This window comes from Diuraphis noxia, unplaced genomic scaffold (assembly GCF_037042655.1).
Source record: "Diuraphis noxia isolate RWA-SAM2 unplaced genomic scaffold, SU_Dnox_SAM2 contig0001, whole genome shotgun sequence".
Lineage (NCBI taxonomy): Eukaryota > Metazoa > Arthropoda > Insecta > Hemiptera > Aphididae > Diuraphis > Diuraphis noxia.
In genome coordinates, this window is record NW_028301711.1 from 64,244,906 (window position 1) to 64,304,250 (window position 59,345).

At 27.6% G+C, this 59,345-nt stretch overlaps 4 protein-coding genes, 1 long non-coding RNA gene and 1 pseudogene across 14 annotated transcripts; 4 read left to right on the forward strand and 2 right to left on the reverse strand.

Moving 5' to 3' along the window:
* Positions 1–4,138: 4,138 nt before the first annotated feature.
* Galphai (G protein alpha i subunit) lies at positions 4,139–10,348 on the reverse strand. The gene is made up of 6 exons (XM_089217527.1): positions 9,753–10,348; positions 6,405–6,589; positions 6,028–6,314; positions 5,763–5,857; positions 5,496–5,684; positions 4,139–5,415 (listed from the first exon to the last, which is right to left on the reverse strand). The coding sequence occupies exons 1-6, from the start codon at positions 9,868–9,870 to the stop codon at positions 5,225–5,227; spliced, it is 1,065 nt and encodes a 354-aa protein (XP_089073653.1). The 5' UTR covers positions 9,871–10,348; the 3' UTR covers positions 4,139–5,224.
* Positions 10,349–10,514: 166 nt separating this feature from the next.
* Positions 10,515–39,046, forward strand: LOC107166238 (protein maelstrom 2-like). Of its 3 annotated transcripts, none has more exons than XM_089217525.1 (10): positions 10,515–11,075; positions 15,376–15,503; positions 15,750–15,924; positions 17,356–17,502; positions 18,184–18,314; positions 18,369–18,510; positions 20,631–20,800; positions 23,253–23,405; positions 23,493–23,613; positions 39,028–39,046. In XM_089217525.1, the coding sequence occupies exons 2-9, from the start codon at positions 15,384–15,386 to the stop codon at positions 23,541–23,543; spliced, it is 1,089 nt and encodes a 362-aa protein (XP_089073651.1). In that variant the 5' UTR covers positions 10,515–11,075; positions 15,376–15,383; the 3' UTR covers positions 23,544–23,613; positions 39,028–39,046. The 3 variants fall into 3 exon arrangements, with proteins under 3 accessions (XP_089073651.1, XP_089073650.1, XP_089073652.1); XM_089217524.1 differs by lacking the exon at positions 39,028–39,046 and adding an exon at positions 24,411–24,614; XM_089217526.1 differs by lacking the exons at positions 15,376–15,503; positions 39,028–39,046 and adding an exon at positions 24,411–24,614.
* LOC149061264 (uncharacterized) lies at positions 25,823–27,820 on the forward strand. Its single transcript, XR_016189514.1, has 2 exons — positions 25,823–27,282; positions 27,706–27,820. It is a non-coding gene; the product is annotated as an uncharacterized LOC149061264 (long non-coding RNA).
* LOC149061265 (zinc finger MYM-type protein 1-like) lies at positions 31,690–32,225 on the reverse strand (annotated as a pseudogene).
* Positions 39,047–41,904: 2,858 nt separating the features above from the next.
* LOC107166237 (uncharacterized) lies at positions 41,905–52,468 on the forward strand. The gene is made up of 6 exons (XM_089217528.1): positions 41,905–42,182; positions 44,716–44,842; positions 45,939–46,086; positions 46,697–46,760; positions 46,841–46,989; positions 52,043–52,468. The coding sequence occupies exons 1-6, from the start codon at positions 42,147–42,149 to the stop codon at positions 52,170–52,172; spliced, it is 654 nt and encodes a 217-aa protein (XP_089073654.1). The 5' UTR covers positions 41,905–42,146; the 3' UTR covers positions 52,173–52,468.
* Positions 52,469–53,653: 1,185 nt separating this feature from the next.
* On the forward strand, positions 53,654–58,939 carry LOC107171589 (uncharacterized). 8 transcript variants are annotated; one of them, XR_016189633.1, is made up of 8 exons: positions 53,654–53,915; positions 54,984–55,179; positions 55,260–55,358; positions 55,422–55,538; positions 55,610–55,973; positions 56,618–56,646; positions 58,545–58,617; positions 58,682–58,939. XR_016189633.1 is itself a non-coding variant. In XM_089216895.1 (8 exons), exons 1-7 carry the CDS (start codon positions 53,845–53,847, stop codon positions 58,588–58,590), a joined length of 1,035 nt encoding a protein of 344 aa, XP_089073021.1. In that variant the 5' UTR covers positions 53,654–53,844; the 3' UTR covers positions 58,591–58,617; positions 58,682–58,939. The 8 variants fall into 8 exon arrangements, 6 of the variants coding, with proteins under 6 accessions (XP_089073021.1, XP_089073020.1, XP_089073024.1 ...); XM_089216895.1 differs by having other exon boundaries at positions 56,505–56,646; XR_016189634.1 differs by lacking the exon at positions 56,618–56,646.
* The last annotated feature ends 406 nt before the right edge of the window (positions 58,940–59,345 follow it).

Here is a 59,345-nt window from a genome sequence, read left to right on the forward strand (position 1 = left end):
TATTAAAAAAATTCTCATTTATATATTTATACGTATATTAATATAATATGTAAAATAGTAAATCTATATTTATTAAAGCAAAATACCACACATTCGCTGATCGCGGAATAACTAATAATATACCACCAATACGTATATAATGTGCGACGGCGACGCGACGGTCCACGAGTTTCCAACTATTGTCGTGTAGATATAAAAAGTTCCTAGAAGTTTCGTCGATGTCGTTGTCCGTATTTAATGATCATTAGCGTTATTGTAACGGCGACAATAGCCGATTGCCGATAACTTAGTATTTATATTTTATAATATTATATTGCGTCCAATTTACGATGTATACTACTATACTCAGGCTTTAGTATACGATTTGGTGTCGAACCGTGCCAATCGCGTTTTGATTTTATTTTTATTAGTCATTTTGTGTACGTATTAAATATCTACATATTTCTGAAGTGAAAACTATGTCGGAAGCAAAAAAGAAAAAAAGACAATACAGTACAGAATACATAAAATACGGATTTATTCAAAGTCGGACAAATCCATCATCGCCAATGTGCCTCATATGTCAAAAAACATTTTCAAATGAAGCAATGAAGCCTTCTCGACTTTTTTTTTTGGGGGGGGGGGGGGGGGGGTCGCTAGAAAATTTTTGATTCTCAAAGTGGGTGGTGGATAAAACAAGTTTGAGAACCTATGACCTAGATCATCGTTTCTCAACCTTTTTAGTGTTACGACCCCCAAAATAGGTATAAAATATGGTCAATCACTTCACGACCCCCCTCCATCTATATTAGGTAAACATTTGTTGTGAAAATATCCTATCATTAACCAAACGAAATATAACATTTTAAATATCAATTTATAAATAGGTAGGTACCATATCTAGTAACTTAAGCTTATCAAGTTTGAAAGTTATGTATCTGGTCGTTAAGAATTTCCATTAGTGGAGTAGTGCCCGTTTAATCGACTGCTTATTATTGATATTATTAATATTATTTGTGTGTGTTATGAAACGATTAATTTATCGATGACCGTCTTGCGTCGCTCGTGTTGTTAAACTCATATGACACTGCGTTGTTAAGTTGGTTTTTACTGTTTTTAGTGTGTCTTTTTAGTTTTGTGTAATTTGAATTAATGATTACGGATAAATATATAACAAAAAGTAATGCTCCGTCTACTTCTGATGAACCAGCGAAAAAAAAATTCAGGTCATAATAAATAACAATGAGTATTTGAAGTGTGGGTTTATTTCACTTGATAATAAGCCGCAATGTGTTGTTTGCTTTCAAGTTCTATCTCAAGAAAGTATGAAACCTTCGAAATTAATTCAACATCTGGAAACAAATCACCCACTTTTAGTAAAAAAACCAATTGATTTTTTTGAGCGTAAATCACTTTTTTTTAAAAATCAACAAACTTGTATTCTTAAACCAAGTCAGAATAACACCGCAACACTTGAAGCATCATATTTAGTAGCACTTAGGGTAGCTAGGGAATCAAAGCCACACACGATTGCTGAGAACCTCATTCTACCCGCTGCTATTGATATGGTCAATATTATGATAGGTACAGAACAGGCAAACAAATTAAAAACTATTCCACTTTCAAATGACACAATATCAAGACGAATTAATGAAATGTCAACTGATGTGCACAATCAAATAGTACAAAATTTAAAATCAAGTGAGTATTTATCCATTCAGTTTGACGAGTCAACAGACGTAACAAACATGGCACAATTTTTATGTTTTGTTCGATACGAATGTGATGGGACAATTAAAGAAAATATGCTTTTCTACAAATCAATACCAGACCATGCTACTGGACAAGGTCTTATTGAATTATTTAATGAATCAACAAAAAATGAAAATTTGGACTGGAACAAATGTATTTCAGTGTGTTCTGATGGCGCAAGAGCAATAACAGGGAAAAATAGTGGTTTGATACTAAAATTAAAAGAATTAATGCCACATATTGAATGGACACACTGTTTTCTTCACAGGCATGCACTTGTCGCAAAAAAAAATGACAGATAATTTTAAAAATGTGTTATCTGAAGCTGTAAAAATAGTAAATTATATTAAGAGTCGACCGCTGCAGTGCAGATTGTTTTCCACACTATGTGAAGAAATGGGCTCCAAGCGCAAGTCACTGCTTTTCTATACCGAAGTTAGGTGGTTGTCACGGGGAAAAGTTTTAACGCGGATTTTTGAGTTGTGAAATGAATTAAAAATATATTTTAAAAATCGAAATAGCACATTTTTAACTTTTTTCCAAGATAATGAGACATTACTATTTTTAGCTTATTTGAGTGATATATTTTCACATTTGAATGACTTGAATATAAGCTTACAAGGCCGTGAAAAGAACATTCTAATAATGTCAGATAAAGTTAATGCTTTTATCAAAAAACTTGGTATTTGGATCATTCGTCTCGAAAAACGAAATTTTGATGCGTTTGATTTAACATCAAATTACATTGAAAAAAATGTAAACTTAAAAAGCCCTATTCTTGATCGTGTTTTGGATACCATGAAAACACATTTAAGAGAATTGAAAATTCAATTCCTCGAATATTTCCCATGTAACGACAATGACTTCTCAAATAGATGGGTTCTTAATCCATTTGATGAAAATATTGTTGCAGTTGCCAAATTACCAGTTGAAACTCATAACCAACTAATAGAATTATCAGCTGATAAAACATTATAGGTATATACAGCTACAATTTGAATCTCAAAATTTGAATAAGTTTTGGATTGCCCGGAAAAATGAATATAAAAGTTTGGTAACAGAGGCATTGAAAATTTTGATTCCGTTCGCTACTTCTTATTTATGCGAAAAAGGATTTTCATCCATGGTGACAACAAAAAACGAAGTACAAAAATCGTTTGTTATCACTAGAAAATAACTTACTTTTATGTGTTTCAGATGTTGAACCACAAATTAAGCAACTTTTAAGTGTAAAACAAATTCAAAGATCACACTAATTACTTATTTTATTACGTTTAATAATTTTTATGTATATCCTTATCGGGATAATTTTATTATTATTATTATTTTAATTTTTTACAATAAAAAGTCTTAAATATTTAAATAAAAAGGTATATTTTATAAATCAGCTTTTTATTATTTTTGACCTACGCGACCTACGATAAAAAAGTAATCTATAAAATATAAATGTGAATCAGTCATTATTCTAAATGGAAAATTTATTATAATTTAAAGTAATTACATATTACAAGAATATCATTTTTTTTTTAGATTATCATACTTTAAAATTTGTATCTGGTGATCATTGTTTTTTTGGATTTTTGGCATTACTCTAGTTTGTGACTCAATCTATCGATACTCCAATGATTAATGATTTTATTATATTATGGTGAAACTACCAAGTAATACAAGGATTAGATAAGAAATAATTATAAGTATGGAATCAATAGTAAAATATTTATAACTAGTTTTTTTTTTATGAAATCAGAACAGCATTTCAGTTTTTCCAACCTTTTTCCCTCGTGGCACACTAATCCTAACCCATATTTAACCTTAACCATAGCACACTCAACACTGACTTATATATTAATATGTTTAGTATATATATTTTTTAATATTAGTACCTACAATAAGCTTTCATCATATCAACACAAAAAGTTATAAATGAGTTCATTACTTGCAAATAATTATATGAACTACTGCATGAGTATATTTAGGTTAGAAAAACTCATGTAAAATCATTTTTTAATTTAATAAAAATATGAAATTCATTAATACGGAAAAAGAGCATCACATTATGATAATGTTATGTTTATGTTAGGTGTAAAAATTTAGTCCTAGTCAGAAATTTTTGACTGGTTTTCCTTCATCATAATTTACAAGTTTAAGTTTCCACCATAATCGAAAAATAATAAGAAAATCTTTAAAAAATTTTTAACTAATAATCAAAATATAAATAAGCATAATATTAATAATCAGGATATTTCATGGCACACCTATTGAGGGTTCACAGCACATTAATATATCGCAGCACACCAGTTGGGAAACGCATTTAACATTAGTTAACCGTTAACCATTATATATCCCAAAAATTGCTTAACATATGATACATAAGATAAAATTGTAAAATAAATTAACGATAGTTAAGTTAGATAGCTGCAGTAAAAAATATATTGTTAGAAAAATCAATATTTACATAAATAACGATAAATCAGAACAATAATATTGGTAACTAAATATTAAATTTTTAAAAGAATTATGATACATTTCAAAAACTAAAAAGCATCCAAAAAATACATTATTTCCATTATTTAAAATCTTTTAAAATGCTAAAAAATATAGATTTCTTTGACATTTCATTTAATCACAATATAAAACCCTGGACATTTAAAAGCAATATAATCAATAAGTTTTTGAATATTAATTTAAATTATGTGCATACAAAAATAAGTAAGCACACAAAAATTAATTTGTTCTATTCTATTAAAAAATAAATTAATATTAATGATAATAACAAACTAGTAAAAATAATAATAAAAATAAAAATAAAATACTGCCATATTTAAAATTACACTTTTTTTAAAGTATACTTTCACATAGTAACACAGAAAATGATTATTAAGTACAAAATTGTTATTATTTTTGAGCAGTAAAAGATATGTCAAGTTTTACCAAATTATCACTAAATCAGTCATTGAGAATAATTGACCTCATAAAAAAATCACAAAATGTTATTACAGATGATATTGTTTTGTACTAAAATATGAATACCTTTTTAAATTGTATTAATGAATATAAAACACAAATGTCACCATTAGGCTTAAACAAAAACTAACACTTAGATTTTCAATAATACAAAAATATAATGAATTATGGGCAAGTACTTTATAAATCGCTATAATTAAAAAAAAATGCAAAAAAATTAAATCGCATGCAATAAAAAAAAAAAATGTAATAATAGTTTAGGTATTTTACATAATATGAAAATAATGTATTATAAAATAGTGTAAAAAAAATTTAGTTTTTAGTCTTACAAAAATATGTATTTTCAATTTAAGAACCAAATATTAAAATTATATTTGTTCAGTAATTGATTACTTAAGTTTTAAAATTATTTGGCACGACAAATGAGAACTGCTAAGATCTTTATCATTTTATCAGTCATATGAAAAAAAGGATAATAATAATCAGTTAAATAATTAATAGTCATAAGTTTGACAACTGGCTGCAGTTTCTAAAAAAGACCACAATCTTTGAGATTATTTTTGATGATCACATCAGTAACAGCATCAAAAACAAATTGTATATTGTTTGTGTCAGTGGCGCAAGTGAAATGAGTATAAATTTCTTTTTGATCTTTTCTTTTATTTAAACTTTCAAATTTCATTTGTATATAAGCAGCGGCTTCTTCATAATTATTAGAACCTGAGATAAAATTTCTAATTAGTAAATAGTAATTTATGGAATATTATTATATTATGAATGTTTAAAAACAAAATATTTACCCATATATTCTGGAAAACATGAATTTAGAGGACTTCTTCTGATTTTTTCTTCAAATAAATCTTTTTTGTTCAAAAATAATATAATTGATGTGTCAACAAACCATTTGCTGTTACAAATTGAATCAAATAATTTCATAGACTCAATCATTCTATTCATTTCTTCATCTTCAGCTAATACTAAATCATAACCTGATAATAAAAACAGAATTTAGTAATAGGAAAGGATCAATACAAACGTGTAAAAATAAGTTCATATGTTATAATAACCTGATAGAGCCACACAAAATATTATAGCAGTAACACCTTCAAAACAATGAATCCACTTTTTTCTCTCTGATCTTTGACCTCCAACATCAAACATTCTAAAATATAAATATTTAAATATTAATTATATTAATTTAATTAAAATATTTGAATAAATAGAAGTAATTTGATATATTGGTGAGAAACTAATCCATTAAAAAAATTAAATTACACCTGCAATGTAATTATTCAAAAAAAAAAAAAATATGGGCTTTGTTATACCACTTACTTAAAATTTAATCCTTTAAATGAAAAATTTGTTTCAATGATACCAGTTGTTTTTACTCTTGTCCGCAACACATCCTGTTGTGTAGGTACATAATTAGGTAGTGATATTCTATCCAAAGCATTTAAATAATAAGCAGCAGAATCGTTTAGTTGATATTCTCTTGAGCGCAAAAAACATTCTTGCACACCAGAATCTGCCCATAGTCTTTTCATTAGTTTAACTAAGTCTGGAGTAAGTTCACCTTCTTCAGTAGCACTAGCTAAAGAAAAAAATTGACGGGCATTTTCCTAAAATAAGAAAAAAGATTTATAATTATTAATTAATATTAAAAGTATATGTTATTATAATTATAATAAGCTTTTTTGACATTAATTTACCGTTCTACTAGGATCTGAAAAATCAATTCTTAAAATTCCCATTGCTCGTATAATTGCCATTAAACTTTGGATTGTATTGCTGAATACCACAGGTCTATACTGTTCACATTCTTCTTTAGAATAACCTGTCTCATGGATAATTTTCATTTGTTTTACAATAGTACTTTTTCCAGATTCACCAGCACCTTTCATATAAACAAAAATGTATTAATATCACATTAACATTATTTTATTTTTTAATTTAGCCTTTCAGAAGACGTGCCACTATACAAGCAAGGAGAAGTGATTTATTGATTTTAATCATGCATGGGAAATAATAGGCTACATTTTGAACAATATATTAGATAGTAAGTAGAAATTTTTTTACCCAAATAAATAATAGAAATTATTAAAATTATAAATATTGTGTTAATTTGTTTAATCTTTTCTTAGTAAATTAACTAAAATTTACATCTAATTGAGGTTAATTAATTCCTAAAAATTAAATTCAAATGACTTAATAATGTCTGCAAACCTACAGATACAAAAAAAAAAATACTTGAAATTGCATGATAATTCCTGATATTCTGGAATGGTTATTGAAAAATTTAATAATTTTAATCAAAACTTTAACTCGTTACAATTTAGTCAATTTTTATTTTACAATTATGGTAAAGAGGATAAAATTGACTTAAAAAAATTTGGTCTATTCAAATCTGTTATTAAAAGTAAGAGTTGCCATTTAAAAAAAAAATGCAAGTTGTATTGCGCATGCGCACAATAAAAAGGTTAAACATTTAAAAAAAAAAACGTGTTTTTCAATAATCCCTAACTATTTAAAAACTCCCCATCTCAATATCACTGGACAGAATTATTATTGTTACCTTTAAAAGGAATCACACTCTAAGAGCAATAATAATTTGAAAAAAATGTAAGAAAAGATAACCTATAATCTTAGATCATATACTATGGATGTAGCCACTCGGTATATGCTTGTGTATTAGATTTGAAGCCAAAATGACTGAAAACACTAGATCTTTGGTTATTACTGTGCATGCGTAAATTACAGATAATAGTATAGTATATGATATTATGATCATATTATTTTTTGAGATAATTTATTAACCAATCAGAATTACGCGCATGCACACAAACAGTCGGAGCTCTGGGCTATTCTGGCTTTAAGAATTAGCCCGATGGCTTCATCCATTGTATATGATCTAAACATATAATATATTATATCATAGAATAGAGATAACCCTAGCATTAATCAAGTTATGTAAATAAAAGTCACGGCCATAAGAATTGAATTGACCAACAAAATGTGCCTGCTAAAAGTTTAAGAAAGTTGTTTGTTTCGATTTATGATTTTTATTTTTACTAGTAGGATAAAATAAAGGTAGTTAAGCCAAACAATTTCTAAGATGATGTGACTCTAACTTAGCTATTTAATAACATAGACTACCTATTAATTATTATCATTAACTGAATTTTTATGCAAGTAATACATTTTAAAATAGTTTTAAAAGATTAGGATAAGAAACACGAAATGTATCTTTATTTATAGATGCTTATTAAATACTCCATGTTAAATTTTGAATGAACCACAGTCCACATTCCGTGAAAAATAATTAAAAATATGCTATATTTAAGTTAATGTAAGTGCAAAGATATTTTAATTTATATTTACCTATACATTTATACAATAGACACAAGAGTGTACCTACTTTAAAATAACAATTAAATTTAAATATTTATTTCAATTCAGGTTCAAATTTTAAATATATACCCAGATAAAGACAACATTTATAAAAAAAATAATAATAAATATTTCTTACATTGAGAAATTAAATTAAATAGCTATATAAAAAATTGTGCCATAAACAAAATAAATAAAAGCATAAATTATTGAAAATTTCCCTTTTAATCTCAATCTATAAGCAAAATAGGAAATCAACAATTTGGACACTATTTTATCAGAGTCAAATAAAAAGTACCATACCTAAATGCTTATATTTTATCAACCTCCTATCTAACCAAAGAATAACCTTAAGTTTGAAAATGTAATTTGCGGTTCAATTTAACCTTTTTTTGTGAGATTAAAGTTTACGATAAGCTAGGATATTTACCTAAATTTTTTGTTATAACTCGAAAACTATTAATTTTACACATTTCATTGTCACTGAATCGCTTTCTACAATCTCAACCCTCTGAATAGCAGACAAAATTTTAGCAACCAAAAATGTCCAATACTTGGCGGTTTCAATATATTTGGATTAATTTTAAGCTACCTACCTGTATTACAAAACCTATACCAAAAAATTTAAACCATTGTCAAAAAGCTTAAAAATGTACAACTCATTGTTGAATCAATGTTAAAAACCGTTAGTTATACAGCTCTCATATCCGTCGACTTGTGTCCGGTGTGTAGCTGTTTTTACTATAAACCTATGGTTACCTGCACCTAAACCCAGTATTGTAGAGGCTGCTACCCCCCTACAAGTCCCTTTTAGTCGCCTCTTACGACAGGCAGGAACAACCGATGGCCTTTAAACTTAAAAATCACCTACTGTGCTTTAGTTTCCAACCATTGTTTTCCCCTAACCTAATTTTAGTAAGGCCATGTTGTGATTGACAAATTACCAACATAAATTTTAATTAACCCAAATAAGTTATGTTTTAGAGCGTTGTTTTATTATACTGATCATTGATGTGTGAAGATTTAATATAAATCAAGTGTTAGGAAGCTATATTGACACAAAAATTATTTTTCTCATAATTATCCAACAGCATCTCTGACCAATTTAGATACCTAAATATAGTCATAGCAGTACATTTGCTATGTACTAATTAGGTTCCAAATAAAAAGACTAGAAAGTACTTAGGATTAGATGGGTACACATTTACATAAATATCATACAATAATCTCTACCAATATTCCAGAATACCTTCGATCAAACAGTAGGGAATTTGGAAGGGGTCTGAGGGTACCTATCCCTCCACAACTAACATTAAAATAATAATTGTCAAAGTGTTGAAAAATCTGTCTTAGCTACCTATGTCTTTAATTATTTTATTTTTTTAAACATAAACCTTAATTAGATAATATAGTATATACAATTTTTTATCCCCTTCTCCCCCAAGAAAATTTATGAAAATCCGCCATTGCATTCACATAGCAAAAATAAGTAACTGCATAAGACGAATTAATTGATATTACGACAAATATATATATATCATTACACCAAAAGTACAAAGGTTAAGTTACTATACCCTGCAATATACCCTTGCAATAGTTATTACCCTGCAATATTTAAGAGAACCAAAATATACCTACGTCCGCAGAGACAATGACCGATTTAAACTCACCCAACAATAACAGTTTCACTTCTCTCGCCGCTTTCTCGCCGTCGGCTCGGAGCGACTTGTCGATTTTTTTCGATCGCTCCACCGCCTCCTTCTCGCCCGAACTTATCGTGCAACCCATCGTAGACGAAAAACGAACGTCACGAAAACAATATTTCAAAAACCGCTCCAACCGAATCAACTAGGTAAACAATAAGTGCGTCGGACGCGTAGGTACGCACAGCAACGGGTGGGTCGGATGTAAGGCAATCGGACTAAACTAAAAAATATGTCGTTCGTCGGTTGAGGAATTCATGAAAACGATAAACATAGAATAGAAAAAACACGAGCAAACGAGGACGACGTGTGAAAAAAAAACGAAATACTTTACGATCCACCGAAAAAGATATCACACATTCCTTGATTACTGATTACGGTTTGTAACAGTCGCCCGCCGTGAATCACGATGTAAACAGTCGTTATCGTAGCGCGTTTTCGGCCGATTCGTCATTGACCACGGTTACTCCAACGTCACCGTATTCCCTGGTTATTATTATTATTATTGTTTTCCGGTCTAAATAACCATTTAATAATTACATAATATTTGAATATATGTCATATGAATATATAATATTACAATAATAATATCGTCGTGGGGCTGTCGCGTGGGGCAATGGTCGAGTGGTCGACTACTGCATAAAATATTAAATTTTTTCACCTCACCAGTTCCCACCACCCTTTCCACCGACAACGGCGACAACCGCAGTATGTAATACGCTATTACGTTGGTATCGTTATTAGTTTTGTGCCGTGTAGTCCTATGGTTCATTATGTCTGTTCGGAGTTTTCGGACGTCCGATAAATGCTCAGTCAGACCAAAATAACAAATACAATAATACAAATATCCAAAATTCCGAGCAATTAACGAACTGTTACAGTGTTACGTTTCGGTAAGTCTGGCAACGTCGTCCGAGACGTTTGCCCTTTCCCCTCCTGCCGGCGCAGATCGCATCACAACCGGCGGAACCGTTAACTCACACCTCGTCCGTCCGGCGACCAGTGTTATGACTTTTATAATGTTATCAGTGTTAATGTGTTATACAACTACTTGTAAATTGTAATCCTACTGATCCTATTAAGCATTCGTTTCGTAATAGCGTGTTTCCGAATTTCTGCATTAAAAAACGGGAAAAACTATAACCTCAGTATATTTGAAAAAACCTTATTCTACCTGTTCACATGCATAATTTTTTTGTTTTCTGAAGTATAATTGTTATTTTTTTTATTATTTTATGATTTTGCATCCTTAGTACTCACAGTTTTTTTTATTATTGGAGTTGACTGAAGGTAAAGTATTCAAAGTCATATAGTATAATATAATGTATTTTTTACTGTTTAAAGATGGATACGTAGATATTTCAATGCACAATGTAGGTACTGTGGTGGCGTTAATGTGATAGTGCATGCTGTTAACCTGTTATTATATGGCAGATGCAAAGAAAAGCTTTTGCACCTCCTGTAGTAAACAGTCTTACTAAAATATATCTATTCTTTTAAATTTGTTGACATTAGTACCAGTGCTGTAGTGGAGGGTATACGATGGTATACACCGTATACTTTCTGGTTATTTCTAATAAACTCCGTATACCTGCTGATTAAGGTCGTTGTTACGAATAGGACTGTATAATATAAAATAAAATACAAACTTAGCATATAAACGATTTAGATTTATTGTCACATAAATAATTATAATAATATGCTATAATATTTAAAAAGGCTTAATGACCGATTAGTTGTTGCGGACAACAACGACGCGCAGACTGACATGACGACGATTTTGGTCTGGGGGGGGGGGGGGCGAGTGCGCTCGCTTTATGTTATGTCGCGACGATCGTCGATCGCGGCCGATCAGTCGTATACTCTCTGTTGTAATGAAATTACCAAATAATTTAAATATAAAAGTCATTAGATTATTATTAATATTGAAAAGAAATAATTTAACAAAATCGAAATCCAGACAACATTTATGGAATATTTTTCAATAAATTTATTTAGAAAAGTTTTAATTTTAATTTTCACAATTAATGTATGTGTGTTGTGTTATTTACCTACCCTCTACCAAAGTGATACCTAATGATAGTATGAATGTTTAATATTATAACTCATAGTATAACCTCTGCTTTTTTTAGGACTACAGCACTGATAGTTCCTATTTAATTATTATTATCAGGATCCCTTCTAATATTTATATTTTTAAATTTACACTGTAAAAATGTTATTCATGCTCAGTTTATCAGTGCAACAACAATGTGTCAAGAATACCTTAGTACTATTGCTCTGTTATTAATTGAAAAATGTATTTTGTCAATAGCTGATTTTAATCAGTGTCAGTGTGTTACAGTTTAGACCTTAGATTTTAGAATCTAATCAGGTATTAAAAAGTGAAAATCCATACAAGTGAAACAATCGTCTAAATATAATTTGATTTAAGATTCTGAACGGAGTGATGAATGTATTGATTTTACAATGATGTGTATTTTTTTTTTTTTGTGTGTGTGCCTACAGCATAACTAGTCGAAATAATGCTTCAATTTCAAACTTTGGGAGTAGTTTCCGATGTAAAAGTGAATATCCTTGGTGCACTATACAGGTCAAAATTAAACATTTTCCAACAGTTTTCAAAAAAATCGAGAAAAACAGGAATTTTTACACAAAATCAGTTTTTGACTAAATCAATTTTTTTATATGGTTGTAATTCAAAAACTAATCACTGTAAATACTCAAAAGTTTCACCAAATGTTTACCTTAGTGTTATCTATATACAGTTTAATTTTCAAAAATGTTTGACTTTTTTTGAGTTATTTATAGAACAATGAAATTTTCGATCTTTATGAGAACTTTTTTTTGAAGTGTCGGTAAAAAAATTTTGGATGACCAAAAAAACTTGAAAATTTAATATAAGGTTCCTTATGAGTTGTTCTTATTGTAGCTAAAAAAAATTGAAAATCGTTAGCCACAATTTTTTTTTTACAAGCGTTTATAGTTCAAATTTTTACAAAACTGTCAAAAACGCAAAAATTTGCAAGTAATTTTGAAGTTGAAAAATCATAAAAATTTTTATGTTTATAACTAAAGATTGAAAATACAACACTAAGTTTTCCATAAGCATCATTATAAGAAGAATTTTAAGTGCGTTTGAATTTTAAATATTTGTTATTATTCAAAAAGTATAAGTCGTAGATACTTGAAAATTTTACCAGTTATTTAGATTGGCATTTTCTTTACATGATTTAATTTTCAAAATTTTTGACTTTTTTTGAGATATTTATAGACAACTGAAATTTTCTATTTTTCTGAAAAATGTTCTTTGAAGTGTTGATAAATTTTTTTGGCCCAATCAAAATACTTGAAAATTTAATATAAAGTTCCTCATAAGTTATTCTTATAGTAATTAAAAAAATATAAGAATACATAGGCACAATTTTTTTTTATTAGCATTTGAAGTCAAATATTGACAAAAATTTGTCAAAACCATGAATATTTGCCAATTATTTTGTCGTTTAAAATTCATAAAATTGTTTGTATATATATCTAAGGTTAAAAAATTCAACATTTAGTTTTCCATAAGTTTTGCTTCAAATAGCTATAGAGAAAATTTTAAGCGTCATTATAAGAAAAATGTTTTGAGTTTTAAATTTTTATGAAATTGCGTAACGATAACAATTTATCCTCAAACCAAGTATATATATATCTATGATAATGTAAGGTATTATGAATTATGATTACTACATGCAATGTTTTTTGGAAAAATTGATTAACCATGCCTTATGCAAAATGCGTCCTAAATTGAAAAATAAAATATTTGTTTCAAAATAGAATATGACAATATTTAAATATAATAATATATCCTAGACTGGCAAATCATCTCTGTCAGAATCATTTTTCGTATACAATGATATCTATCATTGCATTCAAATTTAACGTACTCTAGTCAGAGGTCCATCCCACCCCCTAATGTACAGCAGAGCAGTACCCACTTACTCGCTTTTTTATATATTACCTATATGTACAACATTACAATATATTACTTTAACTGTCTTGTAGAAATAAATTGTATTTCCACGGGTAATGTACAGGCATTTGCACGCTACTAAAATCTTAAAATGTAAAAATACACAAAAAACAACCAATACAATATGTATCAAAGAAAATATAGTTTAATAATAATAACACCAATTTATACAATTAATTTAATTAAAGGATTTTAGTGCAATATTTGATTTTTTTTTCAGGCCAACTCTCAATACAGATAAAACACATTAATGTAGAATAAAATTAAATCATCTATCACAAAAATTTAAAAGAATATGGTTTTTAAAGATTTTAAATAAAGGCTATGTGTCTATTACTACATAACTGTATTCAACTTGAAAAAAAAAATTTAATTTAAATGGATATAACATATTATTTTGTTTGCAATAAATCAATAAATCCTTAAATATGACATACCCTTGAAAATATTATTCACTTTAGTTTTTAATAGGTAATTTTTTTCTCTAACACCACTCGGAAACAAAATATCATTTTATGTGAATGAATTTTGTGTATAGTCTGCTTGGTTTAGATAAAGAAAACAAACAGTGCACCTGATACCATCTTAATTGTTAACATGACCAATTTTATTATATAAGCTTTTTAATATTTAAAATTACTATAACTATAGTTTTCCAAATAAATATCAATTGGCTTATCTTACACTAATTAATTAAATAAGAAAAACTATTTACTGGTAACAAAAATAGATTTAATAATAATATAATATACAACATTATTCCACACATTTTAAAAATGTATATATAATAAATTCCTATTAAAATTAGATATTAATATCGTATGCAGTCTACTGCTGCTTAATATAATACTGAATTATTAAAAAAATGCATGGTACATCTCCATCATTGCTGCCCTTGTATTTTTCGGAACAATGGTGGCGTCTAAAAAACAAGAATGAATTTAATTGTTATTTAAGAGATATGAAATTATATTGTACCTAATTTAAATTGATTAATGCATATTTCTATATAATTTTACATTTTTTTTCAGTTAGTTTTTAATACATATACTAATTAAATTGATCTACATAATATTTTAATATATTTTTTTATATTATTAAATATTATATTGAAATTCTACATTAATAAATATATTGTATTCATTCATATTTTTAACTATGTGGTAGACGAAAAATGTGCAGTAAACCGCATATGACGTGCAGAAACAGGCGGTAGACCGCATACGGCATGAATACCTAAAATTATTCATTCACACCCATTAATCAGGCCTGTCGTGAGGACAGGCAAATAATGTATTGGTTTAAGGTGGCAAAATTAAATATGTATCATTAAAGAAAAGTGGCATTAAAAATGTTCCCTTTAGGGCATAAAATATCTAACAACAGGTCTACCTTCAGTAACCCACTTTAGACCACAGTCAGCGTTACTTTTTTTTTCTAGTAGGATCTTTTATTTTTTATTGACATTCAATTATGTCAGGTAGATCATACACTATCACAGCCTGAGGTTTGCTTAGTTCAATTTATAACTTATTTTATCACTGGCCATTGCAGCATACTACTTTTTTTTTCTAGCAATAAATATGGTAAAAAAATCTGCATTTTTTTTTTTCTTGGAGTGTCATAGCAATGAAGAAATTACTAAAGGAAATAAACCTCCGAGCTTTAAACAATTAGTTACTAAATTAACACCCATATGGAAAGTAAGTAATCTATAAATTGATTTTATAGTGTTAGTTAGGAGTGGTAAAGTTTTTTATGTAAAAATCTATATATTATTTTTAAAAAAATCAGATATTTTTAATATTATGCTTAAATCACCAATTTTATGGCAATAACATCAAATTGCTTTAGTTATAAATTGTGATTTATTATTTGATTAAAGTTTGGCCACTCCTAGTATGCTATGGGTTTTTATTAAGTTAATTTTGACAATTATTGTTTTACAGACAATGACTGATGATGAAAAAGATAAGTACAAAGTTCTTGCTCGTGAATATAATTCTACTTTAAAGAAACAACAGCATTTAAAAAAAATTAATGATGTGCAGAAAAATAGCTATGATTTTTGGAATACACAAAAATATTTGACCGAGATGTTTGAATGTATACCTAACAATGAGGGTAAGAACTATCATATTAAATTGATGCTAAGTTCTATAAATTATAATTATAACAGTCTTAACACTATAAACACAATTTCTTGGCCATATAATTTTGATTCTAATTTTTTTTTTTAACTAGGTACTTAAATACACAAATGATTAACACTAGAAAGAAATGTGTTTATTTTTTAATTTGGGATGATTCTCATTCAATTAATTTTGATTTTAATTGCCTAGTTCAGCGTTTCTTAAACATTTTTATCCATGCAACCCCTACTTTTAGCTTTTTTTAGGATTATTAGCAAATAAATTATAATATTAAGCAGAAGTATAGATTATTGAATATAGAGTTAGCTGATAGATTATTCCATATAGCTTATACATTATTACTTAATATACATGTATTTTTTTCCATAGTGGATATTTTAAAGTAATTTTCTTCAACATTTTTAAAAAATTACTTAAGCTTCGCGGAATCCTGAAGTGATGTACTCGGAGCCCCGGGGTTTCGCTGAACCTAGTTTAAGAAACACTGGCCTAATTATTGGGTCAAAATTACTAATAAAATAAAAATATATGCTAGGTACTTATCAAAAATAAATATTATTATATTGAAAACTTGTGCCAAGAAGGTTGATAATTTTAAATGTGAAGTTGGTACTACCAATTTTAGCTTGTAAAAAAAATCATAATTTTTAATCTAATGTATTCTGAATTAAAAGCTCTATAAATACATACTGTTTATATATTATAATTAAAATTACAATTTATATGCATTAATAATATATTAAATATACAGTGAATTTACCAATAATTTTTAAACTATTACTATGTGAAAGAGAAGCATCTTAAAATTTTAAAATATAATGAAACTTACTTAAAAAAAGTCTCTTCTGAAGCGAAAGCTCTTGTAATTTTTTGGTCAAGGATAAATTATTATTTTATTAAATGTAAATTAAAAGTGTGATATCAGTGTATAACATGGGATTTAACCTTTTACTTTCGTTGTAATATACCATAAGACCTGACATGAATAATTTAGGGCGTAATTTTATGGGTGAATGTTTATATTAACATTTTCTATGCACCATAGTTTTAAAAATGTTTTTATTCTTATTGAGCTATGTATAGAAATAAGAATTTGTCAATTTGTATTAGTTTTTTGTATTTTATGAACGTAAAATTTTTAATCTGTTAAAAAAAATGATAAAATTAACTGTACAGCAAAATTAAATACACTATTCAAAGGTTATTAAATCATGTGTAAGGTCCTATATTGATTCATTAATTATAATTTTCTTAGTATCTGGCAATAAACTTATACATTTTTTATAATATCTTATCAAACTAAAAAATAAAAATGAACTGATTTATTATGTTATGTATTACACTCTATATTACTATAAACAGTATTAATTAAATTGTGAATTTAAACATTTTAATTTTTCAGAATTATTAAATAAAAAGTTTATTTTACTGCACATAAATTGTCATGCTCTTGATGAAGAACAGTATTATTTTCCTGCTGAAATAGCAGCATTAGAATTTAATTTAAAACAAGGTTTATTTCGCACTTACCATCAAGTTATTGGTATTTGTAAGTATATAAAATATTATATTAGTGACACAGATTATATACATTTATATAACCTGTGGCAGTAATAATATTTATTCCTTAGCATAGAATAATATTAAAATCAAATATTTTAGCATGGATGAGTATTAAGATTTTTTATCATATGTTTTTTTAAAGTGAATGTTTCCAATATGTTATTTTATTGTATTTTACATGTAATTTGCGCCATAGCTTTATGCTTCATTTTCGAATAATACAAATGTAATCACTTAAAAATTACAATCATAGAAATTATCGTGTCTTTTCGTATTAAAAATGTATATCATATTACTGAAAATAACTGTTTACAATTTGTTATCCTAATTGATTGTGTATTTTTCACGCTTTAACCATCAAGAATTATTCATTTATATCTCAATGAAGTTTTAAAATACTTAAGTCCATTAAATGGTTAAAAAAAATGAAAACTCTTCTTTAGATATTTTTTATGACTATTTTCATAATATGATGCAGAGTAGTCACTTCCTTTTGTATTTATTTTATGCTGTTATTAAATTTAATCACTATTTAAAAAAAAAGCTAAAAAAAAAATTTAAACACCACAAAAACCAAGTTTTTCTCAAACACATTAGTTATACTTGAATATTACTATCTAGAAAATCTATTAATTAAATTCACTTATACATTTTGAATTTTTCATAGCTAAAATTTACCCAAAAGGTTTTGCTGGAGGTATGAAACAATTTTCCGACAATTTTCATCAAATTTTGTGTTATAATGAACATCCGGATGATTATAAAAAAATATTATTGGAGTTCTTAACATTTTTAAAGGTAAATACATTATTTTTTAATTTATTTGATCTAATTTTAAATGTATTTTTTTAGGATGGAATAATCAATCATACAGATTTACAAAAGGCCACATTAGACTTACCATATTTATTCACTATAGAGACAGAAGTTGGTACGAATATGATGAAAACAAAAAATAGCTTGGAAAGATTATACTCCACAGCTTTTCCGGAAGGTAAATCAATTAAATATAACATAATCAGTAAACATGTATTATCCTTTCTTACATTATACTATGCCACCACTCTACACAAAGTTTAGTCCACTACACCAATGTCCAATATATAATGTTGTCTCCATCTCACAGGTGTGTAACATACCAAATATATGCTATATATTTCATATTTTGCTTTGTTAATTTAAAAACTAGATCGGCCTATTATGAAACTTGATGATAAAATTTTTGTCTGTGTTTGTATGAGTTTTTATATGATTATTGAGTTATGAGCATTTTTAGTTAACAGTGTTAACAGTTTATTGAATACACAAAACTTGCTAAAAGATTTAACTTGAGCAAAAAAAAAAAAATCCACATATAAACAGAAAATATGCTTAGCAACAAGTTTCATAATAAACATTGATTTATTCTAATTTTTAAACTAAACAAGTTTAAAGAGCTAAATAAAATTTGGGGAGCGTAAATTTGGTATGTTACAGTTAAACACTTCTAACACAGAGACAACAAATACCTCTGTAACTTCCTTTTATACAACTGTTGAACCTGTAACATAATCTCCAGTGTTTTAAAGAATTTAATGTTACACTATTTATGCTTTAAAAACTATGTAAGCTACAATCTTTAAATTTTAATTTTGAGATCCATTCGATCTTATTATTAAAGTTTAAAATAATGCAAGCCATAGTTTCCTAAAATTGTACTGTTACCAGTAAGTTATAATAATATATGAACATAATAGTGCATTTAAATTAGGGGTCAGGAACCTTTTTGTAGGAAAGAGCCATTCTTTTTTTAAATTACTAAACCATGATGTCCAGAGAACTGCACTGATTATTTGGTTCAGGAACTAAGCAACCTTTCTTTGTTGTAGTTGTAGTATTTTTTAAGTAAAATTTATATACAGGGTGTTTCTGAAATGGTTGAGGTAACTATATAGTATATAGTTATCCTCAATGTGATGACCCAATGAAGATTTTTTTTCAATCTTCAAAATCTGGGTTTATTCATCTTATTTTTAGAACATTATATTGAATGACAACCCAAGTTGTATTTTTTGCAAAATTCTCATACGAATCAAGATGTCACATTATTTTTAAGCTGATCACGCGTTTTTCACGCTCCAATCACCGACTAAAAATAATAATGGTGTGATAGTTATTTAATGTAATTTAACATACATGATTAATTAGTGCATTATTTTACATTGTAAACTAATAAAAATGATAAAATAATAACAAAACTAGTGTTAACATAGTTGTAAATGACCAAATTTAAGTTAGGTATGTGTTTTATAGATGTACAGGTAATAAAATATGGTAACTTGTATCCACAATGTCATAAGTCATAAGTTAGAGATAAATGAAACTAACTATTTGTGTTCCTATTTATACTGAAATTCCCGTTTTTGGATATCGCAGTAACATAATTATTTTGACTCGATAAGATAAACATTTCATTTTGCACTTAGGTAAATGACAACAAATAACTATCAACAATATTTATCTTGCAATTTTCTCATACGAATCGATGTGTCACACCATTTTTTTTTAGTTGGCAATTTGAGGGTGAAAAACGCGCGATAAGCGTAAAAATAACGTAACACTTTGATTCGTAAGAGAATTTAGCAAAAAATATAACCTGCTTGTTAATTTTCACATTTAAGATAATGTTCTAAAAATAAGGTGAATAAACCCAGATTTTGAAGATTGAAAAATAATTTTAAAAAAACCTTCATTGGGTCATCACACTGATATACTAGTTACCTCAACCATTTCAGAAACACCCTGTATATTGATGCATTTTAATTTTCAAAGAGTCACATACAGTCCTGGAGCCTCTAAACTCTAGAAAATTAAATCACGTTAATATTTTGGATTTAATAGTTTGTCTGGAGTATTAAAACGGTTAAGAAATACATGAATGCATAAATATAGTTTAGGTAGAAAAAAAGAATTTACATAACACTAATTTATTAAATTTTTGATGTTGATTTGAAGGGTTATTATACAAATGATGATTTAACCACAAATGTTTTAAACAGCAAAACAAATTATATTTAATTTAATTGTAGCTTAATTTAACCATATAAAACTATTGACATACTTATTTGTATATAGTTGATGCTGAACGTTGTAAGTCAATATTCAAAGTGGGAAGTACTGAGAAATTATTATTTGAAATCCAAAAAAAATTCAATCTTCACTTGGATCCAAAAAATTTTGGACAAGGAATCTCAGTTCATGATATTTTAGAATCTGATATGTTTGGATATGGTCTCGGTTGTGAGGTAATTTTATCATGAGCTAGTATATTAAATGATCTACAATATCTTAATAAGTATGTCTATTTTTTATTTAAATTTATTTTGATCCACAGTTTTAAGCTAATTACAAATAATTATTTTATTATTAAGTAATATGTTTATAAATTTACATTTTATTATGAGGTATGGAATCATAAAATAGTTTCTTTCACTTTCGATAAAAACCATAAAACATGTATTGCCAAAAAGTTTGTATACTACAATATTCAGCATCCTGTACTTATTTTAGAATTCTATCTTGTGGAAAACTTATGATCCAATAATCAAATTTTATGTCCAGCAAACAGAATTCAAAACAATGTTAGAGTACTGTGTAATATAGGTAATACTTAATTATACAATATATCCTATTTTTGCAGACAAAACTCACACGGTATATGTTTTGATCAATATTCATATAATTATTTGTTTTTTACAAAAAAAAAAACTTTATAATGGTTACTCACATCAGTGCCGGATTTAACCATTATGTTGCCTTAAGCACAAAATAAATTGCCTCTTTTTAATATAAATATTTTTCTAGTCTAAAAAATGTTATTAAATCATACAATTATTGTTTTTTCTTTATTACTTAAAATTTTAATGATGAAAAACAAAAAAAAACAGCTGTTATAAAAATGCATACATATACATTCATATAAAAAATTTAACTATAAAAAATATGATATAAAATATAATGATAAAAAACATGGTAGTAATAAATACTTAAATAGTTAATTATTATATTCAAAATTAAATAGTTAATGTCTAGTACTCATCGGCTTTCTGCGCGACTTTTGAGTCGCAAAATCATCTATTATGTCATCGAAGTCCATTTTGTTCACTAGTTCAGTTTCAATTGCCAATAAACTCAATGAATTTAGTTTATCTCCTTCCATACTTGCTCTCAAATAATTTTTTACACGTTTTAACGTAGAAAAAGACCTCTTAGCTGAACAATTAGTTATTGCCATACATAAAAGCATACGTAGAGCAATATCTACGTTAGGAAAAACTGTATCTAAATTATTACCGTGTAAGTGTATTGATAACTCCATCAATATTTGTATTCATACTTTGAAGATATGCTCGAAAATGAACACATTCACAAGCGAATGATTTTTCTAAATCATTGCTGTAAAATTCTTGAAGCTTATTAGCTTTTTGAGTTATTTCTTCTGGTGAAAGTAGTATTAAATTAGTCAAAAAGTCATATTTGTCAAATTTATTAGTATAAGCAGCGCATCTTTTTTCAAGTTCACTCTTCACACGGTCCAGTATGGTAAAATATGTTTCTATTCTTAACTTATCACTTCCAGTCATATGAACTTCATTTTCTCTTGTCTCGTCTGCTTGAAGTTTGCGTTTTTTAGTCCTTACTTTATCAAACTCGTACTCTTCACTCTTTATTTTTTTTTGGCAAAATTACATATTCATTAAAACATTTATAATTTAGAATAGATGTTATGAAGCTAATTAATGATTTTTAGAGTTTGACAACTATCCCCAAATCTATGTTTACTTTTTGAAGCTCTTTACTTGTGCTATTAAAACGCTCCAAATTGCATTCCAAAATGTCATAAAAACTGTTTCAAAACGGTCAAGTTGACGTCTTAAGCCAGCTGCCTCCACAACGCATCGTCGCCTTTTCAAAATCATCTTCTTCTAATAAACTTAAACTTCTCATAATACCGTCATAGTTTTGATATAAGCTGTCACAAGCTTCATGCCGAGCAGACCACCTAGTTCCATCTGCTCTTTTGACAACTTTTTTACTGAGCGTTAGGCTGGACTTTAAAATATCCCATCGTCTAGTAGATGCAGAAAAAAAAGAATAAAGATGTTGAATAGTGTTAAAAACGATAATCCTTTCACGCATTCATATACACAATTCCCAACCAAATTTAGCGAGTGAGTAGCACATGGTACGTAATACACGTAAGGATTTTTTTTTACTATCCTTGCCTGTAAACCCGAGTAAATTCCCGACATATTGGCGGTGTTGTCGTACGACTGACCCCTGCTGTTGTTTATGTCAATATATCATGTTTAGTTAAAAAAGACAATACGGCCGTTTCAAGTGTTTCAGACTTATGCCCAATATTTGGTAAAAAAAACACATAGCTATATAATAGAGCGATAAACTCTATGATTATGAAATTAAAAAACATAAAATACAAATATTACCACAATCTCGTTGGTCTAAAAACATTTTATAATAAGTTGCATTTATTTTAGTAAAAATGTAATATTAAAAATTATTTGCTGCCCTTGAGAAATTGCAGCCCTAAGCACTAGCTTATAGTGTTTACTGGTAAATACGGCACTGACTCACATTAAACACATCAGTGACCTGAGTATAGATACATTCAAAATCTACCATACAGCAAAGTAAATTCCCCAATTTGTTTTTTTTAATTAAATGTTTTATTTATAGTACCACGAGTCAAAAGATATTTCAAACAAATGTTCCAAAGCTCGCATTTTTCAATGGATGTCAAATATTTGCAAGTACATAGGTTCTAATACTGATTTAAAACTTATACCTGGCAAACACATTGCAGTTCAATTAAAAAATGGTTCAAAATTGGTAAATATGGCTTATTGTTTATTACTTTATACACCATGTATTTAAAAATATCAATTATTTACTATCATATTTTATTGTTTGTTTAAGATAATTGAAAATGCACATTTGCCTCTGTCAAAAGATGATCTAAATATATAGACAGACTATTTCCATTGATGATATATTGAACAACTCAAAAATTCATCTATTCTTCCACAAACGCAACTAAGTAATATAATTAATTTTAATAGTACATACAATATACTATTTTATACTGATTCATTTTAAATAATAGTTTTATTTTGGTATAACAAAAGGAAATGCTTACATCTAGGTGTTAATTCAAGTAATGTACCTACTATTCACAATATAGATACCTACTATATATTTTATGGTCTTAACTGTATTAATATTTCAAGAATTAAAAAAAACGTGGGTCTTGCCACCATTTTAATTTTTTATTATTATTTTCTATTATTTGGTATAATAGAAATGTAATTATAAAAAATGAGAACACCAATTAGCTATTTTTAATACCATATATATATTATTATTATTATCATCTAATAACATGTATATCGTTTATTTGTTATGCATTTTTGCATTTATACTTTTCATTTCCACTAATCAGTTATGAAATATAACAGTTTTTAAATTTTTATGTTGAAGATGCTTATGGTAACATATTTTCTATAGTTCAGCATTTGCTATTATTTAGCCTGGCGGTTGGCAAATAAAAGCCATACTTTTATTATCAGGATCAGCTACAGCATAACATTTATGCTGCAGTATAGGATATATATTACTAATACTTTGCCAATTTATTATAAAAAGTTAAATTTTGTGACCATACTACTGATGATAACTATTTACTTAATACCTTAGATAATTATTTATTCACTATTTGGCTCTTGATTGATAAAAATGTACAATAGTTAATATTAATGATTTAATAATAATATTGATAGTTTAAAAAAAAAAATACTTATTTTTAAAAACACTATAGATGGTTATTCTTATTTCTAGGTTTGAAAAATTTACATTTTTGTGCTTAATGATACATACAGACAGTATGGTACATACAGCAAACCATATTATATTAATGCGAGGATGTGCCACAAAACTGGAACATCAATGAATCTAATAAAATAATTAGAAAAAAATTAGTAAAATTTTGTTAGTTAAAATATAAATAAACAAAAAAAAAATTGTCACATAAATAATTAATAATTGTTTATATTGCTCTATAACAATACCTAATACACAAGAAAAATCCAAATTCAAAAAGCTATGACTTGTATTATTAAAGGTATAATAACACGGTGTGGTTACATGTGATATGGAATTGGAAATATAATTTTTTACAATTTTTTTTTATATATACCAATTATCTACATGTTTACTGTACCACATGAGAATATGTTAACAGACAACTAAGTCCTTGAATTTTTATGAACAACATAATTATTATTGGTGAAATTGTAATGATAAATTTATGATTATTCATTTAATAATATTATAATAATAAACAGATTAAAGTTAGGTAATATTCACAAATATGAATTTGTGAAAATGTGGTATGTTATACATAAAATGAATACACATAAGTTGAATTTAATTTAAGTAAAACTACAAAAATTCAAAATTATTCTTTCAAATAATAATTAAATGTATTTAGTACCAATCAGCAATCGTTATTTTACCTAATAATGAAGTCTGCATTTTGTTAAGGGGATGTCAGTGCACTATTTGTTTTCTCTCTCTGAATTCACGCTCAACATAGACAAAACGTATTTAGTATTTACGCTGAATCATTTTTTCTATGTGTTCAAGTCATCTTAGAGTAAAATCGCCCATTACAAAAAAGATAGAAAATAATACTTTTTAGGGAATGATATATCGATTTGTCTAAATATTGATTCAAAACAATTTAAACATCATTTAATTTGATCTATTATTTAATTACGTATACAATAAAGTATATTGTAAATCATTATATTTTTATTTCTGAAACATTTCATTACTAATTTCCAATTTGTGTTATGTAATAGTTAACTCTTCAATTTTTCGAGCTTCCCATTCTAACCATAAAGAAAATAACATAGTTTGAACAATAGTATTCTAAATAATTACATATTTTAATTTTGGTTTAAAATTTGATTTGTAATTTAATGTGATAGTTACCTAACTATGTAGTATTGAAAGTATTGAAATAATTATAATTATTTTTTTTTCTTATTACTCTTATAAATTAAAGAATATCAAACAATATTTTGATAGTAATATAAAAATCTGACCATTTGATTTTAATATAAAACCAGCTATCTAAATTATGTTTTCTATAATAAATTAAAATAAATATGAGAATTTAATAATAAGTCATTATCATCTCTGCTTGAGGCTACATAATAAAATAATGTGTTTGGTACAAACAGGATTACTGTTTCAATAATATTTAATCCTAATTATAAATAACAAGACCAAGATTAAATAAATTGTTTTGAATTGATATTATTATATTATTATTTAATATTTATTATTGAATGCATTTTTTTAGTATTCTTGAAACTAAAGATATTCTTGATTACAAAAGATCATTCCACACATTATTATTTAAAATTTTTATTATTCTAAATATTCATTTAAATTGCCTACACTAAACCCCTTGAAATGCTAGTGTATGAGACGTCCTCTTAGTAAATCATAAACTGAATTAAATTCAATGATCAACAAATCAATTATAAGTGCTAAAAAAATTATTTTATTGTTGTTGAAATAAAATGTATTAAATTACAGGTACTTAAATTCTTGAATTGTTTACATCATTAGCTCATGTTAATCAAAATACAAGCACTGGAACTATTGATGCTTGAAGAAGTTAATTTCATAATTTGGTATTCAAAATTTTAATTTACAAATTAATCATTTATAGTTATCTAGTACCTAGTTTTTCAAGTCTATTAAAAATTAAAAATTAAACATATAATGTAATGTATAGTTTAGAGTAACAAATCCCAGCCACACATACATTAAGTGTTCCAAACCAACCGTTTCCCCTTACAAAATAGCTAATAACCATAGTCACCGGATACCAAAAGTACTTACGATCATATTAAATACAACAACTCTTAATCGAAAATCTAATGTTTATCTTGCGCACTAAATATTACATATGCCACGGAACGAAATAAACAATTATCGTCGCAGCGTCGCCTACTATGGGAATTAATTGATATTCTGTTTTAAATAAAAACTTAATTTAAAAATAATATTATTAATATATTATAATATAACGATTGTCAATTTCACTGTTATTTCTTTTTTCATAATACCACAATATAAATGTATATGTTACGGGCAAAAGTCGAAATCGGGCAAACCTCAGAAATGCCCGGGCAAAACGCGAATTGCCCACAATCCTTGGGCAAAATGTCATATTTCGGCTTTTGACCGGGCAAACCTAGTTATGACCAACCTCATTTGGGCAAAACTGTATACTGACTTTTATCGTAAGGGCAATAACCTAACCTAACCGAAGTGTATTAAATACGTTCGCTAAAATTTAATACAAATAGTAATTTTTATCGTATGATATTATTACGATTATAGATGACCACGCGTATCTTGTTAATTTATCGCTGTTATTGTATTTTATCAACTCGTTATATTAAATAGGTACACAAAATACACCTTATCTAAATGGTACAATATTGTACTGTAGTTCGTATTTTTGTGAGCTTATATTAGTACGTCTTTAGCAATGGCTAACGAAATGCGTGTGTCTGATTTTAAAACTAAATTTGAATTAAAACTTAAAGAAATTACAAAAAGTGAATGTAGTGCTCTAATAAGTGATACAAGATACGATGAACTCATAAAAGATGTAGAACAAGCGAAGGTCAATTCAAAGAAAACAACGAGCGAATACAGGAGACTAAATAGATTTGACGTACTCACAATCGGTGAGTCTAAAAAGTTAATTGTTCCACCAAGTAAAACCAATGGTGACATTATTTATTTTGTAAAATGCAATGAAATGTTCGATATATTGCACATGGCTCATATAAATTGTGGTCATGGCGGTCGAAACCGAATGGAGCAATCAATAAAACAAAAATACAAAAATATTACCAGGGATATAATTTTATTATATTATTATATATATTATAAAATATTTTGTGTAGTTCTAAATGCCATGGTTCTAATATGTGCAGCAACAAATAAACAAAAATATTATTTTTTTATTATTATTTAAATGTATTCAATTATATCTGTAGAATATTTTGTGATTATTATTTTTTGGTATTTAAAATTAGTGAAGTTATTTAAGACGTTACAGTTTGGCCCTAATGAAGTTTAAATGTATTAATATTTTTAATTATTTATTTTAACATTATAAGAGTAGGTACCTAATATTATTATATGTTAATTTTTACACGAGTACTTAATATCATTATATTTGTATTATTATTTAAGTGTATTCTATTGTTGTTCAATAATATTTATTTTACAATTATTTTTTATATTTACCTTACGATAAAAGTCAGTATACAGTTTTGCCCAAATGAGGTTGGTCATAACTAGGTTTGCCCGGTCAAAAGCCGAAATATGACATTTTGCCCAAGGATTGTGGGCAATTCGCGTTTTGCCCGGGCATTTCTGAGGTTTGCCCGATTTCGACTTTTGCCCGTAACATATACGCCAGGCAGTATGGTAGGTAACGAACGTCGTCGCTGCCGACGATGACACAGCAGTAGGTATTTTATACTACTATATATATTACTTTATGCATTTATACACATTTTTAAAATTCTGTAAATACTATTTTGAATTTTTATTCAAATATGATATCAACATTTTAAAAAAATCACCAACTTAACAATTCACAAAAAAAAGTGGTTTGTACCACTCTGTGACACTCCTGAAAAATGGCACCTAAACAAAATCTAGATAATTTAATATAATATGATGATTGGTCATTAAGTGTTTGTATTGTTTACTTGATAATTCAAAAAATGTATTTATTATAAAAGAAAAACATTGGTATAATATGAGCGTGCTTGGTGAATCGCCCTATATATATAGTCATTAGTCAACACTGCAAGCTATTATAGTGCTGTTGTATATACATATATATGTATATGTATATATTATTTTCATAGCAGTTATATAATATATAATTATATACATTATAATATGTTTACTGTATAGCCACAGATTGTATACAATCTATAACCTAGCCGTAGCCGGCAAGTATGTTTATGATTTTGTGTATGTAAGTATATCAACAAGTGAACTGCGTAGTTACCTGTGTATATTAAGGAGTAGCAAACTCGTGAGAGTAAAATGGACAGACGCAAAAATATTGATTTGTAGTAACGCGTCTTCGAAATACTGTATATAGTTATAATATATCTAACCAACATCACTAACGTCTATCGCTAATAACGACAAACACTGTTTAGTGACACCTATTGTTATAATAACATAATATATTATAATATAAAATCATTTTGCATAATGTTGGTCTTCATTTGGGATTAACTAACTATTAAGTGAGATATATAAATGAGGTTCAAGTCACTGCGACACTGCAGTTGTACTATAAATATGAAATAGGATTTTTTCATATCGTAGATTTTTTTTAGATCCTAAAAATTCATACCTTAAATAACTAATTTTTCCATTTTAATTGCTTGTTTTTGGAAAAAAAAAATTACAAATTTTCTGTTTTAAACAAAACTGGTACATTTTAATATTGTATCATAACTTTTTTGTAGGTAATTTAAATGTTTATGCCGCATGATTTCTTTCAAACAACAAAATACCTCATATTATATAGATTCTTATTTTTAAATTTATAATTATGTACACTAATCTATACGTATATACATAAATGTTTGTAAATAGGTAATTTTTTTATAAGTTTAAAACAACGAGAAATTACAAAGAGGGTGGCACTCGGTAGTCAGTAGTAAGTAGTACCTACCTGACAATTTATAACCTAAAAACATTTTTTTATGAAGTTTATATTTTATCTTCTTTTTTCATAACATTCCTGTATTTTAAACATTGTAGGTATTATGCATAATATTATTTATTGATCTACATTTAACTATCATTTATTGCGAGTTTACTTTGCATAAAATTGATAATATTGGCATTTTTAATGCATATTTTGTGTACAATTAGTACATTAAATGTTCACAGCTCGGCAAATAAAATACGCAGGAGGTAGGTACTTGGTTTTTCCATTCCGGTTGAAATTTTTCGAAAATCCATAACAGCGTGATTCTATAGATTCACTCCGGGCCACGGTCCCTGCAACTTGCAGGGTGCAAGAACGTAACAACGATATGTATAGGTACTTATATATTACATAATAAATAATAATCATATTATATATTTATACATATATATTATATATATCGATTTTCAGTAGGTACACATAATAACATAATAATATAATTTCGTACAACGTCAAATGATGGATGACGAGGGTGCGGTGACTGCGACGGTGAAAGAGTGATGTTGGTCCTGCACTCCTGCTAGAGTGAAAAGGGTGGGTAAGTGGTTTGGCTGCGTAAACCTTGGGGGGGGGGAGAGTTTTTCGACACAACTATGTAGTATTGAAATATTTTTGACGATAATGATGTAGCCACGCGCAAGCTGTGTAGGTACTATATCAAATAAATATGCCCAAGGTGAAAAGTGGTGGTGCTCAACAAACATCGTATTTTGTCGATCGAAAACTGTATAATACTATTGAGCTTTTTAATTCCTCAGCTGAATTAGCATCATGAAAAATTATAAAATATATTATGGCTAATAATTATATTTTCTACTAATTTAAAATGTATTTCACTTATAAAATTTTTAATTAATAAAATAAATGGTTGATATCAATGATATCTAGGCATTTAGCAATTCTGCAGAGTAAAGAGATGATATATAATATTGTGTCTGTTTTATTTTCCGAAACCGATAATTATTTTAATGTTTATAATTTATAATTTGAATAAGTACCTGTTAATACTTGTATTTCATGTCCAATACAATTTTTCCAATGGCTTTTTTTTATAACATTGTCCATTCACTTTGGATGTGAAATCATAAAGTCCTACACGAGAGAGAATACCATCTTAATGAGTTTTTCATGATGATTTGAACAATAAGTATAGGTAGTCGAAATAATGCTTCGGTTTTTAACTTCCGTAGGTGTGGTAAAGTGAACTTAGTTGATGTATTCAAAAGATCATTTTTTCGTATTAGTTCATTGAAAGGACCTCATCAATCTCTATCAATGTCTTTTAATTTGGGAAGGATTACTCCCTGCAGTAGAGTGGGCCCGGTGGACCACGACGGCCAGGACGGAACAATCGAAACGAAAGCAGAAGAAACATTACGAAGTAATATTTTTTGCACTTTGTCAGATTTAAACTGATGAATGCCTGCGTCATGACCAGCTGTATGAGGTGTGACCATTGCACCACACTGAAGATCAGAATTGAACATTTTAAGTAGGTAGTTTTTTTTTTTAAAACGTCGAAAAAAAATTAAACAATTAAATCGGTTTACGCAGAAACGTTTTTCGTTTACAATGATCTAAGATCATTGAATTCAAATTTATCACATTCATTTTAGTAACCCATTTGACAACATTACTAATGTGTACCTACTGTATAGCAAAGTGGTAAAAACTTATAGCCTTGCCGAGGTACATTCGATACCTACATTCTACAGTAGAGTGACTTCCCAGTTTTTTTTGATTGAGTCCACATTTACTGGAAAATAGCTAATATATTTATCAATGCACACAAAGTTCAAAAACTATCTATTGTAACTAATTTTTCTGTACAAGCTATTCCTCTGAAGTGAAAAATCCTCAAAATCATTGTCTCCGGCTAATTTAAAATTACGATTACTGATATTAATGGTAAAACTGTAATCAATCCGATTGAAAAACAACATATAACTTATAAGTATATAAATTAAGACGCAGTGGTGGTTTTTAGAGGGACGAAGGGGGCACTCGCCCCCCTTGATGTTTTATAAAAATCGCCACTATTAAGACGTTGAACACAATAGGCGGATATTTGGTTTCATCTGTGGGGGCGCTTAACATTTTTGTCTTATTCATTAGCGGAAACAAATATTTTTAGTCACTTCCGACGCTTCCACCTACTAACTGTAGTGGCTACTCCTACTTGATTTTAGCTGAGGCACCAAATATATATATATATATATAGGTAATAGGAACAAAAAATAAATAAAATATTGAATAGCTACTAAATAATTTTTATTTTTATTGTATATATCTATTTTTTTGTGCAAATGTATTAACAATTGTTTCAGTATTAATAGATTTAGAAATTTCTTTTTCAATATATAATATTGAGGTGTTGTTGAACCTTTCCTGCAGCATAGAAGTTCGAAGCCAAGTTTTTATATTCTACGCATGGCCGAAAAACTCCTTTCACAAGTGGAGGAACTTATAGGAATTGTTAAAGCAACTTGAAATAGTTTATATGAATTAGGGAAAATCTGTTTTGTTAAAACCTTTTTCATATCATTTAAAGTTATATAATTTTCATCAGTAGACTACAATATAAAATTCTTTGCCACTTCTATTTCTGACTGTAATACATCTTTAGATACATTCATCAAATCCTGAAAAATATACAAAGTACAGGTTCACTTTTAATAAAACTAGAAAACTAGAGCATAGGTAAGTAAAAATTAATTTTCAGAAACCGATACGATACTTACTTTATAATGATCTACAAATAAAAGACTTTCCTCAAAGTTTAATTGAAAAAATTGATCAACACCTGTAGCCATTTGGAGGCTTTCAGTAGAAAATCTTTTTTTCAGATTTATCAAGATAGCATCAAATACAGGAAAGAAAGTATTTTTTTTTTTAAATAATCTTCAATGGTTTCAATGGTGTCATTAATATTTTGTTCAGTACTAGTGGTTAAGTAGTATCAAAATGTTTAAGATTGTGTGGCTATTGTCTTTTTCTTTTGCATCCTAGTTAAGTAAATATTAACTTAAAATTATTATAATTATAAATAAATATAATATGTTTATTAAGTCTTACCTATAGATGGCGTTTGTATTGATATTTCATTGTCTTTAGCAAAGATTTATATTTCACACCAAAGCTTAGAAAAATACTCTGTTGTTCTAGAATTTTTAAAAGTCATCATCACACCTTCAATAATATTTTTAGAATCCCCTAAAGTTGCATTTTTTTATTGAAATTTGTTAGAAACAATATTAATATTAATTAATACTTTATGTAAGATAAATAAATAAACTATAAATCGTCCACTTTTTAAATTAGTTAATATACCTATAATAAAAATATTGGAATTTAAATACTTTGAATCATTAATTATTACTTATTATATTATACCAATTGCTTCATTTACTTCTCTAGTTCTCTATCATCTTCATTTTCAATTTCGTCTTCTAAAGCTTGAATAATTGCTTTATAACTGTTTTTAACATACTCTATATTTCGATAACGGCAATTCCATCTAGTGTCACTATAAATCTAATCATTGTCGTATGTTTTATTCCTAGTTTAGTTTGAATCTCAGTAAATTTTTGATTTTTTGACGGATGAGAAAAATGTACGTAGGTACCTACAGGGATTCTAAAGTGTTGAACATATGCCTTGTTTCCTAATATTAATATAAGTAATAAATAAAATCATGAAGATCTAAGATGTGTATAAATATTCATTAGCTTTACATATTTACACATATCAATTACAATAAGGTTCATTTTATGAGCCATACAGTGGGTATAAATAGCGTAAGGATATTGATTTTTTTATATTATTTTGTAGTCCATTAAATTTCCCAGACATAACATTTGCACCATCATATGATTGAGCAACTATTTGTAGTTTAGAACTAAGTTTACACTTTTTCAGGTACCATTATATTTAATGATATAAACTCGTAGGTATTAAAAACACAAAAAAAAAAAATTAAGGCGATCACCGTATACGCTCCAAAAACGTAATCGACACTAATGCTGTGGCGGTCTGCAGCTTGCATATTTATAACTTTACAGGTATCGGAAAACAAGTTCTAGAATATTCGCGATTATCAATATATTATACCTACAAAATATGGTTTTCCCAACAACAATAAGCCGTGAATATTCCAGGTCATTCTCATATTGTCGTATCTCAACAAAATAAAATAAAAATTATAAATATCAAATATTGAAACACATAATTTTTTATTTTGACGTTTACATTCTGGGGGGGCTTAAGCCCCCCCCCCAAGTCCCTCCCGATATCTGCCTATGTTGAACACTGAACTGACAATACGGATACCGGGATACATAACACATAAGCGCATCTAAGGAAGTTTGACCCCCTCACAAAAAAAAAAATGCTCATAGTTCATACATTATGTCTTAGATCAGTATTAATTAGATCGAAATTCGTATAACATCAATTCTATATGAATAAATACTAATAATAATGCTTATTACACGTTTGCTGTACGCGACACGTATACGTATAATACCTAATAAATTAATAAATAACAATACAAACGATATAGATATAATATATATTAATAACAGACCCTACTCAGTCAAAATAAAAAATAATAAGTGTAACTACCTTTTTAAAAACTTTGTTCCTACTTGCTTATATAACAATAAATCTGATTTTAAATTTGTAAAGGAAACCTTGAAACAAGTCTTGTACATTTTATTTGTAATAATAAAAGAATAAAGAAAATAGAGTAAAAATAATTATTTTGTATTTTTGTTGTTTATTAATTTTTCTAATAAAAATATGTAATCAATAAGAGGGTAAAGTTCCATTGGGTTATTTTTTAGGAAAATGTATGGAGGGGCTTCAGCCATGTAGAAATAACACGCGTATACACATTTTATGACGTCAATAACAAATATAATACGAATAGTGAAAACCTAATTAATAATATAATGAAAATAATGATCTTAATATTGCATTTATTCCCAATATTGATTCTGAGAAAACTAATATGGGATATTATTAAGTAAACATAATATAATATAATTTTATGTTAAATTAAAGGTAATAGGTTCAATAATCATACGTAAAATTTATAAATAACCAATTACACTTTTATCAACTATTATACTTACCAATCGATCACATACGAGTGAAATAACCAATTTCTAGGTAATTATAAAACCAAAAGCAGCATAATATTCTGGTGTTACTAAGAAAAAAAGCACGATAAGATTGTGAGATACAAACATCATGACATATTTAACATAATATGTATGATGTTTTTCAAGTTTCAAGAAATTGCCTGAAATGTCACTGATGTTTATACTTTTATAGGTTATTTCCTCTCACCTAAATGTAAATGCTTACATTTAAATTAAAAGCTTATAACGAAACGAAAGTCGAAAATTATTGATAATACATTCAATAGAAAACGAACTTGCGCAAAGAAAAATGAATATATCAACTTTTGTAACACTATATTGAAAAAAAGATCAACCATAATATTGGCATAGGTAGTTGAATGTAACAAAAACTATAAGCAGGCAGGTTTTACTAAACTAACTATATCTAACGGTTACCTGCAGGCACGTATCTAGGATCTCATTGGGGGGGGGGGGATTAACTTTTTAGGAATAGTCTAAATTCTCAATAATGACTATAATACATTTTTATTATAAGGTTATAGCCTGAGCTTCCATCACAGCCCCACTTACATTATGAAGTTAATTTGTTTATCAATTTCATAATAATGATTAATGAAATATTGTAGTCCAAAGTTTGTAATAATCTATTAATCGTATGGTCTAAAAGATGTTGAAGTGCTATAAATGCATCGACTTCACTTACTTTAATTCCATCAGGATAACATCTTAACTAAGCCGAACGAACTTTATCGTATGATGGGTAAATATTAGCTCCCCTTTGTTTCGCTCCCAAACCCATATGTCACAAGCAATTTATAATTAGAATCAAATATATTGTGATTAATATTTGACGTTGACGGATATAATATATTGCAACCCATTTTTACATCATCGGTATTTATTCTAAATAACGAAAAAAAGTTGGTAAGTGGGTATCGCTTTGCTGTACATTAGGGGGTGGGGTGGACCTCTGACTAGGATAGGTTAAATTTGAATGCAATGATAGGTATCATTGTATACGAAAAACGATTCTGAACGGAGATGGTTTATCTGTCTAGGGTATATTATAGGTTATTAAAAAATTTCAAATCTTATAGATTTAAAAAGAAAATTTTTTATGAATTTCTAGCTTAAAATAATTTGCGAATTTTCGTGATTTTTACGTATGTTGTCAAAATTTAAATTTAAATGCTTGTAAAAAAAAAATGTGACTATGCATTTCTTTTATTTTTCAACTGCTATTATAAAAATATGTTCGGAGCCTTGCATTAAATTTTAAAATCTTAGACATAAAAGGAAAATACTTTAAGAATTTCTATCTAAGATAATTTGAACATTGCCGTAATTTTTACGTATTTAGTCAAAATTTGAATTTTAAATTCTTATAAAAAAAAATCGTGCCTATGTATTTTTAATATTTTTCAACTGCTATTGTTACAATGTGTTAGGAGCCTAGTATTTAATTTTCAAATCTTTGATCTAAAAAGAAAAACTTTTATGAATTTCTATCTAAGATAATTTGAAAATTGCCGTAATTTTTACGTATTAAGTCAATATTTGAACTACAAATGCTAATAAAAAAAAAATTGTGCCTATGTATTTTTATAATTTTTTAATTACTATGAGAATAACTTATGAGGAACTTTGTATTAAATTTTAAAGTATTTGATAGGGCCAAACAAATTTTATTAACACTTCAAAAGAAAATGTTCAGAAGAATTGAAAATTTCATTTGTCTATAAATATCTCGAAAAAAGTCAAAATATTTTGAAAATTAAATCATGTAAAGAAAACGCCAATCTAAATAACTGATAAAATTTTCAAGTATCTACGACTTATACTTTTTGAATAATAACAAATATTTAAAATCGTTTCAGGATAAATCGTTATCGTTACGCTATTTCGTAAAAATTTAAAATTCAAACGCACTTAAAATTGTTCCTAAAATGATGCTTCGAGTTTTCTGTATAGCTAATTGAAAGAAAACAAATGGAAAACTTAGTGTTGTTTTTTTAATCCTTAGTTATAAACACAAATTTTTTTATGATTTTTCAACTTCAAAATTACTTGCAAATTTTCGCGTTTTCGACAGATTTTGTAAAAATTTGAATTATAAACGCGTATAAAAAAAAATTGTGACTTACGATTTTTAATTTTTTTTAGCTACAATAAGAATAACTCATAGAGAACCTTGTATTAAATTTTCAAGTTTTTTTGGTGATCCAAAATTTTTTACCGATACTTAAAAAAAAATTCTCATAAAAATCGTAAATTCAGAGGTCTATAAATAACAGAAAAAAAAATATTATTATTAAACATTAAACTAAAAATTTTACAAATTTTGACTCAATATTCTCAGTAATCACTAATCAGTATGAAATATAAATTTTAAATACCATGAGGCATGAGGTATACTGTCATCTAAGTCTAATGAACAGATTTTCACAGTCCTGTCAACTCTTGGTGGTTCTATACAATATAAATACATCAAAATCTTCACCTAATTGAAAAAAAAATAATATTAATAAATATTAAACAAATTTTTCTAACCAATTGAGTCTTTAGTAATCACTAATCACGTTTAGCTCTTTTAGTTTAAAAATTGGAGTGAATTGACTTCTTATACAATTTAAAGCTAAGATTATTATTTAGACAACCTCATTGGTTTTTATTATATTTTAATTTTGAAGCGAGTTATAAGAATTGTAACTTTTAACATGTACCTACAAGGCTACATACCATTTACAATTTTAAAGTATAAGTAATAGTACTGAACATGTAATTACACAGGTACTAATAACATAGGTATCACTATTTAATGAATTAATATTTAAATTGTGAACTCATGGGCCTCCACACGAACATGTTTAGTGGGGCATATTATTTTCTTAAAGAGTAAATAAAATATTTGACATAACTTACCAAGCGGTAATAACAATGAAGGCGTATCTTCTTTATGTAGTCGTTTTGTACCAAGTATTTTAAATTGGGGATCAAAATGCATGTCACATTGTCACAGACTACATATTTTTCGTACGCTTCCATTATAGAAAGATTATTCAGTTTTTTATTGCTACATTTTGAAACCCATATATCAAACAAATGTGGATCTTTTGGGAACCTATGCTTGATACCTTTACGGCTTTTGCAACTATTTACAACACACATTTGTGACGGCATTATAAAATGATTCGTAACGTATACACTATTACACTAAACTTTTATAAAATAAAAACAATAAAAAAAGTAATGTATAATGAAATAGTATAATGTGAAAATATAATGTACCGCATGTAATTCGTTACTACACAAGTACAAAAGAAAAAAGAAATAATATTTGTCTTGTTTTGACTTTTGGTCTACTACATAAATAAATATAAATATTATGTTTGGTTAGTGCTGTTGGTAGAACAGTTTATGAAAAATATGGAGTAGTTGATAACAATTGTCGCTAAAATGTTGGTCATAATAAGGCGATAGGAGTTATCCCCCTATGACAGTGACGTATCCACGAGAAGAGAAGGTATAGGTCTGGACTTCTAAATCTAGAATTTATTCTTATCAATCGACACTTAATGTTCCTAATGTACCCATCTTAAATTAAATACTATTGTTACTAATTAAATATTACTTTTAACACTTACATTACGAACTTAAGAGGACGTCTAACCCGCATGTGTTGTCTCCGTCTTACACACGTACGATCTAGCAAATTATCGATTGCTAATTTCAATAGGGTATTGTCAGTTTTGATATTAGAGTGGATCCACCTATTATCAAACTTTTAGGTAGCAACATTATCTGTGTTCTCTCGTTGGTTTTTTACGATATTTTAATTTTTAAGTGAGTTATGAACATTTTAAAATATTCATAATTTGCATACCCATAACTCACTTAAAAATTAAAATATCGTAAAAAACCAACGATAGAACACAGATAATGTTGCTACCAAAAAGTTTGATAATAGGTAGATTCACTCTAATATCAAAACTGACAATAGGTACCCTATTGAAACTAGCGAACGAACATTTCCTATGTCGTACGTGTGTAAGACGGAGACAACACATGCGGGTTAGACGTCCTCTTAATAACTGAAGAACAAAATATGCTATAACGACAATATTGAAATTTACCTTAATTTATATGCAAGACACAAGTTGCAATATTTATGTTAGGTAAATATAAAATCAAAATGCAACTATTAGGTAAGCGTATATGTTCGTCATACATATACTAGGTAATTATAATTTTTAATGCAAGTGTATATACATATTATATGGTATGCACATTGATTAAGCATACTTAATCAATGCTGGTTTCCACAATGCATTTATTTAAAATGTCGGTTGTCTAATTGAAAATATAATTAAACATTATTTAATAACCAACTTTTATTTCAGATTACTATACCTATTTATGTTATTATTATATTTATAAATTCATAATTCATATTATTATTTTATTTTAGATGTTTTAGATTCTGAATGGACAATGGACTAATGGAATAAATGGAGTGATAATCAACGTATTTATTTTACAATGATATGTTTTTTTTCGAGTCAGTGTACACGAAAATTAGTTTAAAAATGCTTCAAATTTCAACTAACTTGACTTTTTTGAGTTAGCCATTAAACATTTTTGTTTTTTAGTTTTTTTTTTCAATTATAGTTTATAAATTATTTTTCACTTGGTCAAAAAACATAGAAATGTAATACGAGGTTCTTCATAAGTTGTTAGTAGTGTAATTAAAAAAAAAAGTTGATTGTAAATTAAAATCATGAATATTTTAAAATTATTTTATCCTGAGTTAGAAATTCATAAAAAATTTTTTTTCATATTTAAGGTTTGAAAACTTAATTCGAGATTTTTCACAAGTTGTTCTTCTTATAATAAAAGTTAAGGGGAAAGTAACATTCATTTTTTATGATTGATCTTATAAGTTTTTAAGACATTAGAATCATTAGATATACTGTAATCGACACTCATCGTAGATAAATTATAAAGATTTCTCGTCGAATGACTTTTGTATTTTATATTGTAATTCAAAAACGATTAAATATGCTGTAGATTCTAGATATGCTTAATTTTTTTCACCAAATTTTTATTATATAATTTTCTAGAGGTACATAATTATATATTCAAAATATTTGATTCTTTTTGAAATATTTAAAGACATTTGAAATTTGAATTTATTTTTTCTATGAATATCGTTAAAAAAATTTTCATTTATATATGAAATATATATTGCAGTGATAAAATGTGGATATCATATATAGTTATAATTCTTAATACGTTTGGTGTTCATGATGTGATAAGTCAATAGTCTATAAATAGATTATTGTAAATGAAAAAAAATTAAAATTATTATTAGGTTCATTGGCCCTGAATTTTTGGGACAAAAATTGCCTTGATTACTTATAATATAACGACTATTGAGTAGGTGTCCTCTATCAATAACATTTAAACACACTTATGACCATAATATTAATTGTAAAAATGAAATGAAATTAATTTTAAATATTATATTGAAGCATGTATATTTCAGACCATTACTATAGTTAGTAGTTACATTGTAAATAAGTTTGTAGTAGATCATTAAGTCAGTTAGGTTAACTTAAAAGTGAATAGCAATATTATATTTTAATATAAATATATACCTTGACACTAATGCAGTAATCAGGCCCGATTCAAGTGCTTAAACTCACCTAAGCAAACTTGAGTTTTTCCGCCGCTTACATGTAAATAGTAAATACTACATCATATTTTTTTTTACATAAACGTTACTAGAATAGTCTTAATTTGAGTTCATTTTATTTATTTACATAAAACTAACAATTATTTGATTAATATATTAATATATTAATATAGACATGCAAACTCCTACTAATTTAAAAATAGCTGTATTATAATTTATAATACAAAAAAGCGGGTAAGTCGTGGATGTCGCTCTGCTGTACAGTAGGTAACAAAGGGGTTACTGTAATGGATGGAATTAAATTTGAATCCAATGATATTATATCATTGTATACGAAAAACGATTCTGAGCGGAGACGGTTTATCTTTCTAGGATATATTATAGATTATTAAAAATTTGTATGAATTTCTAGCTAAAAATAATTTGCAAATTTTCGTGATTTTCGTGATTTTTACGTATGTTGTCAAAATTAAAATTTGAATGCTTGTAAAAAAAAATTGTGACTGTATTTCTTTTATTTTTCAACTGCTATTGTAAAAATATTTTAGGATCCTTGTATTAAACGTATAATACTAAATTTTAATGTATGGTTATTTTGGGTATGGTAATTTTTGGACATCAGTAGCCTGAATGTTTTAGATTTACAAATTTTGTACATGCACAAAAATGCTGGTGAATAGGTAGATAAATAATAATAAAAATAATATGACTGAATATTCAAATATTTAAAGAAAATATTTCCCCATTTTCCAAGAATAGTTTATGAAAACGCGTATTACGACCACTCGCTATGTACCGACTAAATGTCCTTTATAAGACTAAAAATAAATAAAAATACGTAGAAAATTCCAACACTAATCACCGTGATGGTTGCAATCCGACTACCTGTTACTGTTTATTTGAACTCCTAGCTATCTAATGAACTAAATAGAAATTGTTTGTCAAATAACAGATGGTTAGGTATTTTATTTTTGTGTTTCAATTATTTTATAAATATCCGAATTCTCGTGATTTTTAATAGGTTCCTAAAATGTGACCATCATCATATGAAATGAGAAAGAATAATACAATATAAGGACCGTTTTGTCCTATGAAGTGATTTATTATTTTATTGTTACACCCCTCCCCCACTTCCCCACCAACATAATATTATAATTTATGCTTTAATATATAAAATATATAAATAAAATACTATAATTTATTGTACAACATTCATTATTACGTAAGTAATGGTATGTCATGTGTGTGTGTGTGTGAGTGTGGTGTTATTAGGAGCAGCGCGCGTGGTCCGCATAGCACAGTACGCGCAACCGAAATGACGAAGGGTGCTGTGCGCACGAATGTACCGAGAATCAACAAATATATTAATATTATTTCCATATAAGTCCAACCAGCCGCCCGCCCGCCCGGTACCGCGAATGACGACGAGTAGGTACGGTGAGCAAATACGGCGTATTGATTATATTATTTCGCGAACTCGTCGCGTCGTCGCCGCGCGTTCTCTGGCGAGATCGCGAGCGAAAGCCTACCGCCCGCCCTCCCAGCTAGGGGCACGCGTCCGTCCCCGCGGTACGCTGCCTCCGCGGGCGGTTACGCGGGAAATGAGAGGAAAAAGAGGCGGGAGAGCCGGCGGCACCGGCGACAGGGACAGAGCAGCAGCGTCGTAGTGTTACCCAGAACACCGACGGACCCGAAGCTCGCTTGGCTCACTCTCTACCACGTCCTCTTACGGATATCATCTCTCCCATCCCGGCGCTCTGCATTGGGCGCCACCGACAATAGACTGTGTTGACAATAATAATATACACTGTTATCGTCATTAATTAATATAATAGTTTAAATTACAGTTGTATTGTATTCGAACGGTGTAACCGGACAAAACCGATCCCGACATGGACATGAATCAAATTTTGAAAGACCTTCCTAAGGTACGTACATCATCATACCTGCAGTATTTGTGAAAACGACGGATGTACCTTTAAAATATAATATTATAATGATCTATGACTGTTGCGTGTATTTTTTTATATTATGATTAATGCATGGGTAGGTTAGGTACCTATCGTGTTTTACGCGCGAAATACGACACGAATCGACAGTAAGTTGATACACAGGCAGCTGGCAGCTGCTGGTAATAATAACATTACTATCGTTGATAATACTTATTAATATGTGATAAATACTTTTAATAATTGCGTTTATTTGGATTGGGTATACCTAGGTAAATGTATATTTTATAAATATCTGATTGTAGTTAAATAATCTGTTCAGCGGAACCATCTAGTACAACGCCTTGTACATATTATGTATATTATACGAGTATTATACTGTATAAATTTATATATTATTATTTAATATTATTATTGTTATTATTAAATTTTAAATGTTTATATTTATATAAATATGCTATTTTTAAAATTGCAAACTGCAATGAGCGATACGCAGTGTATATTGCATAGGTAGGTCGTAGGAACATCATAAAATAGTAAAGTGGTTGAAATAAATAATACTAATCGATTACTTAAAATACGAATAAAATCAAGGCCGTTTACTATTACTTCCTATAATATAGTAGAAACGTTTTATTAAATTACAACAAAGACGTAAAAAAAAAACCATTTACAAAAGATAACAAATTAAATCGTTTATTATATTATTTGGTTGCGCGTAACTAATTTTTATATTTATCACGCACTAGAACGTTTTATTTTAAGGTGTTAAAAATTTTAGTTCAAGTATAAACGAATAATTACAATAATATGATATAATTATGTAACTACTAACTAGTTATACAATAATTAAAGCAGAATTTTTTCTTTTTAATTTCAACTATAAAATTATAATTTGTTAATAATATGTTCAATAAAATTATTTAAATCAGTTATGAATGAAAACTATAGTGCTTAGTTTTATCACGTTCCTCGTGATATTCACAGAAGAGCGCCTAACAAAATTTGTACAAACAAAAGGGCACCGCTGTCATATAGAATTGCCATATCAAATTGACTTAACTCCTATAAGGAGCTCTATTAGCCATATTCACTTGCCTTCCAAATCTTTCAATACGATTATCCTCTACACAGCACGTTATCCGATCTTTAGCTGTATTTCTCCAGTTCCGTTTACTGGAGATATTTTTTTTACGTCATCTTGCCCTCAACATCAACTCGGGCGTCTTCTAAATTCCTTCTATCTTGCATGGCTTCTTTCGTAAATTTTACGTTTGAACAATCTTTTCTATTAGACATATATGATATTGATATATCATAATATATATACCTATTAATAATTGTACTCTTTTTAACCGCTATTTTTTTTACATTTTTATATTTAATTTAATTTTATATCGATATAATATGGAACTCTCATATTCTACACAGCCTTGTGGCTTTGGAGATCATCCAACTATCCCAACTATCATTAAAATGTAATTTTTTATTGGTATTGTCTCATCACGTTGTTCGAAAAAATTCACATTATTATGAAAAACATTATCGAATTTGTTAAGTATGCTGTCTAATATAGTTTTCATTTAATATTTATTTATTCAAAAAGACAAAAGGTCAGATTTTAAAATTTTCTGTTTATACTTGGTTTATTGAATTATCTATTATATTGACAATAAGCAGGCAGTTGGCTAGTTTTGCAGGTAGCTATTTTTAATCAAATGTAAATAGGTACAAATCAGAAAGTGTACATAATATAAAGGTTTAGTTTTTATCTTGTATTATAAATATTTGAGTTACCTAAGCCATGTAAATCTTTTAACTTTAAATAATAGAGATATATTGATATATACAATATTCAAATAACTGTTCAATTTCACGGTACCTATAAAAATATCAAATATTCTAATCTAATGGTATCCGTAGATTTTATTATGCATTACCTATTTGGCTATAATATGTGATAGACAGTAAAATATAAATATAATCAACGTCCAAAGGGTACCTTTAAATTAATGTTTGCAGAACATATATTATAAAAATAATTATTTAATATTTTTTTAATAGATCAGTTATGTGGATGCTAAAAAATTACAAAATTTAAATGATCAATGTGTCGTACTGTACCTACGTCTGTTTACCTATAGGCATTAGGCACGTGCACGTAAATAAGAAATATAATACCAATAATATGTCGTAGGTATACATCGTAAAGTGAAACCTCCACTAAATAAATATAATTAAATAGCTATGAAAAACGGACACTTCCAAATAGCAGATATTTTTTAAAGAACCTACTACAAACTTTCTATAAATTGAAACTTCTGAATAGTGGACATCTCCGAATAGCGGAAAAAATTCTAGCGATCAAGAGAGTTCGGTATTTAGAAGTTTCGCTGTATAAGTTATAACGAAATGTGTATATTGAATATTAATTTATCATTAATTTTATTTAATATATGAATATTGCAGTAAATGGTATATAATTGAGAAATTTAAAAACTTATTTTTTCAGGAAATGCGAGCTATGCACATCAAAGGAGAAAGAGCAAAACGTGAATTGGCTGAATTGGAGAAAAAGGAAAAGTATGCTGTAAGGAAGTTGATGGAGGCAACATTACAAAAGAAAAAGGAGAATGAGGGTAACATTTATAAATACTTTGATAGTCTGTTTTTTTGTTAAAATAATTTACAGTCTAACTGTATTATTTTTTGAATGATCGAAATTATTAAATAATAACTGATACTTGTATGTAGTACTAATATATAGGTATATACTACTTTTATATTTCAATAAACAATAAGACATTCAAAACACATTTGATTTTGTTTAAATATATCGGTATGATTGTATGACAAAAAAATAAAAATATAATGTATTACTGTATGAGGAGATGCTAATACGTTCGGTCCAAGCGTCCATTTACATATTTTATTTACCAACTTGCTCGAAATGACGAAATCTCTGAATCTTCAACAGTTTCATTTTCAACAGTTTCATTTTCAACAGTTAAATTAGTTGAAGCTATTTAGACACTTCAATATGAATTTAATAATTACTTTCAATTTTCGAGATTTCAAACGATACACAAAATGTTTTCAATTACTCGCAATCATTAAAGAATGATTGATGTTAACGATAAATTGTCGAGTTTTAGATGAAAATAATAGATTTACTATAGGTATTTACGGAGAAAACTGACAATATATTGTTAATAAGTTTATCAGCCCCCTCAGCCCTCCCCCTGGCTACGCCACTGACAGATATATATAATATGTATATATATTATATATACATATACATCACATATATAACTATATTTTATGATTTATCGGTACTGGGTTGAAAAATTATTTCCAACAACCTACAATATTAAATAAAAATGTTAATTTTTATTATATTTTATTATATTTTTTATTATTATTATTTCTTAATTGGTATTTTGATAATAAAATCAGAATTTTATTGTATCTTATATCGCATCGCATCATAAATTATTTTATGAAATACTAAATACATTGACCAAAAATGTATCGCGATACAAGATACTCGATACTTCATATAATTGTAATGAGGTACAAGATACAATTGTATCGAAGATACAATTGTATCGAAGATACTGCCCAACCCTGATTACAATATTAAATCAATAAAGTATTACCTAGTTTAATTGTATATTTATACACATTTATACGGTAAGAAATAATTTAAATAATGTATACATATTTATTATTTAGCAATGTTAAAAGCGGCTCAAGAAAGCTTGGATTGCTTGGTTCAAAAACTTAATGAACGAAAGGCTAAAAGCGAAATTTTGATGAAGAAAATCAATCAAAAACGCAGTAACTCGCTCATGGTAGACATGCAGGATAGAGAAGCAGCTCAGTAAGTTAAAGATTAGTAACAACATATTATATTTATATTGATAGGTAGGTATATTATCAAATATTATTATCTCGAGGCAGACCAAGGAAGAGATGGCTTGAAATAATAGAAGAGGATCTTAAAACTGTGGGAGTTAAAGAATGGAAGGAAATTATACAAGATCGAGAGAAATGGAGGGACATAGTGTTGGCGGAAAAAACTCTAAGGCTATAGTCGCTGACTGGCAATTTTCAGTTGCGCGATAGTAATCACGCAATCGAACGATTTGTGGCAAAACACAAACTAATTAGTTGGTCAAACTGATTAGTTGCATGTGAGCTCATTGTCACATATCACTGTGGAAGTCACCCATGCAATTAAACTATTGCGCAACTGAAAATTGCCAGTCAGCGACTAGCCTAATAGAGTTATAAAAGCCAGTTATAATGATGATGATAATTTATAATACCTATATATACCTGCACGGCTGCACAGTGACTATCGTTAATCGAAATATCATGTGATCAAAACTATACCTACTCTCATAAGATAAAATACAAATTATATATTTATAGAAATATTAAATTAAATTTTTAGTTTAAATTTTTTTATGAGAGTATTATTTTTTTAGAAATCATGCTGAGATCACAAAGCAAATGATGGAAAAGATACAAGAGCAAACTGAAATCGTAGAAGTAAAGATCTACCTATATAATTTATATTTTTTATTTTACATATTATTTGACTTGACTGAACTGTATACTTCGTGTTATAGAAGCAAACTATCATATTGAAACGTTCACATGGATCCAAAGAATCATCCAAGTACTATCGTTCTAAGATCAACAATTTGAAAGCAGAGATTGCGGACAAACAAAATGAACTGGATTATGTGTTGAATGTATACACCGGGTTAGGCAAAGCGTAAGGAACAATATTATTTATTCCAAACTTTAAATTAACTACTTAATTATTTATAATGTATAACATATATGTTGCCGCCCCAACAATGTAAATAGGTACCAATATATATGAGGGGTGGAAATCAAAAACGTACTATTGCTGATTTTTCAGGAGAAGCGATTTTCTATATCCCCTTGGCCCTTTGTGACCCAATGTCAATTAACTAAAGTACTATAAATGTGAAGTATGAGTTAAAGCGATTTAAAAAAAAATTTTTAAGTAGGTATAAATCCTATTTTTTTGTTGTATAAAAATGTAAAATAATCCAAAACGTACCTTTTCCATTAATTTAATGGAAATAGTTCGTTTTAGAAAATTTAATGGAAATATTTCGTTTTGGAAAACCTAATAAAATTCACTCCAAAATGTGCTTTTTCCAAAATAAAAATATAATTGATATCTAATTTATTGTATTTACATTTTAACTTTTTTTACGATTATTCTAAAATAATATGCTTAATATATGACACGTAAATAATTAATTCTAATGTGACATCTTCAATTTTTTTGGTAGTTAATAACTCTTATGATATTAAATTACAATAAAATAATATTGATCTTAAGTTTCTGAATAATAAGTAGATATTTAAATCAATGACTATAGTGGTATACATATTTAAATGGTTTTTAGCAAAAATAGCTGTCTTGCTACAGCTACAGCTGTTGTATTTTGTTGGTTTTTCTAAATCAAAATAATTATTAAAACTAAATGAACTTATAATATATTATAATATTCAGTAGGTAAATTAATTTGAGAGTCAGAAGCTGTATTATTATCTACATCTACTGAATTTCCAATATTAATTTTCATACCTACTGTATAAATATACTAAGAATATGTGTCTATACTCTATGATGCATACGAATTAAATAGGTAGGTTATTAAAAAAAAATATATTAATTTAATACTTTTTTAACTACCTAGGTATGAAGTGTAGGTACTGTGTAGATATACATTGAGTAGAATTTTGATTTTTGTACCTAACTATTATACCAGGTTGACAGTGCATACAAGAAATTATAAATAATACATACTTTACCTAAATCAACTTCATTAATGTATCTAGGTAATAATTGTTTAGTGTCTTAACTTATATTTGACATGTTTAACAGATAGTATAGATTATACTACCTATAAAGTTATAGCTTATAAAAATATAAACCATAGGGTAAAGAATATAAGCATATTATAATAAATTAGAAGTACCTACAGTATAAATTATCTACTAATATACCTATTAAAATAAATTAATGAATAATATGTATACTTACGTTCATTTTAATTGCAGCTTCCGCCAGTTTTCTAGATCTTTTCTTTGTATTCATATTTAATAGTTTATTAATATTATTGTTATAAAACAATGGGAGTGTGTGTCGTGCGACTAAGCGAGCAACAAACAATAACTGCATCGTGGTCATAGTAAATATTAGCTGGAACATTACACATTCATTATCAATATAAGCATGCCGTTTATAAATTGATCAGTAATTTTGAAGACAAGGAAGATTTTTTAAATTATTTAATAATATATTATTTCTATAAAGAGTACGTAACAGTGGTATTTGTTGTCTCCGCCTCACCAGTGCGTAATATAGCAAATTTACACTCAGCAGAACACTTGTAACTCCTTTAGCTTATAAATTACAGTGAACCGACCTATTATGAAACTTGATGGTAAGAACATTATCTGTGTTTTTACGTTGGTTTATTACGCACTGGTAAGACGGAGACAACAAATACCACTGTTACGTACAACGTACTCTTATAAAAACGACTCAAATGTGTTTAATAATCTAGGATTATATTTTTAATTTAATTTCAAACTTAATGATTGTGATAATAATTTAATATTATAAATTAGGTATTAATTATATTTTAGTACCTTTTGGATTAACTATTTTATTTCCCTGTACCTACAACACGGGCAATAGATTGTACGTTTTAACATAACGTAAAAAAAAGTACGTTTTGGAATAATTTACGGAAATAGTTCGTTTTGGTATAGTTAATGATTAGCGCCTATTATTTTAACATGGGCAATACTGCAATAGCACGTTTTGGCGTAAAACTGGAAAAAGTACGTTTTGATTATTTAAATATAATTTTCATGCATGGAAAAGGTTAGTTTTGGATTAAGCAGTCATTTTTAACAGCTGATTTGACCGGGATAAATATACTATTATTTTGGTCTATTCTGACAACACCAATCGATTTTTCGACGTTTTTTTTTTATAAGAATCGATATCTAACTCGTTTTTATCAATTTTGGCAATAGTACGTTTTGGATTTCCACCCCTCATATATAATTAGGTAATTAAGAAATAAGAACAACACCAATCGATTTTTCGACGTTTTTTTTTTATAAGAATCGATATCTAACTCGTTTTTATCAATTTTGGCAATAGTACGTTTTGGATTTCCACCCCTCATATATAATTAGGTAATTAAGAAATAAGAAGTAACGGGAGAAACAGCTGGTCACACACATATATCACTTGTCGTATTGTTTATTTTTGTTAAAGTTATAATTGAAGTTTTGAATGTCTTGTGAGTTATATAACATGTAAATTACCTATACACCTATACCCATACCTATCGGCTATCATACGTCGCCACGCCGTCTACGCGAATTAAGTAACACGGCCGCCGTAATATTAATAATATTATATTGTCTTCCTCCGTCCGTTGTCGTGAGCAAACCCGCGAACGTTATTTTCAAATTTTCGGTTTATTACGGTGCGAATCGCCAACATTTTTATACTGTTTTTTTATTGTGTGCGCTCATCGCTAACAAAATAAATATAATATTGTTTATTACAGTGTGTGTTGATTGCCACTGATTATTATTATTTGTATCAGATGTAGCCTGTAGTGTAGGTATATTATAGGTTCTGGTATAGCGGCCGCTGGCCAGTAGTGCTCCGATTTAACCAGTGGCGTAACTATGGGGTAGCGAGGGGTAGCGGTCGTGACCCCAAACATTTTTATGGGGTGGCAAGAGTATCATTTTGTTACCCCAAAATTATTTATATAATTTAGTAAAAAAAATCCGCGTCAGTGTGTATTTACTATTTATTTATCTTTAAATAGTTATCAAGAAAAAAATACGTTATTTGTGAATTTTCGGGGTACCACACGATTGCGTACGATGTTTCTTTTTGAAAACACAATTGCGTACGTTACACGATTGCGTACGATTTACTGTGCATCGTTGCTAAATTAATGTTTTTATTTTTGATCAGTAAAATTTAAATTTTGGAAAAATGACTTAAGTTATGGTACCACTTAAAAATCTCAATTTTCGATAAATACCTATGTTATAATAATATAGTACACAAAATAAAATAATTAAATGTTAAAATAATATAATAAAAAATAGTTATTCAATAATAATAAAAAAAAAAATTATGGAAGTAACCCCTGTTCTATAAGTTCAAAGCAAATGGCAACAGTGCTTCAAAGCTGCAGACAAAAATCGTACGCAATCGTGTTTTACCGGAATTTTCGTGTTATAAAACTGTATAATAATAGTATAATGATAAGTATAATATAATAATAATATATAAGTATAATGATTATTTCAAAATAATTTAGGAGGAAATTATGCGTATAAGTAGTACTCATCACTCATTATGGTGAAGTATTTAAAAGTGTTCGTTACCCCAAATATTTGCTGTTAGTTACGCCACTGGATTTAACTGTGGGTTTATATCATATTATTATTTATTTATTATTATATTCTGTCGTGCCATAAGGGCCGTACTTTATTTATATTCATATTAATTATTTTATATGAGTATCAGCTGTTAGAGCTGTGCTTATTATTATTTGACCATAAGGGCTGAGCATTTATATTAAACCTTATCCTGTTGGGCCAGAAGAGTCAAATTATTACATTTTTACTTGTCAGCCACAAAGGCTTTGATTTATTAATATTATATTTTGTATATCTACGACCTACCATTATTGTGTTGCTGTTATTTTTATATATTTGTACGATTATTATTTAATTTGTGTATTATACAGCAAATAATTATTTACCTGAAACGTGTTACCATTTTATTATTAGTAATTGTATATACACACCCACACGGCCACACTCATACACACTCTTACACCAATACACATTTTACACAACACGCGCTACACTGCTCGACAGTATTTGCCCGGCGATCCCGACCACTGCTGTCTGAGCTATTACACCACTACACATCCAGCTTTCTCCTCCATAATTTTAAGACCAAGGAGTTAGTGGGGCGCAATTATAAGTTGGTGACCGGGCGTGCGTATTATCATTATAATGCTCCCGGCCCGTACAATATAACTACAGATTTTAAATTAAAATTGCAGTATAGGTATTTAATTTAGACTACTGTGGCTCATAAGTCATCTGACGTATATGGAATACAATTAATCTAGTATTTAGCCAAACTCTTTAAAATGGATTTTATTTAATCAGTTAATTTCATCATTTAATATTTTATTATTCTAAGAAAAAGATTACCTACATTGAAGCCACTTGTAAGCTACTAAACTGAGTTACTGAGTACTTAAAGTTACATTATATAGGTAGTATAGGTATTTTACACATTAATGAAAATTACATTTTTTTTTTATATATTTTATTCTGCGGTCACCTCCAAACGAAAAAATATCTGATTTGTCTTTATAAATTCATAAAACGATTACCTTCAAGTAAATTATTCAAATCTATTAAACACATTTAGTGAATTATTAAAACTGTATCATTTACTATAATAATAACATTGCCATACTTATACACTTCCATAAAATTATTTTATTAATACCTACCTATAATGTTTTCTGTAAGTAAAATCTTATTATTTTGAATAATTCGACAACTTTTCCAATTAATGAACTTCTTGATACAACTTTTTACAATTTATTACATAATAGTACTGTGGTTTATTTTATAGGTATAATTTGATATTATATTTTCTATTATTTTATCTAATTCACAAAATGTCATGTATTTTTTCTATGCATTTTTAGTTGCCAGGAAATGCATCAAAAAAATGCCAATAAGACATCGGAATGCAAGGAAATGGATGAAAATGCTACTGCAATACAATCTAGTGTTGATTCATTGGACGACGATTTACAGAAATTAACTTCTGAATAAATCACTAATGAAAGAAACATCCTTTTAAAAATGTTGTTTTTTTTTTCATACAAACTTGTACGGTAGTTTCCCTATTTTATTTAACATTATTCTTTAGATACGATTTTAAAAATCGTGTGTGTTTAAAAGTGTGATCGTATGTGTTGTAATCGAATATCCCTTCATAAATACTATCTATATAATATTTTCCAATACTTTCTTTCAATGGCAGATTTGAATAAAAAAAATTGGAACTACCTAACTACCTATCAAATGTATTGTGTTCTTTGAATATAATAAAAACTGTCATTAATTTATGTGCTGTTTGTTAGATGTTAATAATTATAAATTACCTTCAAACATTTACCTAGAAATTGCCAATATCGTAAAATATTTGAGTAAAAATATTTTAAATACCATCTATTTGCAAATACCTACTTGAGTACATTTAATATATGGTGCTAAAAATGGCTCCCGTAGTCCCGTTTAAAAAGGTTTCAAACCAATGGATCTAATGTATAATTTTTATATTTACCTATATATTTTATGATTTTTTTTAAATAAAAACACTAACACTTAATAATTTTTATAATATCATATATTTTTTTAGTTTTTATTCACATTATCAAATATCTTATCAACTAAAAATAATTTTATAATTTGCATAGAATATAAATTTAAGTTAAATTTAGTTTAGTCAATTTTGGGTTTAGGATACAAGTTGATCCATCAAAATGGCTTGAAAAAAATCCATGAACCCGAATATAATATTTAAATTACGGGTTGCCATTTTAAAAAATGTAAGTTTTATTGCGCATGCGCAAGATACATGAGTTAAAAACATTGTAAGACACAGACTTTCACGATCCATTAGTCAAGTTTAATTTCCCGCAAACAGAATTGAAAAATATTTACATGGTAATGAGTGGTAAAGTGGCCCCTGATTTTTGGGACACACGGACACGGTGGTATATTGAAATCAAATGCCTCGGCGAATTAATATTATTATAAATAGTCTATATTTTATACTTTATAGAAATAATACAAAAAAAAACAAATCCTTTTGCTAGTTGTACATAAATACTTCGTACCTAGTTCGTTTTAAATGCAGCCACGCAAGTTTATAAGTATCACTATTGCAATATGTTTTGTGTATGTTTATGCATTTTGTAGTGGTACAAAAATGAACCACCGAGCAGTAAAGTGTATTATTTTATTGTGGATTTGTGGATCGACGACGCTCGACAGTCGACGATTGTCAGATTATTTTTTATCTAGATTCTAGACTGGTACACGAGCGTCTAATACATAGATAGAGGAGCCGTTCCGTATCTCACACATAATAATTATTGATGCACAGAAAGACTACTTTTGACAGTGCTACCTTCCAAAAAAAAAATAATTGTAACGTTTATTTTAATTTTTGACATTCTGTTGTCATTATTGCACATAATATTATCATGAAAGATTATTAATTTTGGTAGTTACTGATAATATAATAATATAATGTTTATTACCTTTACCGGCTTTACCTACTCACTTGATCCGTTGAATGTTGATCGTTTCTTATTTATTCTGGTTGTGACTTTGTAAGTGTGACTTAAGTGATATTTGTTTAATTTGTCTGGTCTGTGCCACCGTGCCCCGTTGCTGTTTATTTAGATATTTTTTCTATCCCTACTACATACCTACAATGCCTAGTTGTTTTATTTGTGGTAGAACTAGAAATGCCAAAACGAAATCTGAAAACATCACTTTTCACAGGTAAGTGAAACCTAAGTATTACACCAAGTGTTTACCAAGTATTCAAATATTTTTCACAATTCACAATAAGTATTTGTATATATTTATAACATAGAGTGTATATATATATATATATATACCGTGTGTCCCAAAAAACAGGGGCCACTTTACCACTCATTACCATGAAAATATTTTTCAATTCTGTTTGCGGGACATTAAACTAGACTAATGGATCATAAATTTCTATGACTTACAATTTTTTTAACTCATGTATCTTGCGCATGCGCAATAAAACTTACATTTTTTTTAATGGCAACCTGTAATTTGAATATCATATTCGGGTTAATCGATTTTTTTCAAGCCATTTTGATGTATCAACTTGTGTCCTAAACCCAAAATTGACTAAACTAGAGCTATGGAGAGTTAAAAAAATTAAATTTATAATAAGTTCCACATTTTAATAGGTATAGGTAGGTAAATAACAAAAATAGAAATACCAATGCTCATTATTATTTTAATAGATACTTAATTATAGGTAATTCTAATGGAAACAAAAATACACTTCTTCTTTTTTGGCCTCGGCCAATTAAGACCATATGCAATTTCATAATGTGTAATAATAAAATAAGATAATAATTCATAAATAGTAAATAGTTAATTAATTTAATAATAATAATTTTGATTGTTATTGTTGCTTGGTGTTTAAAAAAAAATAATAAGTACGTACTACAGTTAGAAAAAAAAATTAAATTAAATTAATTTAATTTTTTTAATTCTCCATAGCTCTAGTTTAGTCAATTTTGGGTTTAGGACACAAGTTGATACATCAAAATGGCTTGAAAAAAATCGATAAACCCGAATATGATATTCAAATTACAGGTTGCCATTAAAAAAAATGTAAGTTTTATTGCGCATGCGCAAGATACATGAGTTAAAAAAATTGTAAGTCATAGAAATTTATGATCCATTAGTCTAGTTTAATGTCCCGCAAACAGAATTGAAAAATATTTTCATGGTAATGAGTGGTAAAGTGGCCCCTGTTTTTTGGGACACACGGTATATGTAGTGTATATGATCCTACTATTCCAGATTTCCCACTAAAAGTTTTATTTTACAAAAATGGCATGAATTCATTATTAGCAATAATCGAAAGCTGGAAGATATCAACAAAAATAGTCTTATATGTTCTTGTCATTTTACTCCGCAGTCTTTTATTGTACACAATAAAAACATAATATTACAAAAACACGCTGTACCAACAATTATAATAGCAAGAGTTAAAGGTGTAAGTATTTATTTAATATATTTATTTTAACTTTAAAATAATTTGAATTTGTGCTATTTTGCTTATTTTCTATATCATAGGCAAAAACTATGTTTTCTGAACTTAAAGAAGAGATACCCCAAGCAACCTCATCTATAAGTAGTAGTTCAAATCTTCAAATGAAAAGGATCTTGGTTAAAGTAATTATATTAATTTTTTTAACTTGTTTAATGACTACCAAGTTATAATCATTTTTTTTTCAGGTAACTGATAATAGTGAACGTGAACATGGTATTCTACCACTAGTCAATCTTGAATTGGAACAATCTATGGCAAGCGTGTCATCAGATGTAATTAATTCATCAACTAATACAGCAGAAGTAAAACTACTCATAATATATACTTAGTTTATTAAAATTTATTATTTAAACAAAAATATATTTTTTTTTAGATAACTGATAATAATGAACCTATGAATAGTACATTAGAATTCGTTGATAATGATTTAGATCAATCTATGGTAAACGCATCACCAGATACATTTAATTCACCAACTCCTACTATAAAAGTAAAGTCAGCTTATTTAACTGCATCCAAGACTTCTATTGATGATACACCAAGACGATCATTTCTTAAATATGGAATTCGTCAGTTATCAAATGAAATTCAGATCAAAAATAGCAAATTAAAAAAATTACAACAAACTATTCGGCGTCAAGACAAAAAAATTGCTACCATGTCAGAAATCATCAAAAATTTAAAAAATAAAAATCTTTTAAATGAAAATGATTCTGATGTTCTTTTTGAATCTTTTGGTAAATATGCTAATTTAATAACGAATTGGTCTGAAAATAGCTTAGGGAAAAAAGTGCCTAAATATAGTCCTGCTATTAAACAATTTGCTTTATCATTACACTTTTTTTCTCCTAAAGCTTACCAATATGTTAGAAAACAATTTAATACAATTATACCACATACACAATTTTGTGGTACAAAGTATTATGACAGAGTTGATTTTGGCAACAATTTGGACAGCGATTCTTTAGATTTAGTTAAACAATGCTTGGTGTTTATGGTGGTTTCTATAAATGAGGGTTGGAAAATTCCAATTGGTTATTTTTTGACTTCTAACTTAACAAGCATGCAAAAAGCTGGACTGACAAAACAAGCTTTATACCTTCTAAAAGCCACTGGAATTAAAGTAGTTAGCTTAACATTAGATGGTTGTTCCATAAATCTTACCATGGCATGCATTTTAGGTTGCGATTTAAATATTGAAACACTTAAAACTAATATTGTAGTAGAATTATCTGACAAAGAAACAGAAAATATTTGTTTATTTCTAGATCCTGCTCACTTGATCAAGCTTGTGCGAAATGCTTTCGGCGAAAAAAAAATATTTCAACACAAAAATGATTACATTAAGTTTGATTTTATTGAAACTTTGTTTTTATTGCAGGAACAAGAGGGTTGCCACTTAGCCAATAAGTTAAGAAAACAACATATTTTTTATTTTAAGCAAAAATGAAAGATAAACTTGCTACACAATTATTTAGCAAATCAGTTGCAGATGCATTGAAATTTTGCAAAAATAAATTAAATATTAAAAAATTTTCTGATGTAGATGCAACAGTTGTATTTATTGAATTATTTAATTCGGCTTTTGATATTTTAAATTCACGTTCTATTAATACTACTGATGAAAAAAAAGCTCTTTGTAAGGAAAATTTTCATTATATTACAGACTTTACTGAAATGTTTACAGAATATGTGAAACATTTAAAGATTAGAGAGAAATTAATTTCATACCAGTACTAGAATCAAATAGAAAAACAGGGTTTATGGGTATATTGGTTTGCTTAAATTCTTTATTACAATTGCATTATAAATTAATCGCTGCTGGTATACTTGAGCATTTTAAATTGTACAAAATAAGTCAAGATCATTTGGAATTATTTTTTGGGACCATAAGAGCTCAAGGAAGGTATAATAACAACCCAACTGCACGCCAATTTCAATCTGCGTACAAAAAATTTGTTATTAGAGTAAATGATATAGGATCTTTTAATACAGGAAACTGCATACCACTTGAAAATATTGACATTTTAAATTATTCAAGCTCAGATCCAATCAAAGTAATAAATTTGAGTAGTAATAATTATAATGGTTAATTTGATTTAATACTTTCTGAGCAAGATAAGTTAGAAAATGATGTAGTGGAATCCTATATAAACGGTCATGATTATGTTTGTAAACCCAATGAATATACTATTAGTAATTTTTCAAAAGAAGTTACCATTTATATAGCTGGATTTGTTGTTTACAAATTAGCATCAGCTCTACATTGTGACATTTGTATAAAATCATTATGTGCAATTAATATAGGAGCATTTTTAAATTCTTTAATAACTATGAAAAATAGAGGTGGTGATCATGGTGGTCTTATGTACCCAAGCGATGATGTTCTGGAAATTTGTTTTCAAACTGAAAAGCTCCTGAAGATATGTAATTTTGAAACAAGGAATATCAATACTATAGATATTCAATCCAAAATTCTTGGCTATGTCTTACACCATCGAAAAATATTTAAATCTTTACAATTTCATAGTGCTGAGAATAATTGCCCTTTCTCAGATCATCTTGTATTATTAATAAAAGCTATATCTTATACATATATAAAATTAAAAGTTAATCATAGTTTAAAAAATCACAATGAAAAACCATCATTAAGGACTTGGTATAACAAATTGATACTTTTCAGAGGCCAGTGAAAAAGATATTGCAATTAAATAATTATTTTTATATTTAATATAAGTTTACAAAAAGAAATTATGATCTATGTCTTTAAACTTTAAATCTATTCTGTATTTCTGTTTATGTAAATAATGTAATATGAATCATGTATAATATGTAATTCTTTTTGTACAATAATAAATGAATATTTTATATTGCCAATAGGGCAATAGTGTGTAAAAAGTAGTCGTTCTTTGCATCAACTGCATTGAACTATAATGATAACTGGAATGCTCACCCGCCATAAGACTAATGTAAACATAACCGAGATAGCCTGTTAGAAAAAGACAGCAGATAAAATTATAAAAATGATGTTGCCATCTCTTTTTATCACACTTATCAATATGATTGGTTACCAATAAATAATAATATTGTTGTTTTTTCTTTGTTTTAAACTTATTCATCATAATTTAATACTGTTAATTTGTGGTGTATGGTTTTATTTTTATTATGCTTTAATGGTTGTATGAATGCTTTTAAATGTAATAAATCAACTATTATTTTTCACTATGATTTCTTATACAGTTGAAAATTTTGCTATTTTATTTTATGTAAAATATTTTTATTAATATATAGTTTTATTGTCATTACAGGAAAAATATCCAGCTGAAGTCAACTCAACATATATTACCTAGTTAACTTAACACATTATATTATAACTTAAAGGTTAAGACTATAGTTAAAGTATCTACAATTTCTTATAGTATCATTAAATAATTACTTATTTTAGGAAATTTTGGCCAAGAAGTATAACAAAAATCTATTGAAGATTCTGTTTACTGGATCTTTCCTGTAGTAATCGTTGCTATATATATTATACATATTATACAATATCAAATTAAGTTAGGAAAGTAGTAAGAACAATAATTGAAGTAATTTGTAGGTACAGCTTCAGGTAAGTAGTGTAAGTAACTTTTCTTTTAATTACGTATATTATAAATACCTACTATGTTTTTATTTTAATAAAAATCAATTTTTTGTCATTTTATATGCTTATAGTTATGAATTAAAACCTTCTAACTTTAAATTTAAAACTTAATATTTTATTCCCAACATTTAACATACAATTCCTCGCAACTTCCTCTACATTTATATGACAAATGTAGAAGTCCACAAGAAAAGCATGTTTCAATACTTGTTAAAGGTATTATAAATTATAAATTATAATTATTTATATTCTATCAGTTTAATCATAAATATTTTGTGGAATTTAAAAAATAAAATATAAAGATACCAAATTTTAAGAACCAAACTTAAGTCTAAAATAATATCGCGGATCGTGGTAAATTAATTTAAGATATTAGCGCAATGCGTAAGACAAAGATAGTAACACCATTAGTATGTCCCATCTCGTTCTAACATTCCGTTTCGGGCAACACTGCTTGGTGAGCATT

Excerpts from the sequence above, each read along its gene's own strand:
- LOC107171589 (XM_089216894.1), top strand. The coding sequence starts at position 53,845 with ATGCCTAGTTGTTTTATTTGTGGTAGAACTAGAAATGCCAAAACGAAA. Across the intron at positions 55,359-55,421 it reads TGAAAAGGATCTTGGTTAAA|GTAACTGATAATAGTGAACG; the intron begins GTAATTATATTA and ends TTTTTTTTTCAG. Across the intron at positions 55,539-55,609 it reads CATCAACTAATACAGCAGAA|ATAACTGATAATAATGAACC; the intron begins GTAAAACTACTC and ends ATTTTTTTTTAG.
- LOC107166237 (XM_089217528.1), top strand. The coding sequence starts at position 42,147 with ATGGACATGAATCAAATTTTGAAAGACCTTCCTAAG. Across the intron at positions 46,761-46,840 it reads AGCAAACTGAAATCGTAGAA|AAGCAAACTATCATATTGAA; the intron begins GTAAAGATCTAC and ends TTCGTGTTATAG. Across the intron at positions 46,990-52,042 it reads TACACCGGGTTAGGCAAAGC|TTGCCAGGAAATGCATCAAA; the intron begins GTAAGGAACAAT and ends ATGCATTTTTAG.
- LOC107166238 (XM_089217525.1), top strand. The coding sequence starts at position 15,384 with ATGGTAAAAAAATCTGCATTTTTTTTTTTCTTGGAGTGTCATAGCAAT. Across the intron at positions 17,503-18,183 it reads CCATCAAGTTATTGGTATTT|CTAAAATTTACCCAAAAGGT; the intron begins GTAAGTATATAA and ends AATTTTTCATAG. Across the intron at positions 18,315-18,368 it reads AGTTCTTAACATTTTTAAAG|GATGGAATAATCAATCATAC; the intron begins GTAAATACATTA and ends GTATTTTTTTAG.
- Galphai (XM_089217527.1), bottom strand. The coding sequence starts at position 9,870 with ATGGGTTGCACGATAAGTTCGGGCGAGAAGGAGGCGGTGGAGCGATCG. Across the intron at positions 6,315-6,404 it reads TTTCAGATCCTAGTAGAACG|GAAAATGCCCGTCAATTTTT; the intron begins GTAAATTAATGT and ends TTCTTATTTTAG. Across the intron at positions 5,858-6,027 it reads TTTAAAGGATTAAATTTTAA|AATGTTTGATGTTGGAGGTC; the intron begins GTAAGTGGTATA and ends TTTATATTTTAG.